Source organism: Spea bombifrons, chromosome 4 (assembly GCF_027358695.1).
Source record: "Spea bombifrons isolate aSpeBom1 chromosome 4, aSpeBom1.2.pri, whole genome shotgun sequence".
Lineage (NCBI taxonomy): Eukaryota > Metazoa > Chordata > Amphibia > Anura > Pelobatidae > Spea > Spea bombifrons.
The window spans coordinates 19,683,092-19,746,905 of NC_071090.1; the positions used below are offsets into that span (position 1 = coordinate 19,683,092).

The 63,814-nt window shown below is 42.8% G+C and overlaps 2 protein-coding genes and 1 long non-coding RNA gene across 4 annotated transcripts in view; all 3 read left to right on the forward strand.

Annotated features, from left to right (window-relative positions):
- Nucleotides 1-14,992, forward strand: part of CANX (calnexin) — a 17,004-nt gene extending 2,012 nt beyond the window's left edge. Inside the window, exons 2-15 of the mRNA XM_053461830.1 lie at nucleotides 5,503-5,712; nucleotides 5,923-5,996; nucleotides 6,698-6,756; nucleotides 7,718-7,859; nucleotides 8,437-8,518; nucleotides 8,731-8,923; nucleotides 9,106-9,295; nucleotides 10,188-10,301; nucleotides 10,388-10,544; nucleotides 10,762-10,977; nucleotides 11,166-11,285; nucleotides 11,876-12,011; nucleotides 12,475-12,572; nucleotides 14,144-14,992. Coding sequence (XP_053317805.1) covers nucleotides 5,506-5,712; nucleotides 5,923-5,996; nucleotides 6,698-6,756; nucleotides 7,718-7,859; nucleotides 8,437-8,518; nucleotides 8,731-8,923; nucleotides 9,106-9,295; nucleotides 10,188-10,301; nucleotides 10,388-10,544; nucleotides 10,762-10,977; nucleotides 11,166-11,285; nucleotides 11,876-12,011; nucleotides 12,475-12,572; nucleotides 14,144-14,197 — 1,842 coding nt within the window. The 5' untranslated portion in view covers nucleotides 5,503-5,505 and the 3' untranslated portion in view covers nucleotides 14,198-14,992. The remainder of the gene's footprint in view (nucleotides 1-5,502; nucleotides 5,713-5,922; nucleotides 5,997-6,697; nucleotides 6,757-7,717; nucleotides 7,860-8,436; nucleotides 8,519-8,730; nucleotides 8,924-9,105; nucleotides 9,296-10,187; nucleotides 10,302-10,387; nucleotides 10,545-10,761; nucleotides 10,978-11,165; nucleotides 11,286-11,875; nucleotides 12,012-12,474; nucleotides 12,573-14,143) is intronic.
- Nucleotides 14,993-15,589: 597 nt separating this feature from the next.
- LOC128490098 (uncharacterized) lies at nucleotides 15,590-16,433 on the forward strand. The gene is made up of 2 exons (XR_008353914.1): nucleotides 15,590-15,976; nucleotides 16,037-16,433. It is a non-coding gene; the product is annotated as an uncharacterized LOC128490098 (long non-coding RNA).
- Nucleotides 16,434-29,304: 12,871 nt separating this feature from the next.
- Nucleotides 29,305-58,270, forward strand: MAML1 (mastermind like transcriptional coactivator 1). Of its 2 annotated transcripts, none has more exons than XM_053464953.1 (5): nucleotides 29,305-29,749; nucleotides 53,633-55,039; nucleotides 55,799-56,059; nucleotides 56,731-56,848; nucleotides 57,209-58,270. In XM_053464953.1, exons 1-5 carry the CDS (start codon nucleotides 29,423-29,425, stop codon nucleotides 58,183-58,185), a joined length of 3,090 nt encoding a protein of 1,029 aa, XP_053320928.1. In that variant the 5' UTR covers nucleotides 29,305-29,422; the 3' UTR covers nucleotides 58,186-58,270. The 2 variants fall into 2 exon arrangements, with proteins under 2 accessions (XP_053320928.1, XP_053320929.1); XM_053464954.1 differs by having other exon boundaries at nucleotides 53,636-55,039.
- Nucleotides 58,271-63,814: the final 5,544 nt, after the last annotated feature.

Here is a 63,814-nt window from a genome sequence, read left to right on the forward strand (position 1 = left end):
CTGACCGTAGAAGGTGCCGGAGCGCCTGACCGTAGAAGGTGCCGGAGCGCCTGGCCGTCTGACCGTAGAAGGTGCCGGAGCGCCTGGCCGTAGAAGGTGCCGGAGCGCCTGGCCGTAGATAATCTTGATCTGATCTACTAGGCAAACACATAAGTTATACATCCTTGTGATAAACAATAGAATGGCTCGGATATAGTAACCAAGACACCAAGTCTGTGGATGAAAGGATCTCATTGGATATGGAGGATTTCAGTGGTGTTTGAGCAGAGAGTCTCCAGAAATATCATGCCAGGCAACAATGGCGGTCTGCAGATAGAGGAAGTTTCTTCAGTGCCAAACTCCATATAGAGAACTCTTAAAGAATTTTTTTTCTTCATGGGACCTTTAAGTGCAAAAATAGAAACTAGAGTTAGACTATTTTCTATTTGATTTGAAATGATCAATTAAAGAATTGTTGCTGCTATAAAATATGTATCATGCGGAGAATGTGACAACCTTTCTTCTTTGTATATCGGTTCAAATGAATTGGTAACAATTGCACGCGGTGGGGGGGGATTGCTGTTTGATTTAAAGTGCTGTCGTTAACTGGATAAAAAGACTAGCTGGGTAAATAAAATTTTATTCATAGCAGCTTCTATTCTGAGTTCCCTGCGCTGCCGTTCAGGAGCCACTAGGTGGTGCTCTGTAAACCAGCAGCTTCCCATGAGAATGCCATTCACCAGTGTTATTTTCTGTAGTAGACATTCTCTACGTGTATGTTGTGTGGGTTGGCTACTGGCCCGCGAAGCAGCTTGGTCAAGCAACAGCATCTTTGCATAGCTTTATGTAGCGGAAACAAAATGCCTCACCAATGTGCCTTAGATTTATTTCAACTGTCCATCGGTTCCACATCACCGGCAAACCACAAATTAGTAGCAATATATCTAACCGAATCCATCCTGTTCTGTATGGAACAGTCTGAAGAATCAATGCTCTTCTTAATGAAAAATGTCCTTAGATAACCAGTTTGCAGTTAAAAAAAAAAAGATAGTTTTATTTAGTTCTTTAGATTTCTAGTGCTTGACTTTCATTTCATCTTCATAGCACAGGACTTCCCAGACTTTGGGAATTGTAATCGGTCGTAATGTGAAAATTGTAGTGAACGTGTAGGAACAATTCACGTGTTCAATTTACACCAGAGGTGCTCCTATATGTAACATCTATTGTGTGTCTGTTTTAGAATTTTTGCCATCTGATGCTATTGTGCCAAGTGTTTTTGTTTGTTTTTTTCCCTTAAAAAAAAAAAAAAAAGCTTTTTCCCTGTTTGTAATTTACAAAGCTCCAAATATTTTTGTTTTTAATAAATCAAAATGAAATGCATCTGGAGGAAACATCTACGCAACGATAATTTTCTATTTAGGATACATTATAGTTCAAAGGTTATTCAGCATGAAATAGAGCTTAGTTATTTTTTAAAGATATTTTGTTCACCCCTTCAGTTAATAAGCATCAACGTTTAAGCAAATACAAGAATATGTACGAAATAATTGTTTATTAGTTGAATAAAACAATTTAGATCTCAAAATATGAGTGATTAACCTATTAAACTAAAATCAGTTCTGATATACCTATACTTTATACCTTACCTTTAACTGACCCAGTCATTCATAAAGCTTGACTATAATTGTTAAGCATAGGCTATGTGTTATTTATTGATATATATTAATCCCCGACTATCTGTGAACAAGCTTACTTATTAGTTAAGGCATTTCACACTCTGATGGAGCAGTCAAGGGAAAAACTAGCCTGCTTAAGGATGCCTGTGAGGGTCAAAGTTCCCCAGTTTACTTTGGTTAGAATATCCACACCTAACTGTAATAAAGCTGGCACATGTATAGTAATTACTCATGCATAGGAGCTTAAGATATTTGTGAGCTATAGAAAGGTCAAAGTTGTTTTAAAAAATAAAATAAAATGTTTTTTAGTAAATGTAGACAGTTGAGTGCATATGATACATGTATACAAAATAACATGACACTGAATGTGAAGTCTTCATGCAGCTTTAGTTCTTCATTGTACCACCTAAGTAAGCATTACAGGTTTGCACAGTTGTTGCCTTTCAAGATGAATAAGATAAAACCAACTAACTTAATTCCCAATGATCATTTACTGGAAGCATAGAAATTTGGAATTGGGCGGCAGGTTAGATTCAACCTGTTTTTCCAGATGCTGGATTTTCAAAACCCACAGTGAGGATCTGACAGTGTGTGTGTAAACTGTAGTATCATAATCAGTGTGTGTATGTGTAAATATATAGTGCCAGAGTAAATATGTCTACAGTATTGTAGTGCCAAATTCAGAGTGTATATATGCATAGTGGTAGTGTGTATGTACTTAACCAGTCTTAAGTATAAGTCTTAATTATACACCTTGTCATTAAGGGGTTAACTGCAGTGCTTTACAAAGTGGTGCAGCATTCCACTGTGTTTTATTTGCCCCAATAAACATCCTTTAACTGCAGATCAGGGGGTAATGGAAAATGAAAACATTATTGTGGAAGAAAAAAAGCTGGCTCCTACATTTTTTGGCTTGATCCTAGATCTAACCCAAGTTTGTTGACCTCTGGCTTAAAGGTGCATGTGCTCTATTTTAACAGAACCTGTCATCAACTGATGTGGGTGGCTGAGTGCGATACATATTAAGTGTGACACTTTTAGTGCTAGTGAAATTCGTTTGTTAAAACCATTTGATTAAGAACATTCTAGGCTGATTAGTAGATGCTGAGCCTGCTTTTATTTTGAATGGGTTCAGGATGTATTGCACAAGATACAGTCTGTGGTTTAATTGCGGGTGTGACTGCTTACCAGTGTGTGTGTGTTGTAGTAATTTCTGTTTCAGAGGGATGCAGGGTGGAGCTGGTGGGTACTAATGTCTTACCCCAGTGTCAAACCGGTCTGACTCCTTTTTAATAAGCAGAGATGGTTAACCCCTACCAGGTATGTCGTGGGTTAAAAATGGCTCCACATTGCTACAATCGCAAGGTCATTACTGGGTCGGTTTTCGGCAGATTTCTTGTACAGCCAATCGCATGCACAGACAGTAAGCACAAGCTTTGTCTCTGTTCTCTGCATCTAATATGATCGTGAGCTGGAGAGACAGAACAGTAAGAAAAAGTGACTTTTTTAACGTATACGTTTAAGTGGATTTTGTGTAGTTAATGTGGAGTTGGTTTGATGGGTTTAGTGTTGGTTAAGAGCTATTAAAAACGTTTTTTGAGAAAAAAATAGAAATAAAAATTTGAATAAAATGATATAGCGATATAGGGTGGTTTGTAAATTTGGGCAAGAAAACAGACGTATTTATAGTTTGTTTTTTGTTTTTTTCTATTTATTCTAGCTGTTTATAACTTTTATATACAATAGAAATGTCTCCCATGTATGAATATGGTTAAAAAAGCCATACTTGTCTCCAAAAAATTATAATTTAATGGGTACACTAAATTATAAAGAAAGATATAAGTTAAATAAAAGAAGGGGTCCTTCTTTGAGACTCTGCATAATTTATAAACTCCTCCACACTGTACATCTGGTGGTGGTAAGCCCTGCCTATTGGTATATGCAGAATAAAGGAGTGCACCTTAACATAGAGACTACAGCCAGTGTTGAATAAAGTATATAAAAATCACTTCATAATCCTAGTAGCCATAGATCGTTATAACGCTCTACTGAGCTTTGTACCATTATCCATTAATTTTATGGAGACATTCCTTTCATGTCCCCTAAATGAGAATGATCAGTGGAGACCTGATACATTTTATACTCCTTACCCATTTGTACTGCACTAGATATTCTTATTGAATTTTGTGCTGTTTGTCTTCATATAACGTTATTTCTCATAAGATAATGGCAATCACATGGACAAAGCATGCATATGATTGGGTTACTATATGTCAGTGCTCTTATACCATATAATTGCATATAATGGTTGATCTGTAGAATAAATAATGCTCCATTTTGACCCATCACTTTTTTTATGCCCTCACATTGTTGAGTAGGTGGTTCTTTGCGCAATCTAGTTGTTTAATTTCTCAGAAAAGGTAGTCCCCAGACAGTTGAGTATTAGGTTAAAAATCCATTAATCCATTGAGACACAACATGCTTCTTTTCCTCTGCTGTGGAGGCTCAGCCACTATTACTCATAAAGCAGATCTGTCACTTGAAAATCTTACATTTTATAGTTTGCTTCACTCTATAAACCTACGTAATGTACTACAAAGCATTTTAAAAATTGAATGTAATAATGCTGACTTAATGATGCGTGGCTCACGTTTCCTCTTTAAACCTAGGGACATTTCTTTTTCTAAATAGTTTGGAAATGTAAAAAGAAAACGCAATATAATATCGAAAGGCCAAATATACGTATGATTATTGGCAGTTTTGAAGACTGTATAATTTCTCCATTTTGGGTGTGGGGGCGTTTTTTCTTCATTTGACCTCAAACCAGTAACATTGGGGTTTAGGTATAGAAATTGATTCTGTTCTAAGGTTTGTAAAGTGGATTTATCACCATAGCAACTGCTGGAATTGACCGTTGCTGTTTAAACTATATGGGCAGAGCAGGACGTGCTTCCTAGAACCGTTGTAGATGTATGATGAGAACATTGCACCTGAGGTGTGCAGAAAAACTAAAGCAATTTTGCTTCTGGTTATTGGCATGATGGACATTATTTTACAACCATATAACGCAGCGACTTACGTATAAAAAGGGATTTGCAAAGAGGTCTTCTCGCCACAGCGGTCAACGGGTTTGGGCATTCAACTCTTTCCACTGCTTGCCGCGTGTCTCCTAATGTATGTGCATCTGTCACTTTTTACAAAACCTACATTTTACAATTCCGTACACTAAATTATCCAATAAATTGTTGTATATAGCGCCATCATATTCCTTATGTACATATTTTAAAAGCATACATACTATACGATGCGGAACCTGCAGCTCTGCTTTTCCCTTCCTGCTGCTTTATTAAATCACATTGGTGTCCTAGACAGACAGTGGTATCTTTTCTTTGTAACGATATTACAAATCATCTGTATTCTTCCACCTCAGGACAAATACATTGCCTTTTTATTATATTAAAAGATCTTATGGCTGTCCAAGCTGTTCATTCCAGATCATGTAAAAGATCATTTCATGGAAGCTGAGATCTGTCTCTAGATGTGGCAGGGCTGAAGTTATTGACGTTATGTAATAACCTTTAGTTACCTCGTTTCTCATCAGCCTAACTTTGCGAAAGGTTATCGACAATCTGCAACTTTAAACTGAAATTGAAGAATAAACTGTTTATGTACCTCCACCTCTCCTGCCAACGTCACCTCTGGTGAATAAGCCCCAGTGTTTAGCTGCCTTTCTAAAGGTTGCTAGACCAACTCCCCTTATTGTCAACTCTTCATTGGCTGTGAATTTGTGTTCTTTTCTATGCTAAGTGGTAACTTAACAAATATTTAAATTGTATTCCGATTTTAGATCATGGATATGAAATGGCTTATCTGTTTGACCTTCCTGATCTTTGGAGTAGTAATAGTTCACACTCATGGTGACCATGATCACCACCATGACCACGATCACCACCACCACGACCATGATGATGATGATGGGTTGGATATAGATGACCTTGATGTCGAGGAACCAGAGGAGTTAAAGCCAGAAGTCAGCACCCCGCCTCCTGCTCCAAAGGTTAGTGTATTTATCTGAAAATAACTCCCACTGACATATTATTTGCAGTATTGGATTAGTAGAGTCTGGTTTTGTCAGTTTAAAGTAAAAACATGGAGCCAGATACTATAAAGAATGAGTTGAATTTATATAATTGACCACCCTCTATGTTAAAATGCTGGAGCATGACAAAGACGCACTAATCTGACTCTATTGTATTTATTTTTGTAGGTTACCTATAAAGCCCCCGTCCCAACTGGAGAGGTCTACCTTGCAGAGTCCTTTGATAAAGGCACTTTGGAAGGGTAAGAATAAAATAAACAAATATTTACCATCAGAGCTACATATATAATGGATATGGATCAACGAGAAATAAACGTGCATAAAACATATCATCGATGGCTCCTGTAATGCATGGGAAAAAAAGAAAAACCTTATGGCCCTGGGCTACCTGATTAAATGTGTCAGTGTGGTTACATTGAAAGAGAAATTTCCTGCTGGCGACTTATGTCGCTGGGTCTGTAGAGACCAAAACTGGGTCTCCTGCCACATTACCTTGCTTGTTTATGAATGCTGCAGCCCCTGCTGCTGTACAGAGGTACCCTACTGGTTTGCCATTTAAAAGTGTTATTTGTACAAAATAATTTCAATTTATGAATATGGTTTCAAAAGAAAAGTCCTCCTGGTGCTGAAAAAAACAGAGTCCACTAAGAGAAAGAGAATACAGTTGAACAGAGACATAGTAACCCTGAAGTGGCGTTGAACAAAACCTCAGGCTGTAGGTAGTTTAATTTTGCTGTGACAGTTCTCGTGTAAATCCAAGAAGTACGATTGAAGTGTACATTGCTACTCTATTACTTTATTATGTTTACGCCTTTAAAACACTGCACGTCATCTAAAGTATTACTGTGTGGCCACCCGCTTCCCACGTGAGGGTAACGTTTGTTGGTATTGTACGCGTGCCAGACACTGACCTATTCACAGAGCATACAAAATCTTCTTGCAGTTGGGTCGTTTCCAGGGCCAAGAAAGAGGATACTGATGACGAGATCGCCAAGTATGATGGTAAGAGCTTCTGACGAGCTTCTATTACGGTTTCCAGGTTTCTTTTCTGTCGATCACTTATCCATTTTTTTTAAAATAACGGTTTCATGATGCCTAGCCTTCGTTCGGTACGAAGACAAGCAGCAGTATTGTTTAGCTTGAGTTTTGTTGCGTTGCCCGGCGTGCTTGCATCAGATGCTGCTAGGAGAAAAGTCATTGGGCGATGTGCTACTCGGGTATAAAGCACATACTCCTTGTCTGATTAATTCAACAGAAGGAAAACCTGAGACTTCAGCCGTGTCATCTGAAAGTAATTAATACAAATTAATAAAATGTAGGGACGTTATATTAATGTATGTTAACATTTTAAGCAATCATTCTGTTAACGCTCTTGTGTGCCAAGGCCCGCACGTGGCTGTCATAGAATGCGTTGGACCTCTTCGCCATTATTGTGGAGTGCTCTTGGTTTTTTCCTTTAGTCTTTAGCACTTTCTTGTGTCTGTTACAATGAATGGATCCCTATTAATGTAATCCAATGTTTAGAACTGCTTGTCTTTCTTATGTAATGATTTTTCCATAGAAGGTGACCCTTAAAATAAATGAAATATTGTGTACTGTGTCCATGGATGGCCGTGAGCCTTCATGCTCCTTGTGTAAGATATTCTTGTTATGTTTTGTTCTGTTTGGAAGCCTTTTCCATCAGCTTTGTACGCATTTTTCATTGGATATGCTACATCTTCCTTCTGTAATTCTTTGCGTGTAGTTGGGGAAACATTATGATAAAGGTTAACAGTCGTTCTGTAGGCCACGAAATCAACCGATGGACCTGTAGCTTGACAGATCAGCTCTATCGTGCAGTCCCACAAAGCCCTTTGTCCAGGCTGCAGGAAGCTCTGAAAGGTTATCTGCTTGCGTGGCGCGGGTTTTGTGTTTCATTTTAAACAATCAACAGGACGGATCAGTGATTGTTGCCCTTTCACAGGTAAATGGGAAGTGACTGAAATGAAAGACTCTAAGCTGCCCGGGGATAAAGGACTCGTGCTGATGTCACGCGCCAAACATCATGCAGTTGCCAGTAAACTGAAGAAGCCGTTCGTCTTCGATAAGAAACCTATGATTTTGCAGTAAGTATGGTGAACTCTTACTTTGTGCTGGGGAACCATCTTTAATAGCCATAAAAATCCTATCCAGATCCTAGGATTTGTCTTTACGGTTGTAATATATAGTAGGATTCATAACCCATCCTAGGCTTGATCTGTTAGAGGATGGTTGACTTAATTTGGGCTGGAGATGTTTCACCTGTATGTAGGTCCTTCCTGGCCTCATCTTAAATTTAATTTACCACCTTCTGGTTGGTTGATGTTGTTGGTTATTGTGACGTGAACTCAAGAAGATTTCTTCATGAATATTCCAGGTCTTGTACTTTAGCGAATAATTGTCTTCCAAACAATGACTTGCTCCTACCGCACGGATATAATTAAATAAAAGCATAAAACCTATTTTCATGATCAGCTCCCTTTTTTGTATAGGGTTTTTTGTTATTTCTATTGGCTTGCAGTAGTTTGACTCTTACCGATGGCGCCTCCATGCGGTGCGCTTGGCTGAACAATAATCCTAGGAGGCATTTGTATTCCATGTTTTCATTACTTTTGATGTTGGGGAATTTTGTTTTTAATGTCAGCAAATGTTTCTCTTTTTAAGGTATGAAGTCAATTTTCAGAATGGAATAGAGTGTGGAGGAGCTTATGTGAAACTCCTGTCTAAGATCTCTGGTCATAACCTGGTGAGTATTGTTAAGATTATACTTTTCAAACTCAAGTCTTGCTTGCTCCTTTATTTTGGCCACGTTTGCATTGAGCCGGACCTCTTTCATAGGTGGCAAATCAGCATTTGGCTTCAAAACCAAACCACTTAAAATGTGAATGTGCTGTAAATTCCAACTTTTGTTAATGTCAGCCATTCTAATGACCAGCTGAACACTTTCCCCATCTTCAGGATCAGCTCTATGACAAGACTCCCTACACAATTATGTTTGGACCTGACAAGTGCGGAGAAGATTACAAGTTGCACTTCATCTTCCGTCACAAGAACCCCAAAACGGGAGAGTACGAGGAGAAACACGCAAAGAAACCCGATGCAGATCTCAAATCTTACTTCTCAGACAAGAAAACTCATCTCTACACGCTAGGTAATGCTTTGCTGACACTGTGCGGCCCTTATGTTTAGAAATTAGAAACCATTACTGTTAACTTTTAATTTTGCATTTTATTTTTTCCGAAATCTTTCCTTTAATCTAAATGCATTTGCTGTCTTCCATGATGGATAAAACCGGCTGTTTTTTTCTAAAGCATGTTTCTTTCTCCCACTCAGTTCTGAATCCCGATAATAGCTTTGAAATACTGGTTGACCAAACTGTTGTAAACAGTGGCAACCTTCTTACTGACATGAACCCCCCGGTGAACCCTCCCAATGAAATTGAGGACCCAGAAGACGAGAAACCCGAAGACTGGGACGAGAGACCCAAAATTGCAGATCCCGATGCTGTCAAACCAGATGACTGGTAAGTAGTAAGGAAGTTAATAGGATGTTTAAGTGTTGGAGCTGCTTACCACATCAGCCTTACTCTGCTTAGTTACATGATTTAATATCTGGTTGGATGATAGAGAGCATAAGATTCCACAACATAGACTTTCTCTTTAGTCTGCAAATTCAGGTTTAAACACATTGAGGGATGGAAAGTAACACTCTTAACTTAAAAATGATTCAGACAAATATTTCGGGGTGCCTTTTGGCCCATTAGTTTTCAGACAACAAATTCCATTTTCTGCCCGTTAGTTTCATTGTGGTTTTCTAATTTTGTAAAGGAAATTTTTTGTCTAATGCCCATTCACACACTCACGCATCACATGCTCTGGATGTCTACCTACCTTCTCTGCCAACCGTTCTGCCTCTTCTCTGGCATCTTCTTGTTTTTCTGTCTTCGTCTGCATTTCTGTGGACATGGCATCCTGGTAAACTTCCTTAGAAATGGTGGTTGGGAGACATTCAGAGAGCTTGGGAGTGAATGAGCCCACCAAATTTGAATGAAAAATTTGCTTAATATTCATTCGTTTTGTCGGGGGCTTGAATTATTTTCGCATGAATAGTGAAATAATACAAACTTTGTATGAATTCAGATGCATTTAATCTACTAAACGCTACTATGTATTTATACAAACATTCTTAAAGCACTGTCCGTGTAAATTGTAGATAGGTGGGGTAAATCCGCATAGAATGTGAGATTAAGTATCGTGTCATTTTCTGTTACAAAACTGTAATCGTTTTCATTTTTCCAAAGAAATCAGCGGTGATCTTTGTCATTCTGGTTATTCTTTAAATGTCTATCTAACTTGTGTGTTCTTTGGGAATTTGTTCCGGGTTACTGATTTCTGTACGACCCTTTCTGTATACAGGGATGAGGATGCACCCGCAAAGATCCCTGATGAAAACGCCGTGAAACCAGAAGGATGGCTGGATGATGAACCCGAGTACATTGCTGACCCAGATGCAGAGAAGCCAGAGGACTGGTATGTCCCACCAACACTTCTTGTCTTATTCCATTTTGTGTCTGTAGATTTCCAAATTTTAAGATCGTGTTTATTATTTCTCCTAGGGATGAAGATATGGATGGTGAATGGGAAGCCCCTCAGGTGGCGAACCCCAAGTGTGAGTCTGCCCCTGGCTGTGGAGTCTGGGAACGCCCAACTATTGATAATCCTAACTACAAAGGCAAATGGAAGGCCCCAATGATTGACAATCCTAACTACCAGGTGAGGACTTCTTCCTGGTGTACCAGTGATCTGTCTGGAAGCCACCCTCTGTACAATGAATAATGCTCGGTGGCTTTGATTACCCTTATTTCTTATCTTTAAAGCTGCGATTGTAAACAGCAGTTAGTTTTAATTTTTATATGGCGCGAACACTCCTATGGGCCATAATTGAAATAACTTTAGTAAATGGGTTTTGAGTCATGCCATTTTGTTACAGGGCATCTGGAAACCACGAAAGATTCCAAACCCAGATTTCTTTGAAGACCTGGAACCATTCAAGATGACTCCATTCTACGCCTTGGGGCTTGAGCTGTGGTCAATGACATCAGATATCTTCTTTGACAACTTCATTGTGTGCTCTGATAGAGCTGTCGCTGATGACTGGGCTAATGATGGATGGGGCTTGAAGAAGGCAGCGGATGGAGCTTCTGAGGTAGGTCAATGGTGTCACCTCCCAGAAACAATTGCTTAGTTCATATATATGTAGCTGTTTGTATGCGCTTTGTGTACTACTTTTAATTGTAATGATAGCATAACTCCTATAGACATGGACATGTGAATCTGATGTGTTAATTTTATGTTGATTATGTCTTTAATGATAAAACTTGTGATTCTTTTCAGCCTGGTGTTGTGGGACAGATGATGGCTGCTGCTGAGGAGAGACCCTGGCTTTGGATTGTCTACATTCTGACTGTGGCTCTACCAGTCTTTCTCATCATCCTGTTCTGCTGCTCAGGAAAGGTAAGACATAACATGATAAGAATGACTCCCATTGTGCACTGTTGCTCAGTAATTGATAATTATTACATATTAACTGATTAACAAAGTTGTTTTTCAACACAGATAATTGTATTGCTGCTACTTGCATATAAATTGATCACAACCCCTTTAAATGTATAGCTGTTTTTTTGTTCTGAGGCTGACATTGATATGGTGTGTCTCCTGCCCCAACTCGACTCTGTTTCCTAGCACGCATGTTTTGTGGAACCTATAATCACTATTAAGCAATGTTACCTAATCAGACACTTTGTTAGAGGAGCCAAACATGTCTCTAATGGTGTAAATATGGGTAACGTGTGTTTGTGGTCAATCTAACACTCAACTGGTTGTAATAAAAGTTGGGAATCTATAACTTATTTAAATTAAAATATTAAAAAAAACAACTCTTCAAGCTTTAAATCTGTTTGGTAATTGTCTGTTTCTCTCTAATATATGGTGACATTCAGTGTTTTGAGTGTGGTGTCTGGTTTTTCCTCTCTGTGCTTTCACTGTATCCGGATGACTTTTTTGATCCTATATTCTCCTCTAATCACCAATATCCATAATTGCAGAAACAGACAGCAGATGCATCCTATAAAAAGACCGACGCTCCCCAGCCTGATGTGAAAGAAGAAGAAAAGGAAAGCAAGCGTGTAGAGGAAGAGGAGGATGAGAATGCAGAAGAGGAAGAAGGTGATAAGGAGGGAGGTAGGTACAATGAGTTACTTTGACATCCCTTTACAAATATCTAGTACAGAGTGATAGAAAAATACTTGAAAAGTGTGGTCCTTGAGTGGAGCAAATCAAGGTTAGGATTGTGTGAAGCAAATAGTCTTTTTAGGTTGTATACACTGCAGTTTTTCTGCATATGTTAACAGATTGCGCAGATTGATTTATCCTCTGTGCTCTTCATCATGGGGCTTGTTGAAGGCTTCTAAGGTCTTGCTAGACATTAAATAGAATAGCACAGTTTCCTATGTTTCTAAACACAAGCAATCTACTTCAGCATCTCAGCAAAAATGTGTGATATAAGGTTCATTTGGGAATTTTATGAAAATAATTGGCAAGGTTAGATTTGTTGGATGTTTAAATGGCTTCTTGAGTTCAGCTGTCCTCCACATTGCCCCTTAGTGAAATTAACTGTACGTGTGATACTGTGTCTTGCTAATAGTGGAAGAGAATCAGGAAGAAGGTGAAGGAGATGCTGGACGTGGCAGCCAAGAAGAAGAAGAAGAAGAAGAGGAGGAGGAGCAAGAGACAGAACCCAAGGTGAGACAACCCAACCCAGTGCACCCAGGGTTTGGGTGGACTGGATCTCACTAATACCTTTAGTGCATACATATGGGCTACAGAATAGCCATCGATAGCTACCGAGTCGTCATCAATAGAACATAACGACTGTTGTTGTCGTCTTTATGTGTTTCAGAAGATACTTAAAAAGAAATTCACATTACTTTGTTTGGCACCTACCACTGGTGTGCACAGAATGCATTGCAACACGAATGTCACGGTGGCAGCCATATTAAAAGTTGCTGTTGTACAAACGTTAAGTGGTTGGGCACTGAAATAACAGGTCCTTGTCTTGGTTTGTAGGCTTGGATTTGGTAGCTGGTGCCAGAGGATGTTCTCTTTACAATAACGCAGTGACTGATCTATTGATGCTGCGTTGTAGAAAGAGAGACACTTGTACAGCTGAAAATTTACATACAGCTAGGCTAAAGACATTTAAACTCCTTTTCACAACCCCCTTCATGTATTTCATATTACCATAAATTTTGTTCGGCATGTCAACAGTGTAGTTGCATTATTTGAAATGTTTAGGGCATTGCCATTTGATTGCTTGATTTGAATCAAATACTTCGAGTAGCCCTCCATAAGCTTCTTGCAATACCTAGATGGAATTTTTGCCCATTTATCCTGACAGAACTGGAATAACTCAGTCAGGTTTGTGTGCATACTTGCTCACACGCTTTTTCAGTTCAGTCCAAATTTTCTATGGGATTCAGGCCAGGGCTTTGTGATGGCCACTTCAGTCCTAAAAGCCATCGTGTTACAACTTTGGAGGTGTGCTTAGGTAGGGTTACCATATCCTGGTGAGTAGAAAAGAGGACTCCATTACCACCCACTCACGTGTGGACACAATGTTTTTTCCACACAAGAGGACATGTCCAGGGAAAATGGGATATATGGGAACTCTAGCTTGGGATGTCCTGTTGAAGATCCAGTTGCAGCCAAGCTTTAGCTTTCTAGCTGCTGTAGTAAAGTGTTTCTTCAGTATTTCAGGATGATCCCTTTTCTAGCAAAACACCCCCACATTTATGATTGTCACCCTCATGCCTTACAGTTGGGTTGGAGTTTTTTGGGGATTAAAAGCCCCTCAACCCTTTTCCTCTATACATACATTCATCTGACCAGAGAATGCTTCTTCAAAAGGCGAAGTTTTCATGCTGGTGATCACCTGCAAACCTCATTCAGGCCTTTTTATGCTGGTCTTGGAGTAGGGGGCTTATTCCTCGTTCTTCATTCTTAATGGTGAATATAGATACTTTGGTACCTGATGCATGCAACCCCTGCACCAACCTCTTTTTGGACAATTGGCCAAAAGATCCTAAAAAGTCTTTGCATTAATTTCTGGAAAAACTTGGTGTTTGTAAATCGTTTTAGTTACCTTTTATGTGAATGGAGTAGTTGCCGTTATTAAAATGCCAAAGGAAACACACGGTAACATGGAATGTGTGAAAACGTGAGTTTGAATGTCTTTAGCCTAGGTTTTCGGCCTCACACAGAATATAAATGCAAGAACATAAGATCATTTTCTTTGCGGGGTTTTTTCCCAACAGGAGGAGGAAGTTCCAAACAGATCTCCCAGAGTCCGGAAATCGAGAAGAGATTAAAACTATACGAAGATATCCAGTAAATGAACTGAAATATTTGGCAAAGTTAATATAAATAAAAAAAAAAAAAAGCTTACCGTTTGTACAGAGTTGCAAAGAAGACCACCACCTGGGAGCACAACGCACTGAAAGCCACAAGGTCTCGTTATCCCCCCCCCAAGTTTGAAGCGGAAAATTTGCAATTTTAAAGCGACGTGTCTAGATGTTGCGATTGCAAGTGTGGCAAAAAGTAAAATCCCATCATTCCTGTAACATGAATGCATTTAACATTAACCGACTTTTGTGGGAAATGCAGTGTAAAAAAAATAACTAACCTCATTGTTTTGGGTTTAAAGTTCGTTTCAAAAGAAGAAGAAAAAAACACAGTATAGTATTGCCAAAATGTTCAATCTTCAGTGTAATGAAATGTATTAATTCTAGAAAATAAAATTATGGAAAACCTTAGGAAAATATTGTTAGGTTTAAGATGCAGGATGTCTTGTGTGTTTTTATTTTGTTTTTCATTTGTTGTTTTTTTGGACCCCATTCCTTAACTCCTTGAGCCACCCTTGCCTCCTCGTTGTTTTAAAGAGTACTTCTAAATGTGTAAAAGTACATGCTTCTTTGGCACCAAAAAGCATGTTTGTTATTCTGACACTGCGCATGTTTGCCCTGGGTTGCCGCTAAGCTGCCAGCTGTAACACAGGAGGGCCTTACTGACCAAAACATTGGAACTCCGGTTAAAATAGGTTCAGCAGGGATCTCCCTCTTTATGTGCGTGTGCATATGTAAATATAAATATATACATATACCTTTGCTTTGTGTGCTTATTTTGGGGGGTGGGGTCTACAAAAAAATGTCAATTTAAATATAATTTATACTTTGTTTCTAAAAACAACAATCTTGAGTAGTCCCGCTTTCTTTATTGTCCGCTACCTGTTTGGATTGATGGGGGGCTTGTTGGTTTTTCGACGGCCCTTGACTGAGAAGAACAGCTTGGCATGTTTCCACAGTGTTACTTTCTTTCTATTGGCCTGCGCTTCAGGTTGAGTGGTACTATAACAAAAAACTAACAAAAAAATATCTGCAAACATTCCTAGCAAAATTGAAAGTGTTTTTACTAATGGATGTTCAAAAGCGTGTTGCCCTCAAGTCCAAATGAAGTCTTCCAGTAGATCATTTTGCATGTAAGGATGCATGTTTACGTAACAAATAATATCCAACGCTCTACACACCTGCCCTAAAACAAAAATGTCCCCTCGTTGGTCATTTTTTCCAGGACAATGCAAATAGTGCTGGGATTGAGTCCCGTCTATATGTTTATACGGCCCACGTACTGCAGGGTATGTAATTCATCTTCTAAGGCTTTAGTAAATGTGTCTTGGGAGAGAACGGCTGAGCTACTCGCCCTTCTTAACAGCCGTTATGTGACAGAGGCTCCGTGTAGGCCTCGGGGTTCTTTATTTGATTAGAGGCCTTAGCACTGTGTTCCTTATTAACCTACTTTGCCTCCGAGGGGTTTGCGTGACAATAAAACAGCAGCGCTTTAAGAAAGCCACACGAATGCTGTTAGTTTAGAGCAGTCCACTGAAACTGCTCACTATTTAATTGACAATTCCCGTGCTTCTCTTCAAACGTCTTGCCTAGCAGATAATCATGGGAGGTTACCATTGTAGAACGGACCAAGATCTTCTGTAGACCAAACGCCCCGTGATGCCAGTGTGTTGGATCTGTTCAACCTCACTGATAACTAAGTGGATATTAGATGAGTGGTTTTGTTAGTTGTGAGAACACCCTGTTGTAGTCCAATGCTGCGTTTCTAACTCGCTGCTGCTGAAGAATAAATGTCAACTTCAAAAGTGGCACTTCTGTTAAATGAAATGACCTTTTCTGTCCTGTATGGCTAATACGGAACTTTGGTTAAGAAAAACACCCTTTAAAAAACTTGTATTAATTGGGAAATAAGCATTTTCTCTTGGTGCTTGCGATGTTACCTGCTAAATGTCTTTACTGCGGGTGTAACCATTGTCCAGGGTTACGCAAGACTTAAAATACTCAATGGCTGGAAACGTCAAAAGATAAAAATGCTTATTTGGCAAAGTAAATGTGATGGTGTGTTCTAGCAGGCAGGCCTTTCAATGTCTAACTGTGATGTTTTTCATTTACTCTTGTAGCGTTTGCACCATAAAGTATATTGTTAATGTTAGGGTATAGAGTATAAACACAAAATAAACATTTTATATATAAAAAAAAAAAAGTGTTGCTGCCATTGTTGTCTGTCAATCTATGTGGAAACAGCCAGCCTTCTAGAGATGTACAAATGGAGAAAATGGGTTAGTATCCCTTGCATTTATATATATACAGTCTGTATATATATATATATATATATATATATATATTTGCCCCTTTCCTGATTACATCTATTTTTGCTTGTTTGTTACATTTAAGTATTTCAGATCAATTTATTTTAATATAAGACAGACGACATGAGTAAATGCAAAATGTAGCTTTTACATGATCTTTATATCACTCATGTGAAAAAGTAATTGTCCCCCCCCCCCAAAACTAATAGGTGGTTATGCCACGCATGGCACCTAAATTAAACTCGGGACGTTGACTAGGCCACTCCAAAAACTTCATTTTGTTACTTTTGAGCCATTCAGAGGTAGACTTGCGTGGGTGCTTCAGATCATTGTCCTGCTGCTAAACCCAACTGCACTTGAGCTTTAGCTCGTGAACTGGCAGCCCAACATTCTCCTTCAGGATTTTCCGATAGGGAGCAGAATCCATGCTTCCATAACAAGCAGCCCCAGACCATTACACTACCACGGCTGCCTTGTTTTGCTGTTGGTATGATGTTCTTGCTGTGGAATGCTGTCCATAAAGTTCCACTTTTCACTCATCAATCCACAGAATATCACCTTGCAGCTTTTTCCCATGGATGCCATTTTTGCAGCCTCTTTCTTATTGTGGAATTGAGAACACTGACCTTAACTGAGGCAAGTGAGGCCTGCAGTTCTTTACATGTTAGTCTGGGCTCTTTTGTGATCTGGAGTCATTAATGTGCTCTTGGAGGAATTTTAGTAGGCCGGTGTCTCCTGTTTTCTCCGTAGATGATGACATTGTGGCTTGCTGGAGTCCCAGAGCCTTATAAATGGCTTTTTAACCCTTTCCAGACTTATAGATGTCTGTCTCTCATCTGTTCTTGAATTTTTTTAGATCGCAGCATCATGTTTTGCTTCTTGAGACCTTTTATGTTATGAATTTAATTTGGTTTATTGGTTGTAACTAAGGGGGCAATAGATTGTATAGATTTTTTTCTTTCGATTCATGAAATCATTTAAAACTGCATTCTGTGTTTACTCTGGTTATCTTTGCCTAATATTAAAATTTGAAAATTATGTGAAAAATATGCAAAAATAGAAGAAATTCAGCATGTTGTTTTCTCTCCCTCCCTCAGTTTTCTGGTGATGTACCACAATTTGACCACTAGGTGGTGTGAAAAACTTGTATGACTTAGGATCTTAAAGGGGCATTACCATACTTTTAGTTGCATTAAGGCAAAGTTTTCAAACATTTTTGTTTTCTATTTTAAAACATCTGAAAGCTGATTGTTGTGATTGTCCTATCTGTGTTATGTTAACGAAATCGACTAAACACACAGATACCGTAACATAGTACTGCATAACTAACAATTGAGTCTCTTTGGATGAAAGGATTTTCCTGGATAAAAAGCCCTCCATTAGCTTGAGTGTCAGGGAATGGCAACCAAAAGATAAAAAAGCTTTATAGGAACAAAATGACAAACTTCACCGTATATTTCATGATCAATGAAAATTATTTTTTCTGTGGGACTACTTGTTTAAAAGAACAGAACTTCTTACAACTGAGAAAAACTACTCTACTCTGCTTTGTCCTGCAGACTCGATCGTTCAGGAATTAAAAATAAACAAATCAAACTTGTTGGCCTTTAAGAACCTGGCCTTGGTTTTGCACCTACAACAAAGTTATACAACAGGAACCAGATAGACCAGGAGGTCCATAACCTTCGTTACCACCTTACTCTCAGTCTAAGCTTCTCCGGTTCTCCGAGTAAGGTGTCCTACTCTGGGGAAAGTCTACCAAAAAAAAACCATACTACCAATAATGACCAAACACACCAGTCATAATGCAAAGTAAAACACACTTTGTTGGGGGAAGAAAACAGGTTTGCAAGGACAACAGAACAATGGTGACTTGGGTAAACACAGAAACACAAATCTAACCACCTGCTGTTATCTCCTGCAATGGAGCATTCAGCATGATGGGTGAGGGTTCATTTGGTGGACCAACAGATTTGAATCAGAAAAGGGGGAACAGTGAACAATTAGGAGTGTCTTATTGGGTGGGAGTGAAAGGGGTGACCAACCAGAATGCTGCTTACAAATTGATTTCTTGCAACTTTTTTCATGTCTTTCTGACAGTAGGTCATTTTTCTAGTGCACACCGATGAGCTTAAGTATTAAGACTATTTTGCTGTTACGTGTCAAGCATTGTTAAGGCTTTAGTATTCCCATTCGTATAGACAATGTCTGTATTTGCTCTTAACGATGGTTATGTTAAGATTGTGTTTACCTTTTAACCTGACACTATTTGTGAAGGTTTTTTAAGTGTATCCACGATGCAATGATCTGACCTCAAATGACACCAATCTAGTTTGATCCGACATTAGGAAATACGGCCACACTCTGTCCTAGATCAAGTGAAACATAAGTAAGCCCTTCTTTAAACTGCCTTTTAACTTTCAGTTTTACTGTTTTGGTTTTTACCTGAACTGATCTTTAGGACACATACCTTAATAGTCTAGATTGTAAACTCGTTTGAGCGGTGCCCTCACCTTTTGTCTCTGTAAGTCAATTTGTTATGTTACATACTACTTGTTATGTCCTGTCTACCCATTTTACAGCGCTACGGAATTTGATGGCGCTATATGAAACAATAAATAATAATAATCCCCTTTGGAAATGTCAAACTTATACATTTTTCTAGTAGGTATATTAATTCCATCTAGTGATGTATAGGCATTATTTCCATCATTCCATCATTCCAGGTCATGAGAACCAGCTTGATTCTGGTGGCCAGCAAACAGTCACTCACATACATAAATACAACATTAGTCATATTACCTTGTTTAACACCCAGGTTCAGTACTGGTCACACATGAGCATAGCATCCCAATATGGACTGGCCAAGGGGGCAATACCCCTTATGGTCTGCTCACCCCAACCATAGTTACATAGATGTGACCAATTGGCCCATCCAGTGTGCCCTTTTGTAATCTCTTTTAACTTTGAATTTTTTAAGATCCCTTTATACTCATCCCAAGCTTCTTCAATTCATTTGCTGCCAATTCCTTTAAACCCTACTCTCAAAGCAGTGTTTTCTGTTCTTTTGCCTATTGCTACTTTTTTTTTTTTTTTTTTTTTTAAATCTTGCCCTCCATTTTGTATAGGTTGAGTCTTTTCGGTCAATTGTTGTGCTTTGTGAATGATCATCTTATTGTGATGGCCAGCTTAGCCTCTTTTAGAAAATGTTGGCAGTCTCCCAGTGAATAAGGATGTATTCACTCTAAATCATTCCTTGCACACTGCCTGGTGTTGCGCAATTGTAAACACTGACAGGCATGGGATACCACAACAAGAGAACACACTGCAAAATAAACTAGTGGTCTCAACAAAAACTAAACTAACAATTAGAAGACCAATATGGGGAGGGACATATCAAAAGTCATGCGTGGCAGTACAGTCTGTTCAGAGAAAGTACAAGGTGGGCAAACAAAAGAAATAAAAGCTGCTTTAAGCAGGGCCAGCCCAAAACATTGTACTGTGTGAGTCAGAATTAAATGCTGCCCCCCTCCTACCAAAACCACACCTGCATCCATTATGTTACATCATGAGTAATAACTTCACTCTCTCACACACTACCACTCAGGTGTTCTCTCACACTCTCATTCACACTTCTCTCGTACTCTCTCAATGTCCCTTTCTCCTTTCGCACAACTTTGATTCTTCCCTTGCCTCTTCCTGTTCTTCTGTTTTCTTTCTTTGTCCGCTTCTCCCTGTGCCATATAACTTCGGCCGCTTCTCTGTGAACCTGGCCTCCTGGTGCACTTCTGCGAAAGGGTGGAGTTTCCAGACTCACCCTTTTCTATGATTGGAAGAACAGGGGAGAGCCTGTCCCAGCGGCCCCGCCCAGAATAACGCAGATAGATTTGCAGATAAAGAGAGGTGCAGAAAAGCTTCTCTTTCTCCACAAATCTGACCCTGAAAGAACCTGTCTGGGCCCCACGTAAGGGCTGGCTCTGGCTAAAAGTATAAAAGACTTGAGATTGTGTTTAACCCCTTAAGGACCGGGCTCATTTTTCGTTTTCTACCCTGTGGGACCGAGGCTGTTTTGACACTTTTGTGGTGCTTGTGTTCAGGTGTAATTTTCTCCTCACCCATTTAGTGTACCCACATAAGTTATATATTGTTTTTTTCAGGACAAGATGGGCTTTCTTCAGATACCATTATTTTGATCGTATCATCTTATTTACTATAAAAAAAATAAAAAAAACATGGTGAAAAATTGAAAAAAAAAGACATTTTATGACTTTTATTTGAAAAATATTTTACTCACCTAAAAACGCAAGTAAAAAAACTAGCTAAATAGATTCTACTACTTGTCCTGAGTTTAGAGATACCCAATGTTTTTATGTTTTTTTGCTGTTTTTTGTACGTTATAGGGCAATAAGTACAAGCAGCGTTTTATGATTTCCAAATCTTTTTTAACAAATCTGGTCAGTCTGCCTCCATCTCCTCTTTGGAACATCTTTGAAGCTGGTTAACTCAATTTAACCCATTCAAACCATATATTTTTGAAAATTAGACACCCCAGGGTATTCCAAATGCTGTAATTTTAACCCTTTCCATGCACCAATTATACAACTACACTTTGTCAAACTTTGTAATAGTAATTTTTTTTATTTTTTTTTCCACACAAATTGTACTTTAGTTATAGATATACAGGTTCTGGTATATGCCACTGTCTAACAACACCCCAATGTGTGTTCAGGAACATCTCCTGAGTACAGCGATACCCCACATGCATGGGTTTGTCAGATTGTTTGGCTGGTAAAAGGCTACTTTTGGGGCATGCGTAATTCAGGTGGTCATTTGGTCATTCTGCCTCCATCTCCTCTTTGGAATATCTTTGAAGCCGGTTAACTAAATTTAACCCATTCAAACCATATATTTTGGAAAACTAGACACCCCAGGGTATTCCGAATGCTGTTATTTTAACCCTTTCCATGCACCAATTATAGAACTACACTTTGTCAAACTTTGTAATAGTAATTTTTTTCACACAAATTGTACTTTAGTTATAGATATACAGGTTCTGGTATATGTCACTGTCAAACAACCCCCCAATATGTGTTCAGGAACATCTCCTGAGTGCAGTGATACCCGACATGCATGGGTTTGTCGTGTTGTTTCAGATTTAAAATGCCACATTTGGGAAGTGCGCTTTTTTTCTCCATTTTGGTCAGTCTGTACCTATGCCCTATCTGTGAGCTAGGCCACTCCAATTTACCCCATCAGCCATTTTTTTTATATATTAGACACCCCTTGGGTATTTGAAGTGCTTTTATTTTAACTCTTTGAGATTTTTGAGAAATTTTAGCACTTGCTCAAAATAATAAACTTTATTTTTTTATTTTTTTTTTTTTTTAATACTTTTTATATATTTTTTTTTTACACATTTTGCTGGTACTGGATGGTTCATCTAGTGACATCACTGCATAATTATTTTTAAATGTTAGCACATTTTTTTTTTTTTCATTTTTTTTTTTTTTTTGAATATTTTACTAATCACATAGTGATTAGAAAGCTGGGCTCCATTGACTTGTATGGTTGAATGCAGTACCTGTATTCAACCAGCAAGTGGAGCCAGTTCTCTAGAGGGTCTGGAGACCCTCTAGCGAACTTTTTAGTCTCTCTTGTTTTATTTCCCGGGCCGCCGCCATCTTACTTGATGGCGAAGATCACCGGCAGCTGCGGCTGTGACCGCTCTCCGGAGCGGTCACAGCCCACCTAAAGGTAAGTGTTTGGTGTCGCTGGATGCCTCCTGATCGAGGCATTCCAGCGACACCATTTAAGTTTAGGAGGCGATCGTTGATCGCCTCCTAAACGCTTTTAAAACGGGCGTCCGCCGCCATACAATGTATGGCGGCTGTTGACGCCCCGGGGAGGGGCCAGACATGGCCCCCGATGCCGATCTCGGCCTTGCTGAATGCCTCGACATCGAGGCATTGCAGCAAGGCCGTTTAAGCGAAGAAAGTGATCCTTGATCACTTTCTAAGCTTATTTAACTTTTTGACGGTTCAGGACCGTCAAAGGTCATTTAGTGACCTTCTTGTCATGACGGTCCTGAACCGGCAAAGGTCGCGAAGGGGTTAAATCAAGAAAGGCTGTGGGCAGGAAAATAGTTAAACAATCCAAGGTCATGCAGAGGTTATCATTTGAGAAGGTTTTCTCAGGCTATGTAGACTTACATGTCAGTTAACATTAGAACCATAGTGAGGAAACAGATACACGTTATGAACAACAGTATGTGGCCACCCCTTCTAATTAGTATGTTTACATGTTTCAGCCACACCCATTGCTAACAGGTATATGAAATCAGGCACGTGGAATGTCATCTCCATAGACAAACACTGGCATTAAAATAAGTCATGCTAAACAGCTCAGTGACTTTAAGCATGGCAGTGTCATAGGACGCCACTTCTACCACAAGTCAGTTTGTGGAATTGCGGCCCTGCTAGATCTCCCCCAGTCTGCTGTAAGTGCTGTTATTGTGAAGTGGAAGCATCTATGATTAACACAGCTCAGCCACAAAACAGTAGACCACCCTCACAGAGCAGGGCCACCGAGTGCTAAAGTGCACCTGTCCTCTGTAGTTGAAGTACCCTCACTTCACTGTTCTATTGTGAAATAACTTATAATGTTGCCATGTTAATATAACTGTTATATAAAGCCATACAGTTTAGATAATGGCAGTGTTCTGTGTATTACAAATCCATTATGCTGTTGATGTAGCTGATTACACACAGAATGTACACCTGGGAAATTCCCAAGGTAGACTACATAGATCTTTACCTCTCTGGAAGTGGTTTCATGAAGGAGCATGGCTAGCAGCAAGTTGGGGTGGAGCTAGCCTCATACAGTCTTTTAAGAGAAGTGGGGCAAGGAGTGCCCACAGAAAGAAGGAATTTAAGCAGGGCTTCACCCAGAGGCTCCTGATCAAACACAGATAATTCACATGTATGATTGTATGTACAGTCTTCTGAAAAAGGAAGTACACCCTCATTGAATTCTCTGCTTTTACATATCAGGACATAATAGCAATCATCTGTTTCTTAGCAGGTCTGAAAATTAGGTAAATACAACCTCTCAGAATAACACATGGCATAACACAGTGGTGAATCATAAGGTGTACTTAGTTTTGCATACATGGCTTCTCCATTTTGGCTTTTCTTTAATAAATCATGACACAGTGTAATATATCATGTTTTTTTTTGTTTTGTTTTTTTTACCTGAGGTTGTATTTACTTAATTTTTAGACCTGCTAAGGAACAGATGATTGTTATTAGGTACTGATATGTAAAATCATAGAATTCAAAGAGGGTGTACTTTCTTTTTCACACGACTGTGTAGCCAGTTCTAAAAAATAGGCACCAGACCTTGGTTCAGAGACATAACCGCTTTTACATGTTTTATTTCTATGTCAGACTAATACATCATCTTTTCTAAAAAATAAAAAAAAACTTAACTGCATTATGTGATCTGTTGAAGCATAATGCTGGAATATGATGCCATATGCCTCTGCTCCACTTCTATACATCTCCAAGAGGCAGCAAAGGAGCTGTGACTTTTATATCATTGTCAATTTAACAGTTCATTGGGTCAGTTGTGATCCCCCAATCAGTCTAGGATTACCAGTACCTGCAAAAGCAAGACTATGGGACAGCTCAGCAGGACCGTGCCAAAAATCTGACATTTGGGAGTTATGCCCTTGTTCTGTCCCTTCCTTAAGGAGATCTGTATTGACAAAAAGTTAAATAAAATGTATAGAAATAATATAACATTTAGGGTTCTTCTGAAAGCGGTCACAGAGAGATCCAAGACAGCTACCTATTGGCAACCCCATTCTTAGTCCATCTCCTCCTGGCTCTGTAGCTGTTAGGCAGATCATGTTACATGCTGTTGTGCATTTCACACAAAAATGTATGACCCCATATACCCCGCCTTCTATACATTGTTTTACCCCCTCAGTTCCTTTTAGAAGCATTTCCTTCCCTGACTCTGCCCTCCTCTGTCTGACGTTCACCTCCCCCTCAATTCTGGCAGTGTTGAACTGCTTAAAAATCTCCATCACAGTGATCATCCTTAAAAATGTAAAAATAAAGAAAGAAAACAACCAAAACACCTCCACTCGTTGTACTGCACGCAAATACCCCTCAGCCAATATTAGGATGGAGATTGTGGTTTAAAATTTCCAACATTCCAAAAGTATTTAAAATGTAGTAATCTTATGAATTTTCTAAAAAGTATGTGCATTTATGTAAGTAATGAAAAGACCCCTAAAAGACCTAAAGTTAGTTTTTATTTTATAATCTAAGCACACTTAGAGTCTCTGAGAACGCTCAAGCATTTTAAACAAATGTGATCTTTATCACAACTATGGAGGTTCATCAGAAAATACACATATCTGTAATAGAGGAATTATTTGCTATGAGGATTTAGTGCATCTTTACATAAAACATTTTGTTTGTCTGTAATACAAAAGCTATCTTTCTCTGAGACATTAACTGGGTCTCTAACCAGCTATGGTGGAGGTGGATGTTTATTGATGGTGGTTATTGAGTACAAATATTTTTCTACGACAATAGTGCATGGTATGTAGACATCAGCCATGTTTTCAAGGACACATATAATTGTTCCGAATTACTGATCAGCTCAGATAAAGTACTGCCTGCAGTATGGGGGATATATATCACATACAGTACTGGGTGGTATAATGGACATCTCTTCTCCAGAAGGATACCTTCCAAGTGTACCATTATAAGCTGTATTGTCCCAATTTCTGAGCACTACCTAGTTGTCCCCTCAAGCTGCCCCACTGTCCTGCTTCTACTCTGAACAGTTTATTGAGCTGTGAATACAATTGTGGGTCCCATGAGGCCACCTTATGACACGACATACCCCACTGCTTTGCTTCAGTACATTGCAAGGTGGCTGGATGGGTAAGGTAGATGGATGAGCCTGATCACTGCCCTGTCTCTAACCATTCACTGCTGATTGAGCTATGATTGGGAAAAATATTTTGGTTTTATTTCCTTCTATTTTCCAACCTGCCCCCCAGTTATGCACATCTGCCCTTGAAATGCCTTATACCCCCTATATGCCACTGTGCCCCATGATATGCCTTATACCCCTATATGTCACTCTGGCATTAAGGGGGTTAAAAGGCATATTATGGGGCAGAGTGGCATATAGGGATTTTTAAGGCATTTCAGGAGGCAGAGTGGCGTATAGAGCGTTAAGGGGAGGCAGAGTGGCATTAAGGGGTTAAAAGGCATTTCATAGAACACTCTGCCTCCAGAAATGCCTTATGCCCCCCATTTAACACTCCCCTGCCCCCCCAAACTTACCTGTGCTTCTGACTCCCCTGTCATGCAGCCGGGGCAGCGTGTAGATGTCTACACTTACGCTGCAGCTGGAAGGAGGTGTGGCTAGCAGTGGGGGTTGTCTGCGTCCATCGCGCAGACCTTCCCCGACTATCAGAGAGAATTCCCCGCACCGGTGCCGGTAACTCTGATCTCTGACAGCCGGGGAAGGTCTGCGCGATGGACGCAGACAACCCCCACTGCAAGCCACACCTCCTTCCAGCTGCAGCGTAAGTTGTCTACGCGAATCGCGTAGACACTGCCCGGCTGCACACCGGGGACTCAGAAGCACCGGTAAGTGGGGCGCAGGGGAGGGGGGCAGGAGGATCCAGCTGCGGGGGGATCTGGATCTTAGTCTTCTCATAGTCAGACCTATTTGAGGTCTGATTATAAGACGACCCCGATTATAAGACAAGGGGTATTTTTCAGAGCATTTGCTCTGAAAAAAACCTCATCTTATAATCAAGCAAATACGGTACATGCATAGGTTACTCAAAGTACAGGGAGAGTAGATTGTAAAGCAGCATGAATTCTAGGACAAAAAGGCAAATACTAAAATAAGGTGAATTGTCCAGATGTACGGTAATGGTAACCCTCTTGAGGCTGAGGACACATGGAGTAGGTTTGAGGTTGGGAGGGGGCCATGGAGTGTCTCCTTACCAGCCTGCCAAGACCCCTCTCATGTCTAATTTTCCCTGTGGTCAGTGGGGGCACAGGCTGCCCTAACCAGACTCCCATGTACCAGCTGGCTATGGGGGCTCTACATGGCTGGAAACGCTCCATGTGCCTGACCGGGACCTAGCCGCAAATCCATGGAAATGGATTAGGCAATGCCCGCCGACATTTGTAACTGAGTAGTGTTGTACATCTGTTGCCCTACCACAATATGCTTGTGGTGGGTCACATTTGGGGGGTGGTTACAGAGAGGGAGCTCCTTTGAGAACCCCGGTTTTATTGCCCTTCCATAGAATCAGGGTTTACCCAGCACTGGCTATGGAACTTTGGCCTGGCTACCGTGCAGACTCCGCTCAGGGTCCTGATGTCAAATCAAGTGGCTTTTTGGAGAGGTAGGGTCATCGTTTGATGCTGCTCCCTCGGGATCATGCCCGAAATAGTGACTCTTTGTCGGGTGGGCATTGCTGCCCATAGAACTGTATGGAAGCGCCGGGCTGTCTGGTAGTTGATGAGATTATACTCCTGATCCAATTATGGTTTGTGTATAAATGTCTGTGCTGTTCCCAATAAACTCAGTCCTACACTAAGTCTCGGCTAGTGCTTGGGTGAATATGAAGGCTTAATCCCTTGAGCATGAGTACGGATTAGAATGTTTTCTCTTAACTAATAAGGTGAATAAATGGAACAGCCTCCCATCAGAAATGGGAGAAATAAATCCTGTGAGATAATGTAAGCATACATTGGATGGGCATAAGGCTGTCCTGACCATACAGTACCACAGGGCTAAGGATAAGGTAAGGTTTGAAGTATTGTGGCAGGTTAAAAGAAATAAGCTAACTAGATGGTACAAATTGCTCTTATGTGACATCAAATTATGTTTCCACTTTTAATCGCTTTCATCATTATAGAAATGTGAGATACTTAGTAAGGTCATAACTCGATGTGCAAAAAACGCGCCTCCCGAGATGAAGATTCTGGCCTAAATCTCTCTTTCCTGTTCTCTTGTCCTGCTGACAAATAAATGACTAAAGGCAGAGGGGTATGACATCATACCCTGGCACATCACATAAGAGGAAGCTGGGGAATAGAGAGGTGTGCCACGGGAGGCAACGGTGTCCCTGCTCAAGCTGTGCTGTTGGGCCCCTCTGCCAGAAAATAGGCCTGCTAAAAACATGGATCTGTGAATGCCACCAAATTCTCCATGGCTGAGGTTCTTACCGTACTCATGGACTCTCGAGTCAAGTAAAGTATCTTGATATCTGCGCTTGGTAAAACTCAAGTTTACCAAAGGTCTAGGAAATCTAGGAAACATGGGAAAGCTGATATCCCAACTTCTCCGAAGTAAAAGAATCCCATTATTTTTAAATCAAATATCTCCAAAATAATTGAGCTGATTACAAACTTTGCACACCAAAAGTGGCTTAATAAATACATTTATTTGGGATAAATGTGTGACTCTGACAGTTCATCTTAAAAAGGGACAAGCCCACAAAAGTGTATTAAAATAGTGAGTACTTAAGTATCCACTCTTATCAAAGCTCCACAGCTGCCTTCTCTCTCAGTGGTCTGATGATTCTTGCCACTGATTGGCTGCTTGAAGTAGCAAATTAGCAGAAGGAAAGTACTTCCATTGAGATCAATGGGATCACTTCCCGGGCATGCTTACACGGTTCTCGATAGACCCTGCCTGGAGCTGACTGGCGCCGAGTATATTAGTATTTGGTGGAACATATCTCCTGCATAAATAACAGATGGAAGGGAGCAAACGCATATGGTGGGACTCCGCAGAATGTATTTGCAAAAAGGGACACAGCAGTGTATATGATGGCTGGAGTGTCCCTTTAAGTAAAGGGTTTCAATGCACCTCCCAGGAGGGACAAATAAAGGCCCCAACAAGGGACACTTGCCCTGGAGAAGAACTATCGGCAAAAGGGCCATCGGGTACGTTCAGACGGTTGGGCCAGTAAACCAGCATCTATTTTTTAGTTAGCACCTACCAGAACCTATGATACAAGTCCCCCAATTCCACGGATACTGAGACTGATGGTTAGAGGGGGAAGTCGGATGATGTCTTGATGGGCTTAGGTGGGCAATGTCAAGGTTGAGGTTTTAGGCCAACCTGAAGCCTGGCATAGAAAGCACCATAATGAGGCCTCCACACCAGAACATCACGGTCTTCAGGAAGAACCTGAGGAGCATAAAGAAATGTCAACAGCTTGCTAAAAATAGCTGATATTCCTCATTGTGTGGGCTGTTTGCTAATCACAAGGAACTGCCCTTCCTACTATTTTTAGAGACTCGGCAGAATCTGATCTTTGTTCCAAAACCGTATAAAAAAACTAAACAAATAAGCCACTTGTTATGTTTTGTGCTGGTGACTCCACAGCAACTCCTGGCATAAGAGCATGCTGTCACTCAAAGTTCTAGCGCCACGCCTACTTAACTAGTACGTCAATCAATCTCAGGGGTGCCTGTGATAGGTCAGCACTGACTTGCCTCGAGTCACCGCCTTTTTTTCCCAGCGCACAATCCCCTCCCTGCTCGCGTAGACAGACAACTCCGTTTACAAAACACAGACGTCACAGCCTTAGCCACGCCCCCGCACCGTTCTCATTCGCAGATGCCCGTTGCCTTGGGTGCCGTGACGTCACGCCCCCTTTTCTGTATCCCCTCCTTCTAAGAAAAAAGTGAAGTAGGTTCAAGATGGCGGCAGTGCTGATAACAATGGCGAGCGAGAGAAGGGGGCCCGGGGGATTGTGAGGCAGGAGGAGGGGAGCGTCGGGTGCTCGTGTTTTCAGGCCGCTGTGGTAAGTTTCCCCCTCCGAATGGCGGACTTTGTAGTCCCTCGGCACAGCGCCGTGATGGAGCGCCTCCGCCGGCGGATAGAGCTCTGCCGGCGGCACCACGGCTCCTGCGAGTCGCGCTACGAAGCCGTGGCCGGGGAGAGGCTGGATCTTGAGAAACAACAGACCTTCCAGCTACACCAGCGCTGCCTGCAGGCCAAGGCCAAGCGAGCCGGCAAGCACCGCCAGCAGCCGCCGGCCAACCAGGAGCCCGGGGCCGGCAGGGGCAGTCAGGCCGGCAACATGGATCCTGGAGACGGAGGCGGAGGAGGCACGGGGGAGCAGTGCAGGAACAGCACCCTGATCGCGGTAAGGACACCTGCTCACACGCTCCGGGGGTTAATGCGCTGATGAGGGGTCAGACCCCTTTGTCTTTTGCCCACATGTGTGTTCGGCCGGGCTGCGTTGTATATCGTAACAGTGGAAGCATTGATCGGCCAGCCAGCAGAGGTGGAAGATGCGGAATAAACGCCCCTAAGCTAGGTCCTGTTGGGCAGAGTGGGTGGTAATGGGGGCAAAAACTTTTCAGTGCCACAAGGAACCAAACGAGGGGGCTCGTAATCCACTGGGGTGAAAAAATGACTAAAGGAAGAGTCAACAATGGGCTTGCGGAGTCATTCATCAGGTGACTTGTCTTGGAGGGGAGATGTGATTACGTCTCGGGGGAGAACGTATGTCTGAGAAAAACTTTCAGCGTTGTTCTGGTGTGGCGGAGCACTATCGCTAAAAGTTTTTGCTCCTGTAATCTGCCACCCGGCACGGTTGGTAGTGTAAATCGGGTAACATGATTTGGGCTTGATGGTAATACGCACTGTAAAAAGAATGTAAGATCTGCTTTGGAACGAGGGACTTTGCAAAGTGTATCGGGTGTTCTATTAGAATCTGTAGAAAAGTTTGTGAGTTGGTAGTAGTTGATCCATACGCTGGGAACAGATAGTGTTGGTAGAGCCTACGTCGGTTTGTTAATACTCCTGGGGGGAGGCTTAGTACTGTTTATGAATTATAACTCCCATGGCAACGTGATTTAAGAGGAAGTCTGGCTGAGGATCATGGGAGTTGCAGCCACACCACATGAGCTACCTGTTGGTTTTCAGCTGTTTGGAGAGGGCTTGTTAATTGGATGAGCAGTGTGTGCTTTTACTGAAAGAGTAGTGGGTGGGTGGGCTGGTCTTATGGCAGAGTTGGTAGGGAAAAAACAAGTATACAGTGTGATGACAAGTAATAAAGTATTGGTTCCCTGGGTATCTGGTGCATTAAACATGGCCGAGAGTCACTCAAGATAAGATACAAGCCTCTACCACTTCTGCTGGGAGTCTGTTCCACTTACCTACCACTCTCCATTTAGTTATACTTGATGTTAGTGTGGAAAATGCTTCCTGATAGAGTGGCAACTGCTGGAATGTGATTGGACGCTTTGTACCAGATGACACTTTATCACTTGTGTCTCTTTGTTACTGTTCGTTAACCCTTTGAAGGCGACAGGCAGCTCCAGCGTATAATACATTGTGTCTGTGAGATCCCACTCGCCTGATCTATCAGCCCGACAGAAGGCTAGATTGTGGCTCTGAAAGTGTTAACGCGGGTGTGAGAGCGCGCGGTTTGCCGCGCGTCATCATGTGTCACACGGCGCGCTACCATGTCTCCCGTGTAATTCTCTGTGCGTTAAAACTGTAAGCGCTTAATGTGACGGCTACGGGACCCGTGCTAACTGCTCACCAGCTGCGTGCCACCCGCTGTATGCCAGCCGGCCCCTTGCGTGCCACCCGCTGTATGCCAGCCGGCCCCTTGCGTGCCACCCGCTGTATGCCAGCCGGCCCCTTGCGTGCCACCCGCTGTATGCCAGCCGGCCCCTTGCGTGCCACCCGCTGTATGCCAGCCGGCCCCTTGCGTGCCACCCGCTGTATGCCAGCCGGCCCCTTGCGTGCCACCCGCTGTATGCCAGCCGGCCCCTTGCGTGCCACCCGCTGTATGCCAGCCGGCCCCTTGCGTGCCACCCGCTGTATGCCAGCCGGCCCCTTGCGTGCCACCCGCTGTATGCCAGCCGGCCCCTTGCGTGCCACCCGCTGTATGCCAGCCGGCCCCTTGCGTGCCACCCGCTGTATGCCAGCCGGCCCCTTGCGTGCCACCCGCTGTATGCCAGCCGGCCCCTTGCGTGCCACCCGCTGTATGCCAGCCCCGTAGTGGCGCTAGACGTTGGTTACCGATGACGGAAGTCCCGATTTACAGCGTGGCCACCGCCTGTCTGTTTATCTACGGTGCGGGGGTCCTGGAGTATTAATGTTATTAATGTATTAAATCAGGGGTTAAATGCACAGCCTTGGAGTCCACATTCAGTTGAAAGTTCTGCATTACTGTTCTATTACTATTTTAATTTTATTGTATTGTTTTTATTTATTTATTTTTATTTTATCGTTTGTATTGTTACGTTGCCCCTGAACTGCCAAATCTCTCGTGACTCGGTATCTGTTTGTTCTCGCTCTGCGCTGAACGCTGGCTGAAGAGGCGCATGGCTGACCGCGATGTCCGGCAGCTGAGGGACCTCCGCACCCTCGGGCCGCGTTGGCTGGGCTCGGCGTCCTCTCTCGTCAGCGTGCCTGTCGGCTGCCGAGCCGCGAGGTCTCTTTGCTCTGCTGGCACGGCTGCGAGTTGGCAGGCAGGCAGGGATCTGTCTGCCGACGTCGTTAGCAGCCGCGCTAACTGCAGACGGCCGTGGAACTCGTCTCCGCTGTCTAGCTGTGAAGTTTACGAGCGGGTCTCGAGATGCTGGCCTGGCCTCCGCACAACACTTGTTTCTCCATCTTTTCTTCGCCTCTTCTTTCTTCGTTCGTTGACGGTGCTTTCTGGTGTTCTTTCTAGCTCTATAGTGTGTTGTGTGTGTGAATGAGTTGTGTATTGTATGTGTTGTTGGCGCATAAACGTCTGTATGTGAAGAGGAAGTGGTGCTTTTTGTGCTCGGGCTGTACATACATGGAAACTTTCTTCTGGAATCCGGTAGCTGATCTTTCTCTACCGCCCGTGATGACGGCTGGAAATTAACCCTCCGTGGCGGGGAGGAGATGCGTGGCTGTGTGTGTATTTCTGTTCATGCGTTGATATTGCTGATTCAGTCGCACTGCTTGGAAACTCCCCGTGTAGTCACTGGAAGTGTATCTGCAGTTGCGTCACATCATATATAATTCTATTTAGCGGCGTTTAGTGATCCGGTGCCCAGTGATACAGGGGTTTAACCCCTGCTGTGTTTTGCGTGGGCTTCTGCTCATTAGCCGGTGGGAGTGAGTGGGGCTTCCCTGTGGATGTGATTGCTGAGATCTCCTTAAATCCTGCCTTTGGTTTATCGTGTAGCTGACAGCCGCACGCTGCGGGACCTGATCAGCTGCCGCGGCCACCGACGGCCCACCGTGTCCTTGCCAGATGGCCGGGGAAAGGTTTCTCAGCAACGCAGCCATTTAGGCATTCAGCCCTTCTTCCGACCCACTCCCTCATTCAGCTATCCTGTCAATGAACGACCCCACCAGGTGTATGGTGGTAAAAAGCATTAGGTGGCTGGGGAGGAAGTGTTCTAGCGAGCCGGTTCCGTGTGAGGCGCCGGTTCCGTGTATCTGCGTCCTTTGAAGATTTGGAGTCGTTTGATGTCTTTGGGTTATTTTTGCGGAGACACCGAGGACGCTGACTCGCGATGTGCGCTGATCAGAAGCTCTTTAGAACTTGTTTAATGGCTTCCAGCTGTGAATGCCGATTGCCACGCTCTCCGTCCGCTGCGGATCTGGAGCCGTTTAGTGATTTTACTCGCTCTGCTCGTACACCTGACTACAAATCCACGAGCGCCTTCCACATCGATCCATCCAAAAATAAACCGCTCACAAGCCGCCTGAGCTCTGCGTGTTTTTGGACGCAGTGTCTCTGTATGCATGTGTTTGAGGCATTTCTGTTGGTTATTTGGAGAAAAGTCTTAATGTAAATGTATGTTCTCGATAGCTGCTCCAGAATCGGGTTTCATGGTGAGATTTACCAGCGCGGGCCTTATCACTTAAATCTGTCGTATCAGCCGGCCGACCGCCGCTCAGTCAGATTCTGAATTTTGTCTTTTTTTGTGCTGTTGGCTACAGCTTGACTAATCCCAAGCCCCGAATCCCCCGCCGCCGCTCTTCCATGTAACGCTTCGCTTGTTTAACCCCTTCACTCCCATGTCTTTGGCTTGCCTCAAAAAGCCTTCTCCAGCGTGTCATCACCGGGACGAGGGATAGGCTTCTAAACTCGCCTCGTGTCCTCACATCAACCCCTCGCTGCACGAGGCACCAGCCCGGTGCGCATTCCAAAGCTCCATGTAATCGCTCGTTCCTCAACCCTGAGCTATCCTGTTAAAGGTGCAGTCCCACTGTGGATTAGCATGCTGCGCAGGTCTGTTTCGAGGCCTATTGGGCATTAAAGGCGTATTAAATACTCGGATCTGAGCTGGCGAGGCGGGCCTGATGGTTCCAGTTACACAAACCACAATTCTCATAAATATCTGTTTTTTTTCCCCGGCTTTGAGAAATCTTTTACTTTAGATCTATAAAAGGCTTTGTAGATATGGGTCAGAAGACCGGATGCAGGTGTTTAGGATGTGTTGGAAGCAGAAGGTTAATCCGTCTGCGTCTTGATCCCTGCTGGGTACAGAACCCCGAGAGTCCATGTGAGGAGAGCCTGGAATCCATGACTGTAGATGAAGGACCCATCCGTGTTGAAGTACTCGGTATTTTAGGAGATGACCCCCATAGCCGCGATTGAGCTGGACAGGAGATACCTTTGGGGTTGTAGGCATTACCTTATTCTTATTACTGTTATTATGGTTAATGTTGTGTTAGTGATGATATTACTGTTCTTTAATATTATTGGCGCGAGAGCTTCCTTTGGCCGCAGGAATATAAATAGAATGGGATCAATAAGCAGTAGCTGAAGAATGGTATAAGCCGTGGCGTTTGCGTTATTACACTGCGAGCCCTGCCTCTCGGACAGACTTACTCAACTGGATTGACGTGATTGACTTCCGCTGGGAACCTGAATGGAGCGATGATGACGTTTGAGCATTTGCTCCACTCTTGGGGATAGGGGCATGCTTGATTCAAACGGAAAAACGTGGTGGGCTGGGGGGTAAAGCAGAGTTCAGGTGTCCCCTGTGTTGACGTGAAGCTGTTCTTGGATGAGTCTCCCTACAGTGTGTGAATCTCCGAGTCTCTACCTGTCCCCATCGCTCTACCTGAGATCTCCTAATTACCATCCGTGGCCTGCAGCCATTTCCGCGGCTGGGCTTTTGGAGACTCTGGCACGGTGAGGAATTTGTGGCTCGTAGAGCGTCGGGTTACAGCAGGGCCCCTCTGTGAGACCTCTGTATGCCAAACCCCCCAGACTCTTGTCATATGCAAAGTATCTTTTGTGTTGCTCTTTAACCCATCGCAGAAGGAGCAAGAATGTAACTTAAGCAGCAAGCCTGTTGCCAGCGTGCTCAGGAACACGCGCTTACATAGCCCATAACCGATTATCCCGATACGGGAGAATCCAAGCTGGCCAGGCCCTCCTTCTGGACAATAATGTGTTAAAAAGTTCTGATGACATTGTATACATTTCCATTACGCAATAACTGCATGCAAATGAGTGTGTGATGCTCGCAGTGTACTTAAGTACACTTTCTGCACACTAGCGCTTGTTGGCTCAACTGAATGACTGCCAGTTGAGCTTCCGTTGACATTAGTTGGCTTTTTAACTTGTATACTTTATGGTGGACTCACCATGTGCATTAAAAAGCCAAGAAACATCAGGAGTGTGGTCTTAATGCACTTTGCTAGATTCTTGTAACACAATCAGAAGTTTAAAGGGTTTATGGGCTTGCCCAACAGGATTGGGAAGTTAAATTGTAAAGAGGAGATTGTTTGTGGCAAGTTGTACACTATGGAGTTATGGCATAACATGTCTTAAAGGGACACTCCAGCATTAATGCACACAATAGCCGCTTGTCGGCAAAACACATCTGCTTGCTGCTGCACAGGCGCGATATACTCCCCGCCGGCCAGCTCCTCGCACACCTTTCTTTACCCTTACAGATTTAATTCATTCTAAATTAATCATTAGTCCCATTACGTACGACGGGGATCTGTTGCTTGTTTCTGCGGACCTGTAAGTCCATCACAAGGCGGCTGCGATGGTGACAGAGACATACTCCATTAGCTCCAGCAGCCACTTGTTTGTCTTGGTGGAAGTGGATGATGTTGACATGATACGTCCTAGAGAGGAGTCCTGGCTTTAGCTGCGACATATGCAGTACCAGAACCAGGAGAACCCCTCTTCCTCCCCACGTTTATCCAGTCACGCGTGGAACCGCTCATTACCACTTCCTTGGCGTGTGTTTTATTCTTTAATGCATGCCTCCCGGTAAGTGCCGAATGGGCTTCCTGTTGCCGCGTTTGGGGCCGCGCAGGCGCCTGGCAGCCCCCTCCCGCCGAGCAGTATTCTCTCTGCATTCCCAGACTGCTCCCGGTCTGCCTCGCATTCCCCGCTGTGGATGTCATGAGGAGGCGAAGCTGCATTCCTTATCTCCGGCTGCACTTCCCGTGTGTGACACGTCTGGACTGCAACCCTCTCCACCGACACGGCAAACTTCTTACAGCGATAATAATAATAACGCCGCGGGGAACAGCGGTAACGGCGCATCTTGGCAGAGGCATTGTGAATAACATGAAGCTTAACATAGTTTGGGGTTTTCAGAGCTTTCCCTTCCTGCCTAGGTCATCGTATATGTGTGTATATATATGTGTGTGTGTGTGTGTGTGTGTATATATATTGCTATATGTTCGTATTCAGTTAACATGCTTTATTGCGGACTACTAATGAAATCCTGGTCAGCTTAGCCGTTTTTGACATCTTTTTCCTGCGCACGCTGCCGTTACAAATAAGAAAAAGGAAGTGACCGCAGACGAACAATAGAGAGGCGGCCAAAGGCTCCATGTCCCCGGCGGCCAGGACGTGTGCCGTCATCTGGTACTCGCAGTGTTAACATGTCACTGTGCGACTGTGGAATAGGTTAACACGCGTGTGCTTGGAAGTTAGTACCTGTCCGGAAAGGGAAGGTTTTGAGTGTTACAAGGCCAGAGTTTCTGTGTTTCATTTTGTTCCTGCTCTGTAGCAGCCACGATATCATTAATCTGGAAGCTGTTGATTTAAAAAGACGTGCCGGCCGACATGTGCTTTCTCTATACATTATGTCTTTAATTCCTGTTAGCCAGTGCACATGTGTGGTATGCTGCCAGCCGGCTTCAGCGAGTCTATGAAGACCCCCCTCGCGTGCCTTCTCCTAAAGGGTATTTAATATGCCTTCTTCCCAGGTGGGACCCAACACTGTGCCTTTTATGCTGGCATTTCCAAACATCTCCAATGACATGGCACCGTATTTTCACAAACTGGTCCTTGGACCGGGAACTCTCCCGGTGTGTGCTCTTTGTTTTTCCTTCTCTGTGGAGGGGGTGGAAGGTAAATGGAACAGCCTCTCATCAGAAGTGGTAGAAGTTAGTAGAGTGAGGCAATTTATTCTTGCATGGTCTCGGCATAAAGCTATTCTGAATATATGACGAGACCGAGGGCTGATGAAGGTCTGGGTCTTTTCATCAGAAAAATGGACAGACTGGAAGGACCGAATTGTTCTTATCTGGTATCAGGTTCTGTGTTTTGCTAAAAAGCGTTTCTCTGCCCCCGTCAGAAATGTATCCTGGTGTATTCATTAGCAGTCAGAGGCTACATCAAGCCACCATGAAGAGGCTGGTGTCCTCAATGGGGTGATGGCACTTCCAATGATTAGACCCTTCTCCATTATAACATGACAATAGACCTCTCCTTTGATCAGTTTCCTATTGTATTGGACAATACTCCCTCCCTTAGGGCAAAAGGGGCTTCCCATACCCTAAAGAGATAAAAGACCAGCATCCTGCGTGTATACACCAGTGGCTCTTCCCCGGCCTCCATTAACGAAGGTCGGAGCCCTCAGGACACCCGATGACCAGTTTGTGCGCATCACCGGTGGAAGCCACAGCTCCGTCATGTGACCGGTATTCCCGTTATGCTCGTGTCTTGGGTATTAGAATGTTTTCACTTCCAGAACTCTTGTGTGTTGTGCTCTTCTGCTTGTAAAAGCCCTGATTGGTTCCTAATATAATCTGGAGCTCTCTGAGGGATCTGATTGGGTGTGAGCGATCATAAACCCAGGAGCTTTCCTTCATTATATTCTGCTTGATACCCCAGCATCTCCTGCCTCCTCTCCTGCCAGAGCGCTGACCTGCGGTGCGTGGCTTCCCGGGCCGGTTGAGCAGCTATTTTTTTATTAATTGATTTCTTTTCACCGCGATGAAGCCAGCAGGTGTTCTTTTTACCCCCTACAGGGTGCAAGGTGTTCAATCAGCTCACCGCTCGTTACCAGCCCATTGCTTCAGGACCCCCACCAGATCCACTGCGGGAAATGAAGTGCACCTGAAAGCTGAAAGAGTTAATTTTAAGCTCTCGGTCCTTATTAGAAAGCGGTAATCTGGAGTGCTGTAGAGAATTGCTGCTTGTTTAGCTGGTAATCGATCACTTTTCTGGCCCTTTTAAATCTCAATCTACAGAAAGAAAGCAAAATGCTGTTTAGTTAACCAGTAAAGGTCCCTTTTTAAATCCCGCTTTCTAAATCTGTTCCGTTTACCGAGCTGTAGCCGAGTCCTTCCGTGGGGCTGTTAATCCATTGTCTTGTTTATGCAAGTTTTAAGAGCGTCACGGGGTAATCTTTTTTTTTTTTAAACTTCTTTATTACACGGAGAAGACAAAGCATATAGCATAATGACAGTCATATACAGACAAGATGACAAAATAGGCATATACAGATACAAGTGATGCACAATACAGTATCACATACAGTGCAAACTATAATCCGAACGACCGAAAATAAAGTTAGGCAGATGACAATCATGGAATCAACCATAAGGCGTAAAAAACAAAAACAAACATGTTACACACATGTCACGGGGTAATCTTGTCAAATCCGCAAAAACAAATCCAAAATACAGCGCAACTTTCGATGGTGATGGCAGCCGCAGTTTACTGGAGTGAATCTTACTTTATTATTCCGCAGGAAGGGGTTAACCGTGGTTCGTTTTCCCCTGGGATAGACCAGCCCTGCTCAATGCATAGTTCAAGAACTCTCACATTAATGCTCATTTAATGCTGCATTATACGAGAAGTTCAGACTCTCGCTGGGGTTGGCCCTTTAATAATGGATAGTGGGGTTGCCGACCCTCTTCACTGAATAACCCGCTTGGGTCTCCTAAAGCAGGGTAGCTGATTTAGTTTACAAATGCACTTTACCCTAAAATGTAAGCGTGTGTGTGTGTGTTGTGTCTTTAAGGAATGAATCAGTGAGTCACTGCATAAATAATTCCTGCAATCCTCTGACCTCAGATCATCGGAGTGTGATGGAACAAAGTGCTAGTTTACCGCAGATCAGCAGGAGGTTTTATTCAAAGAGCAGACCCCATTAGAATCCTCATCAGCCGGGTCTGAACGTAGACATTGTACTTAACACTTCTTTCTTTCTTTTTGTCCAAATAAAATCCAGGGCAATGATCATGGAAATAGGGGAGTATACCCTTACTGATTTCCTTGTGTGTCTTTCCTTTGAAGCTCGCAAGGCTATACTGTGCGTCGCAGAGAACAGAGTTGATCCCTTGAAATCAAACAGATTAATGTGCATTTAAAGAAGCGCTCACACCAATTATTATTTTAAATATTTCTAGTGTCACTTTATAAATAAGCTTTTTCACAAATATAATGCGGTTTCCTTTTAAATTCATTGTGATGTCGCATAATGTTAGCCGTTTGTAGGTGTCCTAGCTCTGTTATCTTAGCCCAGTCTTCCCGACTCCTCCTCCTACCGCCTCGTTCAATACAATAGAACGGCTCAGTCACTAATGAAATTCTCTTCAGGAACAGACTTCATTAGCATTGCCATAAAGTATCGGCTCAGTGTGGTGTTTGAGCATGAAAGTCACCCAACATATTATTATGAGTGACAACATTGGCAGCCTCTGGGTTTGTAGGTAAAGGAAGTTTAGTGGAACAAAATGGGGCAAAAGCAGTTTTTCCTCAATACCAACCTACTTGCACTGCGAAATAACTTTATTCTTCAAAAGATGTCAGTCTTCAACTTTATAAATAAAATGGAGGGCTTAAGTTGTTAAGGACAGCCTCATCTCCTTTTCCAGTGCAGCACAGCCGTGGCAGCTTAATGACCCTGCCGAAAAATAGAAATTAATTGGTAATTAGCATCTGCTAATTATACAGTGTGTGTTAAAAGGTAATCCTATTGTGCCGTGTATGTGTGTGTGGCTGCCCGGTGATGTGGAGGAATTCTTTATGTTTGGATTGAGATCCGTATACATGGATAGATGATACGCCTGTATGTAAGATGCAAAATAATTTACTTTATGGTCTTGGGATGGACACGTTTCCCACCAGCGATTCGCGCCCCGGCTTTACGCATCACAATAACATCTTTTCATTGCCAAGGGAAGACGTGACCACAAGAATAACACGAACCATCTGTAATGGTGTTGATTCGCATTGAATACCAGTTGAAATCCTGTTACCAAAGTGCAATGCAGGGTTTACAGCCACTTTGTTTCATGCGAGGGCCAGGAAGTGTAAATTGGATTAATTCACCCCAGTATTCAAGCAAATGAGATTACAGAGGCCACCTATCCACTGCTGTGCCTGTAAATGAGAATATTTAAGCAACGCTGAGAATAGGCTTTATTTCATCATAGGGGGATAGATACTCGTTAACACTCGGGTATCCGATAACTTCTGGTGGTGATCACCTGGGGCATAAAGGGGCGATTAATTATCTGACAGCCACGCCAGAGAATGAAAGTACTCTCAAAATCCTCCTCTGTGGTCCAACAGTTCTGGCCACTGATTGCTTGTAGCAGGCAGTCAGTGGCAGGTAAGCACTTCCATTGAGATCGTTGGGAGTGCTTTCTTCGCAGGCATACAGGGGTCCTCAGTAGACCTCTCCCCGCGGCGGTTGCCAAGTTAGCTCTGGAGCAGACTGGCAATAAGTATGTTGCGGGACATATTTGGCTGAACAGTCTCGTACACGGAATATGCACGTGGGGGGGTTTGCAGGCGTAAGTGCATGTGACGGCATGTAAGCACGTATGATTTCATTGCATGCTACCTATGAAAGCGCCTCAGGGTTTGCCGATATTGTTACCTTTCATATCTACAGGGGCTCTAGTTTTTAGGAAACCGATCCACGCCATGCAGGAGATGTCCCTTTTCAGAGGACCTTTGTTTCCCTCCTTGGCTCGCTCTGCGATTTCACCATCCGCAAATAACACGTCAGGAAACCAGTTCTTCTGTTTTACGTGGAGTCCGGAGCCGGGGTGCGTGAGAAGGCTCTGTGTGAAAGCAGACGTCAGCGGCCGGCAGTCGTGACGGCACGAATCCTCTTCCACGCACTCGCAGAAACATAGCGCTGGGAGGCTGGGTAGACAAATCCCTCAGATCTTTCCAGAGCTCCGTCTCATAGCACGAAGCGGTTTGGGGCGGGTGGATCTGACCGGGCTGGCTTACGCCACTCCTCGGTGCTCACTAGCACAAACAAGGCGACAGATTGTTCACGGTGAGAGGATCTTTTTGTCTTGATTGTTCTTATCCTACGCTGTTTGGGTATTAAATCACGCGAGCCGCCGGCGTCCAGTATTATGCCCTCTAGTGAGCCAGCCCTGCAGCCTGGAGTAGTAGTGCCTCCGGAGCCTGCTGGCGCTCTATAAAGACACGTAATGTATACAGCGATTTACAAACTTTCTAGATTGTAAGCTCCTTTGAGCAGGGCCGTCCTGACATTGCCCTAATTATTATGTGATGCACTAATTATATCCCGTTTACGCGTTGTACAGCTCTGTGGAAATGGCGCTACGTAATACAATGAAGTTATGCAGAAGCCTCCGATAAGAACCCGGGGCTTATTCCCCAAAGTGAGTTTTATTGTGAAGGGCCGTCCCTGGCGATGTTCTCTGCAAGAGATGCTGAGCTGGCCTTGTGTGATGTATAGCTCAATTTGTGGGCATCAACGAATTTGGTTTAGATAAAGGAACCAGCCAAAAAAAACGTAGGAGCCGGTTTTTGACCCCCAATAACTGAGGCGGCAGTTGCGGGCGCACAGCACCCGGGCACCCACGTTACATGGCGGCGGAAGACAGCAGACGGCTTACAGGTCTGAGGAAGTGTGTGGGGTTATTATATGCAACAATCTTCTCTGTCACTTTTGCATCAACTCATATGTTCTGCTCGTAAGTAATTTTGAGAGCAGCCGGGGATCTCGAATGCTGGGAGAGGAGAAGCTCACAGATGTCAGGTAGTGATTTTAAATCGCCACGCCGACCTTGCGTGTAATAAATATACACACACATATATATATATATATATATATATATATATATATATATATATATATATATATATATATATATATATATATATATATATATATATACTCGCACACGTATAAATACAAGTGTCATAAGTGAGGGGAAATGGCGGCTCACCAGCAAATTCTGCCAACCCCCTCTTTAGTGAATAAATCTGTAACATTAGAGCTGGCTGTTGATGTGCTTTATATGGTGGCTTGTGTGTCTTTCTAATAGAAAGGATCTATAGCCCAGCAGGCCCTTTGAAGCTGGTGCGTTTATAAATGTATAATATATACTGTCTGGGTCCTGGTCTTCAGATTCGTTTTGTCTGCATGTCTTCTGTCTGTGCTGTTGATGAGGGCCCCAGAATTCCTTCCGGAAGCTTCTTGACAGTAGCGTGTGGAAGGCCACTGAGGTTTGTCTGGAAGTCCCATCTTTTTTCTGATAAATGGTGTGTATTCTGGGTGTGTAAAAGAAAGATCTCTTGCGCATTCTCTCTTTTGGTGGGTCGTTAAGCATATTTCGCTTACAGAAAAAGACAAATAAGGAGCAGCTTTCTGAACAGGTGCCCCGGGGCGATCTCCTAAAACAAGATCGTCTTACAGCCGTATCGGTTTATCTGAGGCCGTAGAAGGTAACTTCCTGCCAATTAACGGGGCCGCCTGCAAACAACACTTCAGCCCCCATACCATTGTCACTTTCTTTAAGTGCCCATTCCAAAATGCTTCTTTTATGGGCCAATAAACATGACACAGTTTCCTGGCTACAGGGGGGAAAAGTTGCTTTTTAGAAATGGGCAGAAGTCTATCAGTTTGTGCTGTGAAGTTTGCCTTTTTATTTTGATGTTGAGGACTGCTCATTTATTTTCATTCTAGCCGCTCTTGTCTACCACCTAGGCATATTGGGTAGTAAGGGTAGACTATTCCCACTATCTACGGAGGCCGAAGAATCTCCAGTAATACGTTACATGGGAAGCTATGGCGGGAATGATTCCTTTAACTACCCGATGAGTACAAGTCACCGCGTCTTAGTATTCACTCGCAGGAGGACATGTTTGCACTAGTCACATACTTATGGCATTAATCTCTTGTGACTCGCAAAAAAAAAAACGCGTGAGATAGTAGCGGGAGCTGTGTTAACATCCAAGCTCGGTCCCTATATTATCGGCAAAATCCCTCATCTGTCCACGTCTTCTCTTGGAGACTGGAGTGACTGTATGGATTTATTGGGCATGTTCTGATACTGTGGCTAAAAAGAATGAATTGTATATTTGTGTCTATAAGTGGAAGTACAGAAGCGTCTTGCATTCCCTGGTCTGATAGCCCGGTCATGTCTGAGCCATTACATTTCTGATTTGTTTACCACCGACTGGTAAGCATCGTCACCCACTGCAGCTTCTATACTGTAACGTATACGATAGCTGAGCGTAACCCCCGTATTAGTTATAGTTTATATGGTCCATAGGCACGGAGGAAGCTTAGTTGGCCGGGTGCCGATTATCGTGAGTGTTACGTCTTTGGCTCCAACGAGGTGCTGTGACGAGGTGCTGTGACGTCCTGGTTTCTCGCGGGGAGTGCCGTGTCTTTTTGAACCCGTGAAACCTGAGACTCCTGTAGCTGAGACCGTCCTGGGCTGGATCTCCGGCGCTGCATTGCCGGTTAATGCGAGGCTGCAGGAATGCATTGTTCCGTGTTTGCGTGGGTGGGGGAGAAGCAGATTTCGTTTAGCCGAACAATTTGTTTGAACAGTGAGCCATCCTGCTGAGCCTCGAGGCCGTCTACCTCGCAGAGCCGCAGATTACAAGGGGTTAATTGGCACTTCGTGCCTCCCTGCCCCCTTCACTCAAACGGGCACATGTTGTAACCCGAGAAGCCCCTAATAAAACCTATGGCTTTACTAGATTGTCAGCTCCATAGAGCAGCACCGCTCTGCTTCCGTGGGACTCTGCTTGTTACGGGCCGCTTGCCCGTTGTACAGCGCTGCGGATTATGACGCCGATATGTAAATCAATAAGTCATTTCCATCCGAGATTGCATGTAACATCAGTAGGAAAGAGGTGGGTAGCCCTAGTCCCTTTCTTGTTACATCGTTCTATGTACTAATGTTTCTAAAAGTATCTTTTTCTTTATTTGTAAAAAATTCTAAACTCGGCGCTTTGCTGAGAGAAGTGTAGTCTGATGGATTTCTGTTGGAAGTGTGCTGGAATATTTCTTGATTTTCATGAAAAGGGGTTGCTGAAGCATTGCGTGTTGTTGTAGCTTTTGCTTACTACTTGGTATTAGGACTACGACAGCATAATTAAGCGAATATGGTTTACTGCTCTTGGGGACCACTTCAGAAATGCAAGACCACCGTTCTATAACGCTGTATAAGTGTCAGTAGTCTGGCGCACAGATGTTTTCAACCTTAATTGTAAAGCAGGACTGTGCTGCTTGCCTCTGTCTGCTTCTTCACTCGTATAAACACATCTTCTCGATGACCATCTTTGTACCACCTCCTGACACCGCTGCTGCTGGAAGTCTGAAGATGATGGACGGGGTTTTTGTGTCCCGGCGTGTTTCATCTATAAAATCTCCGTAACCAAAGGCTGCTTTACTTCCGGGTTGCCCACATGGGTCATGAATCTGTCCTGTAGATGATATCATTGAATGTACACCCAATGTGATCATACCTAAAGAAAGGCCCAGTGCTTGGGAACGTGACTCTGATGTGGCTTCAGTAGCCGTTCTAATCGGCTCTTTTAGAATCGAAGCAGGTAATCTGCGGTGGGACGAAGACGTTGGGACAGGGTGGGCTGTCTGGAGACTGGATGGAAACTTTCTGATGATGCTGGGTGTTTTTCTTTTCACACGTGTGATTGTATTCAAACACTTAGATGGTTTAATCTCGTAACCCCAACCCCTGAGTAGCTCCCCCTTTCTGCGCTCTGTGGAAACCTGCTTTTGCCCTTTTACATTTCTTTGCCCGTAATATAGCAATAACGATGTTTTTCGATCCTTCAGGAAATACAACTTGTCACCGTAGCTTCTGATTTCAGAAACTAGAAGACACGGTTGCAAGGGCAATCTATGGGGGAGTTAGGGGGGGTTGTTGCCCTTGCAGATTTTTACTCCCCCCATCTCCCTCCCCCCAGTGCACATTTCTACTTTGACCGCTTTTACTTCTAAAATGACCAGCTGGTCTGAGTCTGGCAGCCCCCCCCAGCCGCCAAGGGGTTAATGTCGGCCTGGGTTGCTAAAGCAACCAGCTCTACATTCTTCAGAGCCCCGGCAGACAAAAGAGAGAGTATTAAAGGGTTAGTGTCATTCATGTTGGAACAAATGGCACGGAGCTTCAGCCAAGGCTGGTGTTCCTCCCCGTTTCCACTGATACTGAAACAAAACAGTCGTCCTCTCGGTGCGTGTCCCCGGTGGATGCGAACGGGGCCAAGAAAAGTCTTGTACCGTTTGTATTTTCACACCATGTGTGGACTTTATACACACGTTGCCTTCTCCAGCTCTGGTGGCCGCCTCTCTCCCGACCGCCTAACAATCGTGTCCGGTACTTAAGGTCCAGCTGCATAAAGCAGCGAGCTTGGGCCGAGGGGGCAAAGGATTGTTTTATTGTGGTCTGGCTCCACACAGGCCGAGGGGGGGTATTTTCTGGCTAGTACGTCTTTCTGGTATTTGTGTACATTTGTTACATGGTCCAGTGTTGTGGTGTTCAGTAGAGGAAAGCCATTTGTAATAGTGTTTCATAGTGATGAGTGTTTCAATGCTGCCACTATGGAGTGTCTCTACGGATGTGTACCATGGACACGCGTTTAAACTCGTCTGTCACGTGCTGAACATGAGGAGGATCCTTTTTACTAGAATTTAGAGCTAGCTTTGTATTAAAGGGAGAGACTTCTTATACAGGGGATAGAGGCTTCGTAATCATGGCGTATAAAGTCCTGCTACAGTTAGATGTTTTTAAACGGCTCATAAGCTTGTAAGAGCAGGGTTTCTCCATCTGTATATGTGTATTGTATATTCTCAGTTTCAATGTTCACTTTCAGCATTCCCTCTATTGTAATAGCTATAAAATCTCCATGAATAAAATGTAATAACCCAACAGACCCGAATCCCATATTTGCGTGACGTGGTTCTGTGTCAGAGCCTCGCTGGACACACAGCAGCCGTGTTTAGAGTACGTCTCCCATACACATACGCACACGCGTGCTAACCCGAAGATGAAAAATGTGCTAAAATAATTAGGTAACCTATCCTGAGCTGAGAGGGCTCTTGTGTATCACAGCTGTGTATATATGTGTGTAAAATATATATATATATATGTAATAATGTGTATATGTAATAAAAAAATACAATAGTGTTGTACCATATCTGGTTAAAATGCTTTTTAAACTTGTCATTAAATGACAAGAGGCTTGTATGTGTTCACACTGAGGGTCGCACAGCCCTGTGGCATACAAAGGGTGGTGCGTGAGTTGTGTGGATTTTTGGTTTTACAGGTGTGAATCTTTTTGTGAATGGCCTTTTGTGCGGGGAGGAAGTATATAATAAAACGGGCCGCTCGTCTGTGTGCTTAGCCTGGTGTCTATTGAATTCACCGAGCTGCTTCCTGGGAAGGATTTCATTGCTCACGAGCGCTCGGGATTTCTGTCTGTCCTAACCCGCTTGCTGTCTGTCCTTTTAGGTCAGAGTGCGTTTTTGATCATCTTCTTTTTTGCGTCTTTCACAGACATGATAATGAGCGCGATATGTTTGTTCTGTTTGGAAGGCCTGTGTATTCATGGAAGTATCCTGGATGTGACTCGCGTCAAACAAAGTAATGTGGAAGAAGTGAAAGTGATCAATAATATTGTAAAATGATCATTAATATTATAAAATGTTTGGGTTTCTCAAATCTTGTGGCCACTAAGTGCCCCCTGCGTAGACCATACGCACAATGTTCATCTCTTGTAGCCTTAATTGAAACCATTCACTGCTTTGGACGTGTTGGTCGGAAGACATTGTGTTTAGATGGGGACTTCCCCGCTGAAAAGGAAGCTGTACGAAGGAGGAGATATTAATATCCCCGAGAACCTCGCACCCGCCATAGAGTTTCTTAACCGTTATATAGTCTTCTCGGTCACTACTTTGGGACCCTCTCTCTATCACCATCTAATAACTGCGTTAATAAAGGTCTGGTCTGAGATAAAACCGCTTCTGCTTATACAGCGTAAGGGCAGGATGAGGCCGCTTTCTAGTCGTGCTGCGGTTTCTGATCTGTGCTTGGCTCCAGAATGTCACGTCATGGCCAGTAGAAGAGATGAGCCGCTGATACGTCTATCGAAATGAAGTGTAATTGTACATAATATCCCATTTGTTAGTTCTGGCAGGCATTTTTGGATATGCCAAGAAGTAGACGATAAAAATAAACCCGTACCCCTAGGAAGGATCCAGAAGTCCTTTGAGCCGCATGATCAAAGCCCCTGTCTGGGGTGGGGTGCTGGTAACGGTTAGGAGTACAGAACATGCAGTCTCGCACGCTCTTGGGTAATCCGTCCAGAAATGAGAGCGACTTTGTTGTGCCGCTCACGCTGGCATAATTACTCTGTGTGAGGCATCTCCTTTTTGTCTCGTGGCAATGCTTATTTTACAAAGAAGGAACGAATGCACATGTTTCTGCGCCAGATGTGCGCTCCCAGGGCGATGTCCCCAAGGGTAAAGGCAAAGCAGCCAGGGCGGAAAGATCAAACCATGTATCCCAAGTGCAGCTTCGTCACTTAATCGATCGTCAACCACAACAGACCGGCACACGGGGCCCAATAAAGGGCCAACGTGCCCCATGCTGCAGGAGAAGGCTTCATAATACTATAAGGAAAACCCCATCTGATCACGGCCCTTCAATGCAAGGGTTTGAGAGTAAAGCCTGCTGTGCTCCAAGCTCGAGAAATCACCTAACCTCTTACACATCTGACTCTGTTAAAGGGCTTCTGATGGGAAGTTAATTGAATAGCTCGTTCTGTTTCAGATCTTTGCCATTCATACAATGTCGGTGAAAAGGACTCCACCTTTAAATGTCTACCCAAGTTTTTGTGCCCCCAAGTGAAACCGGTTCTACTGGTTCCTAGACCTGCTTGGGTTTCTTGGGGTTAGCTGCGTTGTCAGCAGATTCATCCTTGACTGATGGGAAGCTGTGAGGTCCGGCTGAGTTTTTACATCAGCAATTATCATCTTTAATCCCTATGTCACATGCCAGCAAGAACATTATGCTAGCAATAAACCATTTGATGGTATGAAGAATGTATGTATAAACGGACTGCTCCTTCCAGTTAAAGTGTTTATTAGTTAAAACAGCTCCTAATGTGCTTGAATTGTACTTGAATTAGTATTTTTTAAATTTAATTTAGAGGATTGTTAAGTGTTCCGGGAATTTGACTATAATGGAGCTACTGTGCTTGATAGAAAGCGTGTCTAGCGTACGTCTCGTGATGTCGCTGCTGGGACTGTGAAAGAATTAGCCTTCTGTAAATGGTTTAAATACACGAGGAAAGGTCAGTGCGTCGCTGTTTTATGTAATATTGTATTGTAACTGACAAGCAGTGTACAAGAATCTACATACCAGCTCAATGTGGTGGAGGAAAGAAGGTAAGAACTTATGAGATCTTTACTGATGTTTTGTCAGGATAGATGTCACGGGTACTTGCCTTCTCCATGCTCCTTGTGTCGTAAATTCTTGTACTCTAGACTTCCTGTGTATATAATATATATAATTGTATATATGTGTATGTATGTATGCATATATACATATATACAATATGTGTGCATATATAAAAAACTGGTATGCTGACCTTTCTTCGTGTATCTGATGTATGTTGACTTGTGGAAGCAAACGTTTGAGGACCGTGAGGAATCAGGCAGCAGTAAAGCTGTTCAGCCAGCTAAGGTAGAGGTTCTGAAGTATGTGTGTGTGTTGCTTATGAAGAATTGGGTAATGGCTCCTTGGTATGAACTCAGTTTGTCGAAGCCTGCTGTAGAAGATGGCCTCTCTGGCCAGAAAAGGTAAATATTAGCTGCTTTTTTTAATGTACAGACTGATGTGGATCTGAGTAACGCTCAAACTCTCCTCCTTGTAAGTTTTGAGGATATAGGAAAGTCTGTGAACTGTCTGAATCTGTACCCTTCTACCTAGTGACATCACTACAGCAACGTCCCTCGGGTAGCTTCTACATGCAGCCTCTTTAAACGGTTTTGAGCTCTAAACATATATAAAGACCACAACTGCCGGCACAAGTGAGGATTAGGTGGATCCTACACGACAGGCAGGTACAGACTGAATAATGGATACTTTATATGCAAACAGGAATACCTATCGCTTGGGACAGCATGGTTTCGCAGAGTAGGCTGAACATGCGAATAGTACATTCCCAATGTGTTTCATTCGTCCGCATCCCACAAATACTTTCAGGGGACTGTTGGGCGGCCTCCAGGCTCTCGCCATCCTGCGTCCCTTCCTGTTCACATAATTTCCGCTGGAGAGTTTAACCTTTTCCTGGCCCATTAATGCCTTGCAAACAGTTCACGCGTCGCATAGATGGAGACCTCGAGTATGTTCCTTCTGCATGACCCCCGTTAGACGTGGCTAAATAACTGGAGTACTTTTACATTTTGTGAGGGTTTTCTTCCCTGGCAACAAAATAAACCCTAAATTAATCCAGGACTACTACCTCCTTGGTGCGAAACCTCAATAAGTTTGGTTTATTTTTTGTTACTCCTCCAAGAGTTAGAGGCCCTTAGAGGCGCTCTACAAATGAAGTTGAAGGGGTTGTTGTTTTTGTGCGTCTAACTTACTTTTCAAAATAGAAGCTGTTATAATGGGCTGACTAGTCCTTGAAGGACTTGCCATCTTAATGCCCCATCATCTTCAGCCATTATTAATCCATGTTTTCGTTCCTCTGACAAAGATTAATTGCCTTACAGATGAGCAGCCTTTTACCGTGTATTAAGCACAGTGTTATTGTATCTGCTAGGCAAGTGACTTATTCACAAATATTAATCCGTTTAAGTGCCGGAACGGGTTAAAGGCAAAATGTCTCGTGGTCTATGTTTTTGTTACCAGCCACGTCTGGTGCCCCTCCTTTTCCTTTTATCTTCTGCAGCCAGCGAGGCCCGCGTTATCCATTATAAGTTAAACTCTATTGTTTTGCTGGCTATTTCTTCTCTAATTTTAGTAATGTCGATTCTACTCGTTTTCTCTAGCAAGTAACTTTAAGCATTTATCTCACCCCTGCCAGTGAGCGTCCAAATTGTACGCCAAAAAAGTCACACAATCTTCTTTCAAGGAAAACAAACAAACAAAAAAAAAAAAAGTTATGTAGCAGCAATGGATTCTACGGTCCCTTAAAGCGACTTTATAGGTCATCCTATAGAATAATATATATGTGTTTTGGGACTTGGAATCTAAACAAAAAAAATCTATCACAGTGAAGGTATGTTCTGCTTCGGGCATGTAACTAACACACAAGCAGGATAACCCCTGCAGATGCATTTTAGATTTCTACATGTAATCCAGCATTCAGCTGCTACCTTTACGATTAGCTGCTGTTTTGTTCAGATGCCCTCTGCTCTGATTTACACATGAGGACGCTCCTGCGCTTTAATGCTTTCTGACAGATCATTGTCCTCCTTAACGTGTCTTCTTCCCCTTGGAAATGCATGAAGAGGGGTTCTCTATCCCCAGCTGCTTGACTTACTTGCAGATATGTTGTTTTCGGCTGAGCATGTCTTCTGCGTGTGAAAGTTCACTTGTGCTATACTCACCAGCTTTCGTGAGATTTCCAGAGGGTCTAATAAGACCTCCCGTGCTCATGTGCAGAAGATACTCCCGGCAACTGGTTGCTTCTATCGCACAAAACCAGTGCAAACGTTGGGCGGTTGAGGAGTTATTCTAATTGTGAGCGCCTTTTCTTTCTTTCCCAACCCTTACACCGTACTTTTTAATATGGTTCTTCATGGAGACATTGAATTGACGGATAGCCCCGCCACTTTCTTTTGCTACCTTTTCAGCTCTACAGGATTTGCGCTTGATGTGTGTGTCAGAGATTCCTTTCTCTTCCTTCCTAAAGAGGATGTTCCCTTTTTTCAGAAGCCCCAGCAGTTGTGTGAAAGCTAAGCTTACTGCGGTTCTCTGTAACTTGAGAACTTTGGCCAGGAACAAAGTCACCATATTGTCTGAGGGCTGCTGGTCTCCACATGCCCGAGGGAGAGTCACACTGCTCCTGTCTGTAGCGTGCTGAGAGACTCTACACATACTACTAAAACCATACTATGCCAGGGCCTGACATAGGCTTCATGGTTCTGAGAATCTCTCAACTACGTAGCCCTGTGTGGGCTGTGATACCCATGTTCCAGTATCATGAGCCCCATAGCATGATGAGGCCACAACCATTCTTAACTACAGAGGTTGCATGTTTTGAGGCATGGGAACGGTTTGGTTTGGCCACACGTAGTACTTTGAGTTTTGATCATTAACCTTTTACATGTTGCATATGGGATAATTCCTGCTTTCTGACAAACTCCAGATGTGTTGTCATTTGACTTATTTTGCGTTAGGGAGTCTTTCTTGCCGCCCTTCTATACAGGCCAGCGTTGAGCAAAGCTCCATTACACCCAGCCTCTGAACTCTGTAGCTCCTTCAAAGTGATTGTTGGCCGCTCTGTGGCCTCTTGCGTGTCTACTTCTTCTTCGAGTGTGGCTTTTTCTTGGCAGTGCTCGAGTGTTGCAACTTCAGCATCTTGATTATTGATTCAACCGAACTCACCGAGCCAAACACTTGGAGTTTGTTTTGTACTCCTTCTCCTAAACCTCGCATTTGTCCAGCTTCTGAAACATGTGCTTTGGTTTTCAGAACCACAGCCTGGCCATTGATCCTTCAACAGTCGGGTTTTAAACATTTAATATTGTTTTTAATTCACAGATTGGGTCCAATGGTAAGGTAATTTTGCCCGTGTTAGGGTAGTTTATCTTTGTAAACTGAGAGCTTCCAGAGCACAGAGGTTGAATTATTTTATTCAATCAGCATCTTTTACTTTATTGATCTCAATATTTTTTTTTACCAAAACCTTTATAATTGATTTTTTAATTAGTGTGTTTAAAATCAGGAGTGAAATGTCAAATATACCATTTGTGATTCAGTCCTTTGATGTAAGGCAGGATATGTGGTCAGTAGATGGGTGGAATAGAATCAGGGTACAGCAACCAGATAGCACAAGGACCTTTCAGGATTCCCACCAACAAAAGCTTCGAGTAGATAAACCCCTTCTCTAGCTCTACTCTGTTTAGCACAGTTATTTTATTTATTTAAATGGCTTATGGCTAGATAGACACTGCATAAAACAATTTCCCTTTGCATTTAACCTTTTATGCTGCTAAAATTATGAGCCTGTTGCTTGCATTCCATGTGACGTAAAAATTCCATGCAGAGTTTTCCATTGATGATTTAAGTGCATTATATCTTAAGACGTGAAACAGCACCGTAATTTGAAAAGGTCAGTTAACCGCAGCGGAATATATTTCACGCGTGCTGTGAGTGGAGCTTCTGTCTCCCTGACTGGAAGGTGAATAAAGAGTTTGCCTTTGCTTAGGCTGCCCCCTAGTGTTTGACTTTGGGGTAGCACGCAGGAGGTGAATAAAATGCCACTTTCTTGTTTTCCGTCCAGCTGCGTTCACTGAACAAGTCATAGAAAGTCTGCTTAAGCGGCTTAGTGGTAGTTATGTAACAAATGGTCTATTTTATTATACAAGAAATGTTATACCTCCCACCAGTTTGTGGGCGGCTGACCAAAAATTTATATAGTGCCATTATATTCAGTGAGCGCTGCAGAGTGGCTTAGCAGGGCATAAGCATGGCATTGCGTACCAATTCATTCTTACAGAAACTAAAGGCCAGAAGGTCTCTCCTGAAACGAGCGAACGATCTAGAAGGAGCCTGGTGTACGCTACACAAGATGTGAAAGTGCAGGTGTTTGGGTTGGACCAGCCACAAAGCTGGATGTGTTAAGTACTGTTACTAGATATGACCTAGGAGCAAGTGGGCATGGCGAGAGATACCAGGCAGGTGGAGTGGGGTTAAGAGAGGTGAAAGGAGGGAAGTTAACCTGTCCGTTGCTTTCCTGAAGAGTGGAGACAAGCGTTGGGTAGCCCTTGAAAAGTCTAGTTGGCTTGAGAGGATGAGATTAAAGCAAAGCTTAGGCAAAGATCAGATGAACGGAGGGGCTGGGTAGGTGTCTATTAAGGAGTTTAAGATAAATCTTGAAAGATACAAGCAGCTGGTGAAGAGATTGGGAGAGGGTAGAGGTGTTAAAAGTGTAATGGACATGTAGGCCGCTGTTTTTGGAAACAGAATGAATAAGAAGGCTGAAGGAGAGGTTGAAGTCCCTGGTGGCACCCGTGCAATAAGTGGGTGCGGTAGGGATGACAGCTGCATTAAAGTGAATCACACACTCTAGTATGCATAATGATTAAACCATAGCAGATCTGTAATTTTATTTTTTCTTCACTTAAAATTATATTACTAATATTTCGGCACTTTTTTTTATTTAAAAAAGGTCCACTATTGTGGAAAATATGAAATTGAATCAAGCTGGAAATTAAACATGTTAATGAAAATGGAGTTGTGGGTGTATATATTTTTGGAAGTCTCCTATAGTAGTATAAACAGTAATGTATGGAAGTATATTTAATCAAGTGACTTTTTCTTTCAGCAGCTCCATGAAACAGTTAAACGGAAACTGGACAGCGCGGCTTCACCACAAAATGGGGATCAACAAAATGGTTACGGAGACATGTTTTCAGTGCCCAAAAAACTCCGACATGATGATGGACTGTCTGGAGTAATTGGGTCTTCGAATGGAATGCCTCCCGTTTCTCCGCTTCATCAAATGGACAGCAAGCCTCCCAATGGGGATTCTTTGCAGATAAACGGGAACCATTCAATTGGACTTGATGGTGTCAATAAAAAGTGTCTTCCGGATACAGGCCTACAACTGAACGGAGACGTAGATGAATTTGCTCTTTGCTTAGGCAAAGAGATGAAGCAGGAACCAGTTGATGATCTACCTTGTATGATCTCTGGAGTAGGGGGTGTCATGTCTCAAAATAACTTACCTGACCTAAACCTTAATGAGCAAGAATGGAAGGAACTCATAGAAGAACTTAACAAGTCTGTACCTGATGAAGACATGAAGGATATTTTTGGCGATGACTTCGGAGAGAAAAAGGACACAGATGCCTCAAACTCGGCAACACAAACTCCTCTACCACAAGACATTCATATAAAGAGTGAGTTCTCTCCGGCAACTTTTGAGCAGGAATCCATCGGGTCACCACAAGTGAGGTCGGCCTCCTCCGGACCCTATGTTGGAAACGCTTCGGTGCCTGCTGGCAGTGCATCTCCCGTAGTGGGTGGCGGGGCACAGACTGTGTTCCAGCCATCCACTCAGACTGTGACTGATTCATCAAATCAGACTATGATGCAAACCTCTAACCAGGCACCAAATGTGCAGAGACCTCTACCCAATGTGTTAATGCAAGGACAGAGCACTGGAACTGCCAAAGAATTGTCCTCAGCACATCAACTTCAGCAGATAGCAGCAAAGCAGAAGAGGGACCAGATGCTACAGAACCAGTCGCAGGTTCACCAAGCAAATCAGATGACCAACTGGCCTCAATCTAGGTCATCCCAGAGCCCTTTAGGTGTTCCATACAACATGGAGAAGCCGACCAGCCCCTCTGTTTATCAGCAAGACTTTAACAACCAGAAAATGATGATGCAGAACATGAACAAGAGTTCACCACGTGGTGGAGGCAACTACATGCAGCCAAACCATGTCAACATGATTGGTCACAAGCCTCCAAACAATATGAACCCTGGCCAGGTTTCTGGTCCAAATCCAATGCTGGACTATGGCAACACCAAACCCCTCTCCCATTATGAAGCCGACTGTGGTCCAGGGGTGGCAGCGCAAAATCAGAGCAAAGCTGCAATGCTGACATATCTTCAGCAACGTCAACCACAGCAAATGCCGCACATGACTGATGAGCAGAGCCAAATGTTCCTAATGAAAAGAAAAGCTGGAATTCCGTATAGACCTTTAGTACCTCACGGTCAGGTAAGCTGGTTTGTGTCTTTTGGTTTTCTTTTCTTAGCACATGAGTGACTAGATGAAAATTTAAGGAGGCCACATCTGTCCTATGCATTAAAGTGCGTATGATAGCTGATGTCCATGTCTTTAATACCGGCTTTATAGGGTTGATAAATGACTAGATGCTGCAGACATATACATTCATTATATGACTAGAATGAAGATCTCGCTTTTTCACCAGAAATGGGAACTCTTCTCTTTTGTGGTGCCACAGGGTGTTGGCGCCTGCAATTTCCTTTTTTTTGTTTTTTGCTTATTTGGTGCTTCTGCTCAAGAAAATGCCTACGAGCATAAACAATTTCAATATCTTATTTACTCCCTGTCCACAGAAATAGTAGAAATAGTATGTTCCCTTCTTTGAAAGATTCATGAACAGGGCAGACTTTTTTTCAAATAGCGGTATCGCCATAGCCCTGAATTCATGCACCAACATGGAGAGGTGGGAGGAAGTGAAGGAATGAAGGGTTCAGAGGCTTGCACGGTTGCAGAAGACACTTGAGACAGATTCTCATTGTTGATAATTTGTCTTTTCTATAAAAGCAAGACTGTGTCTAATCAGGGCGTCTGTTATTAAGGATGACCCTGTTGTCATTTGAGAGAAACACAGCAATATTTGCTTAATCTTTCACGTTTTGTATGCTTGCTTCAGTGCGTACCGGACAGATTTAAATGCCATGTTTCTTCACAGCATTGGATTTTCAAAATATTTTTCTTCCAATTTTTCAGGATCAGAACCCCCAGCCTAATGTCCAGCGTGTTGCTGTCTCAGCACCTGGACCCGGTGTGAGCACACAACCTCCACAGGTCTCTATGGCTGGTAACCACAGCAATGGCAACTACCTGAGCAGCCAGCAGCAAGCTGTGATGAAGCAGCAGCAGCAGCTAATGATGGAGCAGAAGCAGAGGGAGCAGCTACTCATGGAGCAGCAGAAGCAGCAGCAGCAGTATCATCTAATGGGGCAACGACAGCAGCTTCTGGCTGAGCAGGTACTGTCCAACTGCAGGAGAGTTATGATGAGATACTGAGAATAGACTGTGTGGTTATGACGCCACCATGCGAAGTTCCCACATGTACCATATTTGCTCGATTATAAGACAAAATTTTTTCCGGATCAAATGCTCTGAAAAATACCCCTCGTCTTATATTCAAAATAGAGGTCTAACTATAAGACTAAGATCCCCCACAGCGCTACAGGGGACCTGAATCCTCCGCTGCTGCCAGCACTTCCTCTGGGGGCTTCTATGACGGAGCAGCGGTGTGACCTTTCCAGTGCTCCATCATGGAAGCTCCAGCAGACGTGGCGGCAGCAGCGGAGGTTGTCTAGGCGCATAGCGCAGACATTCACCGTCTGCCAGAGAAGAAAATCCCTTGCAGGGGATGTGGATCCTCTTCGGTGATGTCTGTGTTATTCCTTTAATAATAAACTGTCACGATTTTCTGATTTTAGTGTGACATGCTTTTATAGAACACTTGAATGTCCCCGACGCCCAGTGGATAATGCATTTCTATGTAAACAGCTAAGCATCTTCCCATTCATTACTGCGTGTCATTGAAAGCTTTCTTTTCATAGATTTTTTTTATCCAGCTATAAATGCATTATTTTGTTTGGTCATGTTTTATCTAGATTCTTACAAATGCTAAAATATTCTATTTACAGGAAAAGCAGAGACACCAACAGGAACAGCAGCTACAACGACACCTGACCAGACCTCCACCTCAGTATCAGGATCAGCCTCCGAATTCATATCCGCAACAGCAAGTTGGCCCTTTTCCAGGTAAATTCTTGCCTTCCCTACCCGTCTTGGGATAAAAAAAACAGCACTATATATACGATGCGGACGGATGCTGTGCTAATGCAGTTTACTTATGTTTTGAGAGTTTACATGTATAGATCTCAATTATTTTTATTTTACGTAATGTTGTATGTTATGAGTGAGATTCCAGTTTATACAGGAAATTATGCAGTTTTTATTGTGTTTGTTAGTCTGTAGAGGCTAATCTGTGAAACTAGTTTCCGCCATGGGCTGTTTTTCGGAGTTTAATGGTTGTTAACGCTGTTATGATGTGGATAACTAACTTTTGTAGTGTTGGAAACACATGTATAATTGCCACTTTATCTGCTGTCTGTATTCCAGGGTCAAATTCAGTTATGAATCATCCCACCTCTGGAAGTCCACGCATGTTTTCACAGACACAGTCCATGATCCAGATGGGTACTGGACATGCCTCTGTGACGTCCTTGCCATCTGGTTCTAACCCCCAAGACCGGGCTGTTTCCCAGTATCCTAACTTGCAAAGTGTGCAGCGTGGTGGAATGTATAACATGGGGTCAGGTCTCCCACAAATGGTGCCAAATCATGCAACACAACCTAACATAGCGAATGGACAGCCTCAAATTCAGAGGCCAACCAACATGGGTCAAGGAAATCCTCTCCCTGCTGGCTACGGGCAAAACGTTATGGGAAATGCTGGCTTACCGCCTCAGCACAACAAAGGCATGAACCCTGCCCTGGCAAAGGCCCAGATGCCAAGAATGCCCACAACCATGGCAGCTCAGAACCCAACATGGCAGCATCAAGGCATGCAGAACATGAACAGTCAGGCCCAAGGAAATAACGGCTTGGGTGGATTCAACCCTGCCAGTGCTGGATTTCACATCCAGCAGAATCATCACAAAATGGCTAACCAGCAGTTTGGACAAGGCATGCCACAGGTTGGTCTCGGATCCAGTCGACCAATGTCATCGATAAACTCTTCCGTCCCTGGTCAGATGATGCCAAACATGGCATCCCAGCAAAGGACAAATCCTGCCAGTCAACAGCCAGCCTCCAAACAGCAGGTGCTACCAGTGATGAACCAAGCAGTACCAGACCTGAATGCGTTCAACCAGAATCCGGGACAACAGATGGCTAACCGAGCCGGTCTCCACTGTAATCAAAACTACCAGGTGAGATCAGCCAATCAGGATCTGCCGTTTGTCTACGGCAACCAGTCAGGCAATGGTGCGCTACAGAATTTATCTGGGGACGCTGACTTGTTGGACTCGCTACTAAAAAACAGGACTTCGGAAGAGTGGATGAATGATTTGGATGAGCTGCTGGGGAATCATTGATACTGAGCTGGTTCATTTTTATTTTTTATGACGGGACGTTTTAGTACATTTTTATAAAAAAAAAAAAATTATATAAAAACTAAAATGTATATTACATTTGGACCAAAAACCTGTGCCATGGTGATGTATCACTGGGGATGGAAAGTGGTTACTGCTTCCACCCTACAATGCACCTGTTTGCCATTTGTAAAGCTTGTACTGTCGAGACGTTTAAAGAGTCAGTAATGCCTTAAAGGGGAACCATATTTTATTATCACATTAAAAATGGATTTTTAAAATATTGTGGTGTTTTCTGGTCGCGTTTCACAGGTTCTGGCTCGCTTATCTTAATACATTCTCCCGATGCAGAAGCAAGAGATTGCTGGAGAGTTATGGAGGGCCATCCTAGAATGCTATAAGAAGGTCTGAGCTTTACATTTCTCACAACAGCTGATAAGGAAAGGAGTTTCACAAATTCACTTTGGTTTACACAGTGGGTTGATCTCCTGTCAACTCTTGATTTAGTGAATAAACCGCACTGACTCTTATTCTACCTCGCGGTGGTAGAATGTCTCACTCTTAATCACCCAGCCAGGAAAGTCACTCATAATATCACACGATTACCTGCAATGACAACCCATCTAGAGTTTTTCTTTTAAACTACATTACTGTACACAGCATGATATTTAATTCCCACTGAGATGTGTTTTTAATTGCCATTCCCCTTTAATATGTTTTTTTTTTTTTAGCATAAAATAGCACAAAAGATGTTCAGAAAGAAGGTCCTACAATGTAGTGAAAGGAGGGATAGAGAAACGGGCTGAGTACACAAAGTGGAGAATGAACCTTTTTCCCTCCTGGTGTTTTCACGGAGTCAAAAGCCAACTAGAATTCCTGATTGCCGGTCGCCAGTCAGGAAATGGTTTTGGAGAAGTCGGCTGCTGCTCGTTGATTAAGCATTACTGTCTCTTTAAAATATTCTATGTATGTCCCAATACTACAGGTGTATAAGGAGGGGAACACAAATAGAAACAAAGTGTTGCTGGTCCCTTAACTTTGTGCTACGGATCATGAAAACCAAGAGTGTATCGGGGATTCTTGGGCCGCAGCACCCATAAGAAAAAAAAAACAAACAAAACAAACAAACCTACTTCAGCATCAGAAAACTTACGAGTAGAACATAAATGGTTGGAACAGCTATAGGAAAATGATTCTTCTGTTTAAAATAAAACATTTGCAAGTAATCCGGTTAAACCGGATTTCATCTATGAGCGGCTTGTTCTCCGCTTGACCACGTGTTCCGCAGATTTTACATTTTATTTAATTCCTCTTTTGGTTACAAGGCCTTATATACTATGATGAAGACAGGTTTGGCCGTTATCAAGACTTTTTCTTAATGTACTCGCGTTGCTGTTTACAGATAAATGGCAATAATGCTTTTTACCTGAAGTGACCCATCCACAGGCTTGAGGCCTGCAAAGGAACCTGGGTTCAAATGACCCATCAGAAATACACAGGGGTCTTCCCGTGATTTAGTGACTATGGTTTCGGTACGGAATTTAATGAACTTACATATTCCATTATAACATTTTTAGAGGAGGAGCGCTATCGCTCGATAGCATCGCTTTTCAGTCTGTTTTATGACTATTTTAGAGCATTAAAAAGAGTTGGTACCAGGAATCTGTACATCTGTCCCAAGTGCCCCAGCAGTCCCTGTCCAGCTAACGTTATTTTATATCACAGTAATTGGTCCACCAGTTGTCCAGTCTCTGAAAATATCTGAAATCTGCAGGAGGTCATAATGTAACTTTTTTTTTTACAGGCGTGACCATCAAATGTTTATTATCTTAATGTGTTTATAGAACATGCACATTTCCAAAATAACTGGCCAAGTTATCCTTTTTGTGGCATTTATGTAACAAAATTATTTGGGATTCCTTAGAGCAGAAGGACCTCAGCAAGTTTTCTTGATCGCTTTGGGGTATATTCACTATGAAGGGCCAACGCCGGCAAATGTCTTCAGCAAGAAGGGCTCAACTGGCCCTGTGGGTGAGAAGACTTTGGAGAAATCTCACTGATTTGACTATACAGGGCCAGCCGAGCTCTTCCTGCAGCAGAAGTCCTCTGGGGTTGGCTCTTCATAATGTATAATGAAGCTAAGGAACTGAATAACCATTCTCCTGTTTATTCACTAAAGGGAGTGTTAACAATTCTGATCCATTCTTACAAGTGTTCCAATTCTAGGTTCACCCGGTCAACATACTGTACCAATTTAGCAATAAGAATTTTATATATATATATAAATGTTTATATATAATTTATTTTTTTCTGTGGGGGGAGGAGGGGGGGTCTGGGAGTGATAGTCAATGTACATACCGGGGTGGGGATTCATAATCACTGTGGAGCATTATCCTTACCGAACACATTGGCGTTGTCTTCAGTAAGGAATGAGATGCTATTCATTCGCTAAAACAAGTATGTTGTGTTTCTACTTTAGAATACGCTTCCTCCTATGTAAATAAACGTTTACAGTTTTTATATAAAAAAGATGAAATGAGAGCTAGATCCTGACTGTATATTTTTTACTTTTTAAATAGATTTTAAAAGAACTGTAATGCTTTATATATATTTTTTTTTCCTTGAGTGTAAGGGGAGGTTTGTAACTTTCTTTCCCCTGCTTGTAAATGGAGAACTTTTCTCAAATGTGGGCCTTTTTGTATGTCTTTGAAAATGTGTTAAAAACAATACTTTATTCTTGTACCACAAATATCATGGCTGATACTAAAGAGAAAAAAAAATCACTTATGTTCTGCCATTCAAAAATATTAAAGTATTTTGCTAGTGTATTAATGTATAGTGTGTTTATTTTCTGCATTCTCATATCTGTTGGTGGTTTGAGTTGGTTTGCTTTGTCTTTTAGTTTTTTTTATCACTGTCACACTCCTCATTTTTATTAACTCACCAGACAGCGGGATGTGATAACGCACTGTTTAGACAAGCTTCCACTATTTCTGGGGGTTTTTGGTTGAATTTTTTCCTTTTTTGTCAGCTTCTTATAAAAGGTGCAGTTCAGCCATCATATTCACTTGTATCTGCAAGGTCCACACACACACACAGAGGGATTTGGTAGAATCCGTTCCCCTACACATTTGTCTCTTCCCTGTCTCCAGCTCCTTGGCTTGTAGGACATAGGTTTGGTCAAACACATCTCCTGCTCGCCACTGCGCATGCATGCAATACCTTTTTATTTCAATGGAAGCATTTTCATACTGATTATTATTGGTTTCTATAACGTCATATTCTACTCTACTGTATGATTGGGCAGCCAAAAGTATTTTGAAAAACCAGACTACAGAGGAAGTTGTGTATAGTAGCTCTGAAGCTGCAGTTTCACTTAAAGGTAAGTACTCTATTTTCATACAGGCTACTTTAGTATGCATTCTTCATTGGAAGCAGCTTAATGGGGTGCCAGACTTTATCGACGAAGGAGATTTTTATTTTTAAGTTGGCAAAGTTAGTATAAAAATTCCAAGACAGTAGTTGATGTCATCAAACTGCACCTTCTCCCCTTTAAGCCGTATATTTGACTATAGGGAAATGTACAGAATGGTGGTAATTGTTACAGTATCAATTACATTAAAATGTACCAGACCAGGGATTATCTCACAGATTAAGCAAAACCTAAACCCTGCAGTGTTCAAGGAGCTCTCTGTGTCTTATCTATTTAGTATGTACAAACTGGAAAGGACTTGATGCCAGATAATGTAAGCAAATTACAGGTGACAGCAAAATGTATGGGCCAGTGTTTGTACAAATAGGAAATCAAATGTCTTGTCTAGAAATAAATCTCAAAGCCTCAAAAACAAAAGGTAGAACATTTTAGTAGACAGAGCATTATGACAGACTGATAATGTGCTCTTCTATTCACTTAAAATGACCCTCCAACCATGATATGCCTTTTGATGCATATGAAAGCAGAGAGAATTTTCACGATGACCCCCTTGTAAATGAATTGGGGAGAGTCTGCAGAATCGCCAGTCAGCTCCAGCGCTGGCTCTGTGAAGTTGCTATGGGGTCTAACAAGACCACCTGTGTTCATGCAAGGGAAGCACTGCTATTAATCTCAACGGAAATGTTTTCCTTCAACTGATAGCTACAGCACCTGAGCTTCAGCTTCTACCTAAGGTATTTTAGTTTTTAAAGAATACATGTTACAAAGTACTTTAATGATTCTTTAGTTGGATTGTTAAGGACATTAAGCATTCTCATTTATTCTTTGTTTTTCAGGAGGAAACACCAATTTCAGCACAATAATGCATTCGCGCTAGAGGGAGCTGCTTGACAAGGAGCAACGTTGGGTCAGTCCTGAGGTCAGCATAACCAGAAACAATTTATCCAGGTTCAGATCTTTTAACCAAGTGTTTGCTAATGAGGTCAATACAGAAATGCATTATTTGAGTTTTTGACTTATTTTCCATAACACCCTAAGCTGGTAACTCTTGTGCTTTAAAATAATGTTGGTAGGGCTGATAACAGGACATATCCCACACGGCCCTGGAGCTGTTACCATGCGTACCTAACTAACTTTCTTTGCTTTCTTATACTGGTACGTACATTTCTTCTTGGCTCTAGATTTTGGCATCTACCCCTAAAACGCAGGTAACCCCTAAGCTCGTTTATAAGATGTTTTTTTTCAGAGCAAATGCTCTTAAAAATACCCCTCGTCTTATAATCGTGGTCGTCTTATAATCAGACCTCAAATATGTCTGACTATGAGACAAAGATCCAGATCCCCCGCAGCGCTGCAGATCCTCCTGACTCCCCCCCCAACTTACTGGTGCTTCTGATTCCCTGGTGCGTTGCCGGGGCAGCGTGTAGACAAATTCCGCTGCAGCCGGAAGGAGGTGCGGTTAGTAGCGGGGGGTTGTGTGCGTCCATCGTGCAGACCTTCCCCGGATGTCAGTGAGGAGAGTTCCAGTGAGGGGAATTCTCACTGAATTAATATTCAGATTTTGGGGGGTCGTCTTATAATCAGGGTAGTCTTATAATCGAGCAAATATGGTAATAACCCATTAATAGTCAAACATAAAGATTCTATTGTAGTTACTTTAAATTAACAAAATGTTCTAACAACATCTAAATTGTCACCTGTGGTCAAGAAGGGATTTCACTTGGGATTCACCGATTATTAAAAGATCAATTAAAAATAAACTTCCAATCAGAGAGAGCATCTTAGGGCTAGCCATACATGAGATCATTAAGTATCACATGACTGATAATACCAATTAGATGATGGATATAAATTATGCTCTCCTGATAATATCATTAGTATTATCTTTAAATTCATTTTTATATAGCACCAACAATTTATGTGGCTCTGTTTACGAATAAAAACTAGAGCTGACAGACTGTGACAAAACCGATACATTAGTAAAGAGGGTCCAGCTCGCAAGATGGGGGATGAACTGATATAAGCAGAAGGGGGGGACTTCTGACTTCAACCCCCTACTCCCATGCATTGCTCCTGATGCAGGAGAGTAGGTCTCTAATAGGGCTGCAACAACTAATCGATAAAATTGATAATTGATAATGAAAATCGTTGCCAACGAATTTCATTATCGATTAGTTGAATCGATTTTTATCGATTTAT

What these genes read in the sequence shown, in the direction of transcription:
- MAML1 (XM_053464953.1), top strand. Translation starts at nt 29,423, where the DNA reads ATGGCGGACTTTGTAGTCCCTCGGCACAGCGCCGTGATGGAGCGCCTC. An exon ending in GGAACAGCACCCTGATCGCG is followed by an intron (nt 29,750 to 53,632) that starts GTAAGGACACCT and finishes TTTTTCTTTCAG; the next exon opens with CAGCTCCATGAAACAGTTAA. An exon ending in GCAAGTTGGCCCTTTTCCAG is followed by an intron (nt 56,849 to 57,208) that starts GTAAATTCTTGC and finishes TCTGTATTCCAG; the next exon opens with GGTCAAATTCAGTTATGAAT.